Source organism: Pelecanus crispus, chromosome 11 (assembly GCF_030463565.1).
Source record: "Pelecanus crispus isolate bPelCri1 chromosome 11, bPelCri1.pri, whole genome shotgun sequence".
Lineage (NCBI taxonomy): Eukaryota > Metazoa > Chordata > Aves > Pelecaniformes > Pelecanidae > Pelecanus > Pelecanus crispus.
The window spans coordinates 38,887,470-38,959,558 of NC_134653.1; the positions used below are offsets into that span (position 1 = coordinate 38,887,470).

At 42.3% G+C, this 72,089-nt stretch overlaps 2 protein-coding genes across 2 annotated transcripts; one reads left to right on the plus strand and one right to left on the minus strand.

Annotated features, from left to right (window-relative positions):
- Positions 1-9,416: 9,416 nt before the first annotated feature.
- Positions 9,417-43,980, minus strand: LOC104033045 (septin-2). The gene is made up of 13 exons (XM_009485567.2): positions 43,907-43,980; positions 42,850-42,901; positions 41,636-41,735; positions 40,082-40,168; positions 39,344-39,467; positions 34,420-34,554; positions 33,816-33,933; positions 27,636-27,737; positions 26,666-26,811; positions 25,523-25,606; positions 24,422-24,479; positions 18,188-18,281; positions 9,417-10,177 (listed from the first exon to the last, which is right to left on the minus strand). Exons 2-12 carry the CDS (start codon positions 42,874-42,876, stop codon positions 18,213-18,215), a joined length of 1,050 nt encoding a protein of 349 aa, XP_009483842.1. The 5' UTR covers positions 42,877-42,901; positions 43,907-43,980; the 3' UTR covers positions 9,417-10,177; positions 18,188-18,212.
- Positions 43,981-59,743: 15,763 nt separating this feature from the next.
- CLDN5 (claudin 5) lies at positions 59,744-60,394 on the plus strand. The gene has a single exon (XM_075718844.1). The coding sequence runs from the start codon at positions 59,744-59,746 to the stop codon at positions 60,392-60,394; it is 651 nt and encodes a 216-aa protein (XP_075574959.1).
- The last annotated feature ends 11,695 nt before the right edge of the window (positions 60,395-72,089 follow it).

A 72,089-nucleotide genomic window follows, 5' to 3' on the forward strand; every position in this document is an offset into this window, starting at 1 on the left:
GCACATACAAACCCTTCCTCTCAGCACACTCGGTGCCACCTTCCACTCTTCATTTTGAACAATGTTTCTGGGATACCAAGTCATGGATGAACAGCAGCACACATGCTGATGAGGAGCACGTGTTCTGGGATCCAACCGCCGCGTTTCTGATGCACCACACACAAATCCAGCTCCTGAACACCCTTGTGGGAACAAGATGACTACAAACCTCTTCATAGCTCCAGGGACAATTCTCTGGGAGAAAAGGAATGTGTAACAGCAGACAAACATTTTCTTCCTGCGCTTCGAGGCTAACCACACTGTAGACATACACACGCGCGCACACACACAAAATCCAGCCCACATAGGAATTAATCCAGTATGCTATGAAACAACTTGCATACACTTCACAAAAATCTGAAGTCACACAATGTATTAGAAATGCCACATGTTTCTTTCACGAGTGTTGGAGGATTATTCTGTGAGGTTTCACTGTCTTAGGGAAATCTCTGCCTTGGGCAAGAAGAGGACAAAGTCTTACTGTTGGTCAGGCAAGAAAGCTGGGCAGGTAAGCAAAGCAGGTGCCCTCCAGTTCATGCTCTGCTATCCAGGAAAAAAGTAACACAGAAGCCACTTGGAACTGGAAAAGAAACAACAGGAGAGAAACCCTCTTTGGCTTAGCCAAGAGAGATCTCAGCAAGAAGTGCTTGATGTATTAAAGAGGGAGCAGAGCTCTCCAGGCATGGTTTCAGCACACGCGGGCAGCAGCTGCAGCATGGTTATAGGAGCCGCCACTGTGGGCAGTGGAGTGTCCCAAAACTGCCAGGGAAATCCCTTGGGCTGAACATTTAACGCTAATTTGGCAAAGCTCTAAAGATACACAGCAGGGACCCAACCTGGCCTGGCAGAGCAAGCAACCGGTTGGCTGAACATGGAATCTCCCCTCGATTTCCAAGATGTCCACTTTATTGGGTATTTAATGAACAGCACCTTAGTCTTAAACTGAAGGTGGGCAATATGGGCTCTAGAAGACACTGAACTCTACCAGCTGTTTCTCTCTCTAGACTTGCCTTTCCTCAGCTTTTGCAGGGAACTGGCACAACCCTCTTACATTTATTTCTAGAACAATCAAATGAAGAATGGCATCAGTGTGAAGCCAGTATAATTTCTGAGAGCATTAAGAGGTTGTAAGAGACTCCTTGACTTTGGACACTAAAAGCATCCAGGGACTGGGCTTCATTCAGATGGCAGCAACATTTTCACCTCTGCAGTTGTGAGCTGCCTTTTGTAATGCCCCAGCAGGCTGCAACCCAGCAGCTGAGCAAGTGTCACAAGCATCTCTTAGGGTTAAATGAAGGTTGCTCCTACTTCGTTAGCATCTGCAAGAATTGGGCCACAACATCTGTCGCACTTACATATTTGGCTAACGTGCCCTAAACAGCCCTGCACAATCCACACCAGAGCAGCAGAACTTTGGACTCACACACAAGTAGCTGAGCAGTTCATGGAAATTCAAGGGACAAAAATCCCTGTGCAGGAAATGCTTACTTCTCCTTTTCATAAACTGCAGACTGCTACTTGCACCAAGAGGGCTGAACCTCTCCCCCTGCCCTGCAGTAATGACCATTTTATCCATTTGGAGCATAAATAATTGAAGAGAGACATCAGCAGCAGCAGGAGGCAGATTCTGTGCCCAGCTCTCCAGCAGTTCTGTTTCACTATGCAGTCCATGTGCTGACCTCCTTTTACAGCCTTTTTCCAAGACACCAAGCACACAAAGCAGGAAAAAAAAAAACAACCCAAGAAGTCAAAGTGCCCAGGATGGACTTCCCTCCCCAGCCCAGAACAGCCCGTCTGCGCGACACAGGGGCCTCCTGCAGTAGGACTGTTTAGACAGATGCGCAGCAGAAGGACAGGCAGGGCTGAACCTCTTGACCTGCTGCAGTCCCACCCAGCTCCTGACACGCTGTTCTGAGCCCTGAGCCCTTGCCCAGTTTGGAGGGCAAGGGACCAACGTTGTTGTCTTTTGAAATCGGCCAAAAAAAATTAACGAACCACACAAGGCTTTTTAGAGAGAAGCAAAAGCTTCCACTCCTATGCTACATCCGGCCAAGATACACTGGGACATCAGAAAAACAAGCAGAGATGTGCTGCTGTAAGAGTGTTTCCAGCATTTACCTCCAGATTCTGTGACTAATTTGCTACTCCCTTTCTGGCAGACACATCTCGGTAGCCAGGATGCAAGACCAGGGTTGGAAAACACAGAGGTTGGAAGAAACATGAACATGGGGAGTCAAAGAGAAACAGCCTCACCCAGGGCGATCTATGACACAGTGAGAGACTATCCAGCTGTGGTGAAATAGCCCACTCACCAGCTGCAAACATAATTTTGCTTTCTCCTAGAGAAAAAACCTTCACCACAACCACCCTTCCTGAATTGATACAGAGCATGACAGACAGCACAGGAACACAGATCCATATTGCCACTCCCAATGACTCAAAGAATCACGACTATAAAATGACTGGTTTAACTCTGAGAAAATTAAAAAAGAAAGTCAGTGGTACTGTGTTTGCCTTCCAGGTTCCATGCTTTTCTGCACAAGCATAGGCACAAGAAAGAAGAACTTTTCCCTAGTCACAAGATTACAACAACTGTTAATTTAAGGAAGACAGATGAAAGATGGCAATGCTGTAAACATATAATGCAGGTACAAATCCTCCAAGCTGCTCCAGCACAGACTTTGAGGGGATTCTGTAAAGACCTGGGCTTTGTCGTACAAGGGAACCTGTCACTCACGTGATACTTTTCATCACATAATTCACAAAACTCAGCTAATCAGTTTTCACTACATAGGTACCTACACAGAAATCGAGGGTCACATTAAGGTCATCCTCAACCACCTCAAGACAAAGGGATCTCCACTCCTCCTTCCTCTTAACCTGCTCTTTGCCATCAGCAGCTGCCTGCACCGGAGCGGTCATCAGTGTGTCAAGGGCAGCATCTAGAAATACCTTGGGTACCTCTGCACTGTGCACAGCATAGCCTTTTCAGGGGGTTACATATTTCTTGTACGCCTGTCTGGGCTTATCTCTCCACATGCACAGCAGAGAAAAGCAAAAGGCGTTTTAGCACACATTAACAGGGAATTGGGGGTTTCCATCAGCCACCATGCTCTGGTAGGCGAGGCTTGGGTTGAAGGTTGACCTTAAAACGATGCTCTATGTTGGCACAGTTGCCATTTTAGATGGAAGACATCTCTGCTCTTGTAATATCTACTGTTCCAGGAACGATGGAAATATCTGCCTTTTTTTTTTTTTTTTTAAAGAAGAAAGCAAAGGAGTTCAAATATAAACTTTTAAGATATAAACCCCAGAGTCTCTAAAACTGAGACACAAATGCAATGAATTCAGGAGTTCTCAATGCCTAGAATTGCACTGAAACTGTTCCTCCAGCCAAACTACCTTTTGCACAGCATCTTCTCTATACACAGTGCCCCCCAGTATATGTTTTTACCAACAAGCAGACCACTTCAAAATAGGCTGATAGAAAAAAGTACCAAGCTGAATGCAAAAGGCACAGCCCTGTAATTTCAAACCCACTGAAAGAACTGGATCCACCAGATAGTCTCTGCTCCCACACCCAAACAACTTTGCAAGTTGATGGGGCGAGGAGGGATCAACTTGGGAAGAGGAGGTTCCCATCCTCCTGATTTAGAAAGAAACAATAACTTCAAAGAACATTAGAGACATGGGCCTGAATGAGCAGGAGCCAGCTTCGGAGACACGGCAAGCTAACACCCCAAACAAACACACGCCAACAACATGAGCTAGGAGGCATGTTCTGCAGGCGTGTGCCAGGAGACTCCAGTTTAACTAGGTATTTGGGAGGTTTCACCTGTACTCCTCCCACAGCAACACCTCGGGCTTTGGCAGAGCGTCCATCTGCGGCACTCGCCCTCTTTGGTTCTCAAGTCAATACTCTTTCGACAAATTGCTAGGTTTCCCTTACACAGGGCCTACTCTTCTGCACATGGGGCATTAGTCATTGCTTCATTTGCCTACTCCGCTTCACCATGAGGATCCCTCTTCGTGCTGCAGCGGTATATGAACTGCTAGGAGAGAAACCATCCCTCTTTGAGAGGTGCTGAACCAAGGCGTAATGAGACTGAGCAGCTTGGTCGCACCAGGCAACCTGTTGTAGAGCTTCAGACCAGAAACTGCTTCACCCCAGTCCCCAACGACAACCCTTCCCCTTGGAAAGCTGGATGCTCTGCACAGGGAGACCAGTATCAAGCCTCCACTGACTTCAATGGCACATGAGTTCAGTCTCAAATACACCAATTAATTTCCATTCCTTGGAAATCAGAGAGGTGGAGAATCTATCATTTTTTTTTCTCCATAAATGGTAGCAATTAGGAGTCCAACCTGTAAATCAGAGTCCCCTAGACCCAGACAACGCATAAGCCCAGACAATGCATAAGCTATAAGGGAAGATGAAGACACGTTCTCTGACACCACATTGTTCCATTTTTTGGACTTGGTAAGTCATCAATATTATTAAGATTTTACTGAAGGCTACTCCACTTACATGCAATCTATTGTACTGCCCTCTCACAGAAGTTCACTTCAGTTCCCAACTATTTATAAAAAATAGCTTTTATAATAAATTTTGAAAAATTGGTTCAGTTAAGAATCACAGCTTTAGTAAACCTTTTAAATTGTTACCTGCTGCCAGATGCGACTGGATTGGAACAAGGCAGCACAGGAATACAATTCCTGCTCTCAAAGGATGCTAAATAAAGATCACTTGTGTTTTCGTATGTTCACTTTAATTTTAACAGAATGCTTTGCATTAACAGTTTGGTTTCCTTCCACCACCCACAAGTAACATGGCTGGCACAGATTCATGATGACCTGTGCTCTGTCATGCAAGACGCACTCTACACCCTCAGCATAAGGTACACAGATACACACGCACGCACCTGTGCATTTGAGGAAAGGCCTCCTTTGTGCCAGCAGAACACTACAGTTTCCTGCAGACACGAACTCTTTGGGGTACAGTCTCCAGCCCACTCTTGCCTTTGCAGCATGACAAGGGCCTTCAGGAATTATGATAATATCCAAAACAGACTACTCTGATCACTACACCTCCCTTCTTCCCCTGGGGAATGAGTAGAAAGGAGCCTTACACATAAGCTGCTTCCCTCTTTACTTGAAAACAAATGAACTAAAGAACAGCATGTTTTTGATGGGTCACAGAGCTCCTCTCCAGTTCACAGCTTACACTGAATTTTCTACAATTTCAGAACACGTTCTGGATTGTTTCCCTCCAGAAATAAAACAAGAATTAACGGCAGTACTCACAACTAACTATAAAATACTAGCAAAACTCTAAGTAGCTTGGGAAAAATGCACCTGATGACCTCATTATCTTATTACCCCTGGATTTACTTTGTTCCCCTCATCATCGCAATCGGAAGCTCACAAAAATGCACAGGTGTCTTTTCACAGTGCCCAAGTCTGCATTACATAGGGAAACATCATCTCCTGCAGCGGCCGGGTGAATGCCCAAGCTGCTACAGAACCAGTTAGCTTTTCTATGGTCCAGAAATGCTACGCAGTACCACTCTCTTGGCAGGTAAGGTGTTTGCTGCGTTAGGAATTACAGCCCCAAACAGAGGAAGACTGGACCCAAAGGCAAGCGCAAGCCAAGCTGGGAATGGGCGAGCTTCGTGCTGCAGGGCCCCGCTGCACTGCCCTGCTGCGCCAGCGTCGCCTCCATCCCCGCCTTTGTGAGACACAAAGCTCCGCTACAGAGGCACTGCCTGCATCGCGATGATGCGCGCTAAGGAGCACGTGCCGATACCCCCTTACCGAGGCGCTGAAGCTCAGCGGAGGATTCCCCCGTGCTCTCAGGCACCCCAAACGCCCCCGAAGAGCGGTGAGCCCGCCGGTGTCAGGACTGCATCCCCCCTCCGGCACTCAACGGCACGTCTCCGAAGAGCGGTGTGCTTTGCAAAGCGGGGCAGGCGCTGCCTGACGCCTGCAGGGGGGCGATCCGCCACGCCGGGGGGGGCGGCGGGACCGGGGCCGGGGCCGGGCGGTGCCCGCGCGCTGCGCCGGGGCCGCGTGGGGACAGCGCTGCTCGCGCTGCAGCGCCTGCCAGCCCGCGCGACACACCCAGGGCCACCGAAAAAAGGAAAGCCAAGCCCGGAGCCCGGGAGACGAAGGAGGCACACCGCCTATTTTCCGGCCACGAAAGGGCCGGCCCCGGGCTGAAGCGCCGCCGTGCCCCGGCAGCGGGGCCCCGGAGCCAGCGCGGCGGGGCTGCAGCCCGCGGGGAGCCCACCTACCTGCTTCTCCTCTGCGGGGCGGGGCGGGGCGGGGCGGATCGGCGCGGGCCGGGCGGCGGCAGCGGGGGAGAAGAGGAGAGAAGAGGAGAGAGTGAGGCGGGGGGGATGCGCCGGGCCGCGGGGCGCAGCGGCCGCGCGCCCCCGCCGCCTCACCTGGGGTGGCCAGCTTGCTCTTGTAGCGCACGCCGGTGCTCATGGTGCCGCCGGCCGCCCTGCCTGCCCGGGAGCGGCGCTGGCGCCGGCTGCGTCTGTGCGCCTGTCCGTGTGTCCGCCCGTCCGTGTGTTCGTGTGTCCGTGTGTCCGCCTGTGCGCGCGAGCGCGTGTGTGCGCGCCGCCAGGGCCGCCCCGCCGCCGCCAAGGGGCGGGGCCCGCCCCGGCCCGCCAATCACCGGGGCCCGCCAATCGCGGGAGCCCGCCCCGCCCGGCGGCCCCGCCCCTCGCCGGAGGCACCTGAGGCGCCGCGGCGGCCTGCAGCCGCCTGAAGGCTCCTGGGCGGGAACGCGCCGCCTGAAAACATAACCACAAACGGAGCAAATGGGAAGCGCGTTCCCAGATCCAGCATCCCAAAGTGCAGTGGGGAGTCCTGGATCGCACCGCAGCCCTACTGCGCAAAGCGGGCCTGTGCGCCGTGTTGCCATTAAAACATCTTCAAGAGGTGATAGGGCAAGTTACCTTGGGCAAAAGCTGTCAGCACAGCTCTTTAAAGGCAGGAGAGGGCTCAAATGCATTTTAAGCCGTCCAAAGGCAGGAGCAGCACACGCGTTAAGCACAGCTCACAGGAACCTCAACTCAGCAGCGAAGGAGGGAGGAGAGGGGGGTGCGAAGCCTCAGGACACCCAGACCCTGGTCCTTCCCCGATCCCCACAGCTGCAGGGAGGGGTCACGTCTTCCACGTTTACAAGGACATGTAAATAGTCAAGACTTGAAACTCTCCTGAACACAGGACAGGATAAGCTTGGCACGGCGACAGCTGCAGAAGTGCAAGGACAGTTCCCTACTTTGGAACAAAAAAACCTGACACCGATGCCATAGCACTGACTTTTCAAATCCTTGTAGTCACCACAGCATTTATCTTGCCATTTCTTCCCCCTTCTCATTCAAAAAAAATCCCTCATATCAAAACAAAGAGACACTTCCAAGACCAGAGGTTGGCAATCCCAGGCATGTATGTTTTAAGAACCCATTAGCTTGTCCTGAGTTCACTTTTAGCCATTGATTCAAAGCATTAAAGGAAAAAAAAACAAAACAGGTAATTGTCAGCATATTTGCTTGTTTTTAAATGCTAGAGCCCCACAGACCATTACAGACTACACCACAATTCAAGGCATCAACAAGCCAATCAACCTTTCATGAGTTGTTTCAGCATCTGCCACCGCAGAAGACAGACAGGACTGCAGCCGCCTGGCTCCTTGATCCTGCTAACAGCCACTAAAATAGTTACATACAGGCACTTTGTCCCAGTGCTAGAAAGCATCAGCCCAGAGAAGGCCAGGGTGGAATTCAGAAAAAGGGACCTATCTTCCATGGCCCTGGCACTGCCGACAGATGGGGGTGGAAATGCAAGGTTGGAAATTAGGCTCTAGCCAGAGTCCTCTCCAGAGATCTTCACAGTAGCAATGACTTGGCTTAGCAACTGCGTTCCCCCATTAAGCTGTGAAATGTTTTAACAAAACCAAGTTCAAATATAACTGAAGATTAACATCAGACAACAAAGAAGTGATAGAAGGCATAAAAATTAAGCCTACATTGAAGGAAAGCACTCGGGTATGGTACCAGCAGAACCACAAGCCCTTCTTGGACTATTATTCAAACAGATCTCAGGTTTTGACCCAAAACTCTCCAGCTGGAATTCACAAGCCAGAAGGAAGCAGCGTCTATCGATCAATAATCAGTATCTGCTAGTAAAAGTCTGTCCACTGAGGCGTCACACACAAGCACTGTGACAGTGACTTTAGGTGCTTTGCTTTGAAAGGAGGGGGGGAACAAAGCTCTGTTTTTAATAAAATTAAAGACTAGATGCTTTTGAAAGCCTGCTTCCCCATTGTCCTAGTTTGCTTTGAAAGACGAAGCGTTCATGTTACCTTTGTTCAGAGAGCTAATCCAATCCAGTATGCAACTAACACATGTAACTAAAAGTCTTGGTTTCTCAGGAGGGGTGTGGCTGTCTGGACTTTCATAAGCACAAATGGACAGCATATCATTAAGAAGGTTGCAAAGTATGACACAAAATTCTGGAGGAAAAACAATAAGAAAGGCACACATAGTGGCCCACAACTCATGAGCAAGTGTTTACCATTAAATCTTTCACCTTGGCCCTCTTGGCAGACATGCTTACAATTCAAATTTTCATAAAACATGAAGAGACTTTGTATGAACACCAGTCTGTCTCTCCATTTCTTCTTTCAAATTCATTATAGCAGCCACCGAGATAACAATGTAATGTCCATTGCATGCAGTTCAACTGCAAACACAAGCCAAACATGCATCCCTGCGATGCAAATAATTTGTTAATCCCATCCTGATTAAACACTCATTGGTAGACAGCAAAATTAGGGCTAATCATTACATGAAAGACACCCCGATTTAGTACAGAAGACAGTGTCTCAATTCCATATTTGCAAAATAATATACGCTTATGCGCATGTAATACATGCAAGACTATAAAAGCATGCAGAAGAGAGCTATACACTCTGTAGTTACATAAAGGAAACCACAACATTCACGAGTTTATAAACTAAGGTGTGTGATTTTCCAAGGTATTTACACACCTAAAAGATGTCAGTAGGTGTCTAATGAACTTTGGGAGAAAAAAGTGGATGCAAAGTCTTGCTACCTTACTTCTAGTTAAAACACTTTTAAAGTTGTTTTGAAATGAAATCAAAGCAGTTTGTATGTAGACAAATTCTAGAAAATGCCTTCATTCCCCAGGGTAAATATCATGATTCCTTTGAATATGCACTGTGCATGACACCATTACAACATTTCATAGATTAGCTTAAAAAAGCCAAAATCCAACAAACAACAAAAACCACCCCAAAAGTCAACATTTTTCACATTCGTACAATTTATTACAAAACTTCAATGAAAATTAGTGTTATGGTATATAAAAAGTTCAGTACATGCCATCGCTCAGCTGACAGATAAAAATGCCTGTGACAAAAATTCTTGCAGTCAGTACTTGAGACCTAAAGACAAATCTTCAGAGGCATCCACAGAAGTTGTTGGCATGCATAGTGTTTATGGTATGTTAAGGCACAATGATTTAGAAAAAATTAGCTTCTTTGCATCACCGGTGAATCAGTGTTTTGTACACTTTTTCATACATCACACAAATATAACCCACCAGAGATGAAGCTTCAAAAGTAACCAAAGCACAAAGAAAGTTATGAAAAACTGATACGATACACAATGACTTAAAATAGCAAGTGAAAGTTATGATACTGTGCAAACACACATACGTTTACTGTAAACAGGCCACAAAATCTTTTAGTATTAATCACAGAACTGTTCAGAATAACCTAGCAGATACACGATTAACTCCTTAAACCCACCACATCGACTAGTCCAAACAGCGTACTCTATTCGTTTCAGTATAAAAGGGTATAGGAAGGATAATAAAACCACATTTGTAAGTATGAAGACAGTGTTACCAAAAGAATCAAAAAAGATATAATATAACTTGATTAACATCGAATATATAAAACAAGCCGGTTTACAACACAATCTTCAGACTTTGTGTTTGTTTTAACGCAGGTCTTGATCTGCGGCATCCAGCTTTTGCATTTGAACATTACCATTCGGTCAGAGAAAACAGAGCACCCATCCACTTAGAGAACTGTATGCTGCTGCGAACAAAAGTAGAAAACAAAGAGCATTAGAAGGACAAACTCTCAGCACTGTCAGAGTGTTTGGGGCAGTCTGAGCCCCTCCAAGCAAAGCCGCGTAATCTAGGGGAACAGAGCATTACAGTTACTGCATCACAGGGACCTGCATTAGAACTACATCAGCTGAGTCAGATGCTGTTTGGTCCCAAATAGTTATCACAAACGCCTAGCAAGAGCACATAAATGAGAATTTATTTTTAGTTACATACTTTCTTAAGCACCCACACCCCCCTCCGTCTGCAAGAGTACAAGAACTGCGTTACAGCTCATCTCAACCGTAATGCACACAAGAAACCAACGTCAGCCTATTACATGAAGCATTACTTCTGGTGAAGAAAACAAAACCCACTTATCTAAACAGGGCTAAAAGTAAGCAGCAAGTTTGGTGTCATGCACAAACAACTTTTATGACAGTGCTTAGGTAAAACCGGAAAGCAAACAGATTTTTTTTTCAAGCATTCACACAGTAGTATTCATATGGCTGAAAGAAAGGATACTGGTCTGTAATTTCAAAAATAACTACCAGTTTTGCATGTCTCTGTAGCTCCTTGCTACTCAAAAAGGCTGCTACAAAGAAAGCAAAATTCCAGCTTTCCCTGAAAATCAGGCCCTGCTTAAGAAGCTGTGTCAGATTTGGAACTCAGGAGACACCTCAGATTCTCCAGTCCTGAAAATACTCATTCCCAACAGGAAAAAATAGCTTAATCTGAACATTTATCTGGATGGAAGAAAGAAATATGCTAGAAAACACTGTTGTGCCACCTCACTTGTACAGTGCAACACTCATCCAGACTACACTTGCTGACTACAGTTGGGATAAGGAGCAGGGAAAGCTGACAACAGGGTCCTTTGCTCTTCGCCGTTTTCACAGTGGGAATTCCGTTCAATACACAATTAGTTAACATTTTAAGGAGGCCATCACTTCCCATAACAACCAGAACGAGCAAGCCAGCATTAAGACTTTAAAGCCAGAGTCCATACATTGCTAACCAAATTCAATACTCAAATTCAAAGTTAACCTGTTGTGCTACACTGCTACTTCGAGTATGAAAGAGAAACTAAATGTCTGCCATTGCCTGCCTAACTCTAATCTGTTACAGAAGATACCTCAAGAGGAAGCCATAACTGATGTTTCAGACTCACAAAAAGACTAGAATTTCCAATAAACATGAAGGCTCAGATTATAAGCACAGCTGTGCACTGATATTACCAGCATTAGCAACACTATGTCCACATTTTATATGCTCACAGAACATACTTGGGCAAAGTATGTTTATGCATTTTCAGTGTGGATTCATTTCACTGCTCTTTCTTCCTAATTTCCTTATGGGACAATATTTTATGATACACTAGGTTGATACTGTTCTTTACAAATTTCATCTCCAGTTTTATTAGACTAACCTTACAGTCCCCCATACTGCTCTCACCAATACACAGCTTTAATAAATGCCTCCATCTCCATGTGAATTCATACCATTATTTAAGAAAGACGATACATTTCTCCAGTATGCCATTAAAACAAAACTTGCTCAGTAAGTAGTGTAACTAGCACTACCTACGCCTGCGCCCTGCTGCACATGGTCAGACTGCTCAGAATCCTGCATTTGTAAAGGTTTCAAAAGCCTTGGGAAGGAATGGGTTTGCCGCCCCCTCAGCTGCTTCCAAGAACACCACTACAACGCAGAGCAACTTGACATCTCTTCATGTACACTTCTGAATTCCTAGCAAGAGAAATTTGTTTTATAAGCAGTTATATTTTCTCATTGACCTGAAGTCTTTTTCTTCAAATAGCACCCATTTTATGTTGTAGCTACAGCCCTTTGAGTGTCCAATCATTAGCAAGAACTTTGAGAAATGGCGTCTTTCCAAAAAGAATGAGTATTGGGTGACACCAATGTCCTGTTGTTAGCTAGTTTTGACTCATTTTGTCACTCACACCCCTAATATTTTGGGTTTCTGGTATTTCAGTCATCCTCTGACTTCACTGCTTCAAGTTTGTTCCCTTTCCTTTCATAGTCTGTAGTAACACCTTATACTTCCCCATAGCAATTGCCATCAGTCAGGTACATACTAAGTTACAAAACTCGCCTTTGAACTGCTTTCCAATGTTTATCAGTTAATTTAATATGCTAATAGGGTTAATATCCACTGAGTCATATATACATACCAGGCTCCAAGGTCTAGAGCAGTAAGAAATGTTCCTCTGAAAAATGTTTATTTAGCAAAAGGTGGCCTGAAGTATTTACTCCCGTGACACCATGTCAGGCTTTGGCATGGACCTGGTAAGTCTGTGTACTTCACTCCTCAGGCCCACTAATGCCTGAGGAATTCCGGCGGCAAGCACCTCTTCTCACCCGCTGCATCCCATATGCATCCCACAGCTGTACTGGATGCAGCAGTATGTCAATGAGATACAGGAAGAGGTGGAATGTGTCATTCCTGGGTAATCAAGCCTCTCAGAGGCAGAGCACAAGGTGCTACTGCACGTATTCACAGAAATTGAGAATGCCACTGTAGCCACTGCACCGTGGACTTCATCTTTCCCAAGGCATTGATACATTACTGAAAAGTAAATAAATATATTTCCACTCACACCTGACATTTCCCCACAAAACAAGATTTCTGCAATGACCCGTTAGGAATTTTATATCCTCTCTATTTTATATTCTCTGGGATCACTTGGCAAAAATTGAACCAGTTTGCATTAATCCATTTACTGACAAAATTTATTGATACAGTTTGGGCAATTATGTGACAAAAACAGAAAAACTTGCTATTGGGTGTTTCTATCTTTTTCATTTCATGTTTTGCAAACCTTGAGTCATTCCTTGGAAAGTTTTTAAGTCTGCAAAGTAGAAAGTGTTTTGGTTTTGGGGAGGTGGGGGGACCATTTCTCTCTCCTCTCCCCTATAAGCACACCTGTTCTAGAAATCAGTCTCAATGGGAACATGCTTTTTGAGATGCATAAATCCTACAGTGTTAGAAACGACACACCACTATTTCTAAGAGAGAATTTTCCTTACAGAAATAGGTCCTGACAAACTCCTGGAAATTTTGCATACAGAAAATGCAGACAGATAAAAATCCAAGCAAGATTCTTTAAGAGCCAGAATACAGACAATATTTAGGTACACAAAGTTTACAGACCTGACTAATGCTTCAGACTTATGTATCACATTAACGATACATATTTTTTCTGCACAACACTTTGAAGACTACAATTTTAACAAAGTGCTACCTTTTTCCTATTGGGAAGAGTCGCACAACTTACTTTCCATCAAAGCCACAGACTGAGATGCTGTGGAAAAGCCGAGGTCACAACCCAAGTACATCATCTTTTATTATGTTCTACTTACAGTCCAGGAACACAACTGTTTCACCAACTGAGAGCAGTATGGACTAACAGGGAGATGCAGGATATTATTTTTAGATGAACAAACTCAAATGAAGGCGTTATTGTTCTATAGATCAAGGATCAAAAGCCATAACACGACTGTCACCTGGCTCTCCGCGCATTATGCACAAGGGCGGGTGGGCACCAGCTACAAGGTGGCTCTTGAGGACCCTGCTAAGATCTTTCTCTACAAGTTAACTTCAAGGTCCTAGGGAGCCACACAAGTTCAGCACTTCAGTTCTACAGTAGCAGAGGAAAACTGACCATTTCTATCAGAAGTCTACTCTTCAAGGGAAAGAAAAACCCATCAGCACAGGGTTTGCTGAACAACTCCACAGTTAGAAGAGCTGAAAAGAGCTGGAGAACGATGGCGCTCTTCTGGTCTGGTTTCTACCCAGAGAAACATCCACTGGCAGTGCCAGGCAGTTGTTCCAAATACTACAAATTTGCCCAAGCTTCACATTTGCTAGCTCTCAATTTCAGCTGCCAAAAACTACAACATGATCTTTACTTCCTCAAATGACATTTCTCATCAGATCAATTCAGCATTCAGCAGCATCGTTTTAGAAGGCTGGTTGCTATGACAGTGCTTTGTGTTGTTCTGTTAAATGATGTCAATTCATTGGTAGAAAGAACTAGCTGTTTGGTCCTTCAGTACTGTTCTTATCAAGAATCAGAACAGTGTTAGTGAGCTCAGGAGGCTTTAAAATACTTGTGGAAATCTTGAGCTATACTAAAAGCATTTTCAACATCCTACAGATATTTTAAGTGCAAGATGCTCGGGGTTTTTTTCTGAACCATAACTACATTTCCAGCTGGCTATATTTGTTCTGCGTAGCCTGGCTTCTGTTACTGGTTTGTCCCAGTATGATCTTGAAGCTGCGTGGAAGACAGACAATCCAGATTTGTAAGAATAACAAGAGGAAAACAGACTGCAAAGAGCTACACTTTCGAAACAGAGAAGGAAAGGGAAGAAACACCCATCAATAACTATTTCATTTGAAAAAATAATTCCAGTTTTTCATAATAGTTGCTCATCTGAGATGGACAAGTTGAAAAACTAGTAAATATGCTGTTTGAGTTACTGCAGGCTTATTTCAAAAGCATTTTGTATTGGAATATCCAAATAAAACTAAATCTGTTTTAGTTTTTAGTAGCTTATTCCACCCCTCCATCTCCGTCCTCTCCAATCCTTCATTTGAACTGTCAAATACAAGAAGCAATAAGCTCCTACAGTTTACAGCAGTCTTGAATTTTAGAAGCAAAAACCTGAAAATTCAGGCTTGTCTTTAAGTCTTTACTATGATTCACATGGACTGCTACAAACACCTCCACGTGCACTGTTTGTACACAGAAGCTATGAAATATTTAGAGGAAACAGACAAAAGCGTAGGTCAACACACCTTTGTAAGGGCTGCTCTCGAGCTCTTAATCACCACATCATGCAGAGTAAGTCTGTACTCACAGGCTTCTGTCAAAAGCTGTAGTTGGCACACTGGTCACTACTGTTTCCAAAATCATCTTCCTTTCCTACTTCTAACCCAGTCTTCACCAATGCTCTTCTTCATTCCCCTTCAGGTTTCTACTTCTCCACAGCAAGAAATCTGTCCATCCTCTTTGGAAACTTTGGACATATTCCCTGCGTGTAATCTTTGCCTTTGTCACTCCCCTTACGCTTCTCTCACTCTAGCCTTGAAAGCAGAGGAAACTGCCTGAAGTAAGTTTTCCCTTTGCTCTTTCCATAAAACCTTTAAAGATGCCCCTATTCAAAAGGGATCAGGCAAACCAGACCTTCCAGCCATCCCATCTGTGGAGCACTTTATAATATAGACTTGTCAGTCTTTATGGCAAGCATTTACATTTAGCACTTCTTAATCATTATGCAATGCCAGACTCTTTCCAGAAAACCCCAAAGCATTCAGCAATCTTCTCCCCACCCTGAAACACATCTGAAACCAGAAGTGGGTATTTCACATATTTGGATATTACCACATTTCATTATCCTACTGTTTACTCTCCGGCTCTTCTCTATGAAGGTATTGACACCATACTTCTCTTTTCCCAAAATATCTGAAAACATCCTTATATCTGTGCTTTATGAAGGGGAAAAAATTTTAAAGGTACTTTTGAAGGAAATCAATAAATATGTATTTATCAAAAAATAAAAAGAGTGAAAAATGTTAATTTTTACAGAAATTATCTATAAAGTTACATATTTTTCTCAGCACAAAGACAAGTAAGGGTGCAAAAGAGCAGTTGGAGGAGAGACTGTACTTTCAGTAGCAGAGCTGATCCTTTAAAAGTCTTGTAAAACTAGAACTTGAGAGATGCTTAAGATAAGCTGTGACAGAACAAAAAGATTGATATCAAGCATATGTAAATTTGTTGGCAGTTTGGTTCTGTTAACTATTGTGTTAATTACAAGTTTCTTGGTTTCTCTGGAAATAGTGAGTTTAGTAAAATACAGCAAATCCATCTGATGGGAATGCTGGAGATTGAAATCATCATTTCTCCTAAACTGCAAAGTCAGTTAACAGGCATGAGAGAAAATTCCCTAAGGCCAAGTTCTAGGTGAGGATTCCTTCTACATGCTGACAGGATCATGCAGCAACGCTGGTTTAGCTGGACTGCAACTGCAGTTCTGACTGTGCATATTAGCCAACAAATTATGCTAAAAGTCTATCAGTCAATATCTCAGGGGTAACAAAAAAGAAGTTCAAAATTCTTTCCTGAAAGCAATCTGTTAAACAGTATGATTTCCACAGCAGCCGCAGAAACGTAGTTTAGCAGATTCCAAAGAAACAGCAGAACCTCCACATATGAAGATCTCATTCAAATCCTTCTCAAATTTAGTTCAAACTAAATCATAACAAGATCATGTGGATGCTTAGTTAAATCTGCAAAGCTCTCCTGCTTAACACATTTAGTGGTCCAAGACATATTCCAGATTAGCAATGTGAAGTATCTACAAAATAACATTTCACTTGGACACACATGAGCATGCTCAGAACTCTGTTTACTTATGTATCCGTGGCTGCAAATTCAGCCTGGGACAAACCATGCTCCCATTTGGTTTTATAAATACCATATCCAGTATTGCCAGACGCTGCGAAACACAGAATGTTGGTGCCATTACTGGCTAACTATTAGTGGGAATAGTGCATCCTGTTAGCCCTCAGATACTGATTTCGCAGCAAATCCAGTATCTAGAAACTGAAGAAAGAGCTCTGAATATATTTGTATCATCTGCCATCCTGTGCTCTCCAAGCAACAACTATGGACAAGACTGTTAGATTTAGGGTGGTTTTTTCTTCTTACCAAGTATCAGTTTAAAGGATGCCATGTGATTAACTGTGATTTGTAAGTCGCAAAAAGAATTGAGCTCCTTTGCAAAAAACAGTAATAATAATTTACACTATGTAAGGTTTCCTGCATCAAACAGCCATTTTCAGAAGCAGTCAGAGTTTGGCCGTATGATAACAAAGTCCCCATGAAAACTTGGGACCTGCAGTTCAGACTAAAATATTTAACAGGATGCATAATTACCAGCTCCTGCCTGGGGAAGTGAGCGCTTTATGTCAGACACTGCTGTCGCATACATTGCATGGTCAGCCACAAAATTATCCTCAATGTTTAGATTTCTAACTCTGGGAAAATATATCTTAGCATAAAAGTTGGAAGACATGATGTGAAGACTCCTCTATCTGCAAGACTTGCAGTTGTGACAGTAAGAAACATGAGTTTGAATCACTTTTTTGCTCTCAAAGATCACAGTGCACATACCAGTAAAACCATCAACATCTGCTTAAATAGGAATATGGTAAATAAGTTTATTCCTTAGAAGGCTTTTTTTTTTTCTTTTAAATATAAACAGGAAGACTGAAGGTTCAAATAAAGGCAACAAAAAAATCTCTTTATTTTAGGCTTGGAATGTTGGCAGCTGCCACAAGGTCATAAGGGATAATATAATCCATTTTATTCAAGCTTTACATTCCAGAAGACCAGTAATCACAACTGGAGTATTAAACTGAAGTATTAAGCAACAAGACTTCTCATATCCTTCTACTTTTTATTCTTGCATTTAAAAGAAAAATTATGCCAGAAGAGCTGCATTCTGAAGAAAGCATGAATATTCACTACAAGAATTTTTTTTCTTCACTCACTCTGATCCCACCTAATGTGTCATATATGACATCAAGGGAGTCTGTATTCAGTACACATGACCAGTTTGTATAAATTTTGTTTGGTTCTTTAAAAAAAACTGCTATAAATTCAGCAGCCTACAAACCCCAAAACACCCTAACTTTTGTTTATATTGTCAAATTAATTTTCTGAACAGCTTTTGCTAACAGAATCAAAGCCAGATGATCCAGAAAATAAGGCACTGAAGACAAGCATTCACAGGTCTTAAACAGCTGGAAAGGTAACATCTGCATAGATCTTTTTTTCTAGTCTACCCATTAACATCACTCAATTTTTTCTGTAAGTACTGTAAAAGCATATCCAAAGTGCAAAATTAACAATAATCAATGTGAAATCTTATGTAAGAGGAGTAAAACAAGTCAGAAAAGTCATACCTGATGCATCCAGATGTTAAGCATCTTAATCATCACCAGGCTTCATCCTCATTTGGGCTTGCATCTGTGCAATCATCTCCTGCATGCGGCGCAGCTGTAAGAGAAAAACCACCCACATGTTTAAAACAATTTCATGAGGAATCCAAAATCCAGGAAACTTTAAATCTTTTTCTTCCATGGCAGAACACAGATCCAATTTGCCTCTTTATAAATTGGAAATGTTAGATTAATTCACATGATTGAAAACTTTGGTTTTCCCATCCCAGATTCTTTAATGCATTACATCTTTCACAAAAGATTTGTAAGAATACTTATAATGTAAATTAAGCAATGAAATCCAAATCTTTTGAAGCTTGCAGACCTGTGAATTAACATTTAATCTACAATAAAGAAAACACGCCCTTTATGTCTGTACAGAGATACACTGCTTGAGTGAGCTGAAGCAGCTTTGTTCTGATTCAAGTGCTCAAAGCATAATATCATGTATGGATACTCGTCTTGTGGCTAACCAGATACTGTTGCTAAAAGTTTGCAGTTAACAGCCAAAGGGGCAAACAGAATTTAAAAACTACTTCAAAAGCAAAACAGAAAGATGTTTACAAAATTTGGAAAGACAGACCAAACATATTAAGCACCAGTATTTTTACATCTAAACAATGACCTTTCCTGGAAATAACTGTTTTCTTAAAAGCATTTTCTTATGACACTTAGAAGTTAATTTCCATCTCATAAAAAGCCAATTATATATAAGGCTTTTTTTTTTCTCCAAAAAATAACATTAATTTAAATAGATGTTCCTAAGAAAGAATAAGAAACACTAATACAGATTTTCAAAATGTATATGCAAAAACCTCTAATTTGGTTTACAAATGACTAGGTATTTCCTTCCAGATGCCATTTGGGAAGCTCCACATACACAATTGCAAGTGCCCTATCTTACAAACCGGAAAAGAAATAGGCTGCAATTTCCATGCACACTGTATAAAATATGAGTCCATCTCAAACTGGAGATCATGTAGTAATCTGAGGCTTGTATAGCAAGTTTTCATTATTCTAAGAATAATTGTGTAGTTTTTAATACATCCAGCTTTTTTCCCCTTTAGGGAAAAACAGATAATTGCTTTCATTTATTTCAGGCGGGGCAGGGGGGGCAGAGCAGGGGGGAACTCTTCAACTCAAAAAGCACTGCTATGTTTAAACAAGTATACTGTATTTTCATCCAGTCAACCACATTAGCTATTGTGATACTAATTACTCCATCAGATTCAATACAAAAGAATCTGTGATAAATGCTTGACCACCTGTATGTGATGCTGAGATATTTGGGGGTTTATATGTTTGGGGGTTTGTTTTTTTTTTTGGTTGGTTTGTTTTGGTTTGGGTTTTTTTTTTAAAGAAAAAAATAAAAGAAACATCACAGAACAGGGAAAAATTAACTGCAGATGCCTGTATCAGTTTTTCTCGCCTGGCCTCAGATACAGATTTGGGAAAGAATAAGAAACTGAAGTGCATAGCCAGAGATAACAGAGCTTGCCTAAAACTAGTTGGCTTATACGCTGGTACCTCTCCTCTTGCTGCAGCACCGCAGGGTTCAGCAGAGGCTAATTCAGGTTCCTGTAACTGCAGCATAGATACACTCCGACAAAAGGAGATTCACACAGGAACAGCGTGAGATACAGCTAAGTCTGTAACGATTATTATATACCCATCTACATCTTTTTGCTAAACACTTAAAACAAAAAGCTTCTGATCAAAAAGATAGCATAATGCTGCAGGAAGGTGGGCAAAAAAAAAAAGCAGAAAGTGTCAGAAATGAGTTGCATTGATTCCATGGTCCAAGAAAAGAGAAAAGTTTCGAAGATCAACTTGTAAAAATATAAGACACCTGGTCTTTTGAACTGCCTCTCTGCAGATTTACCATCAGAATAAAACCAGCTTTTTGGAAGCTCGCCTACTTGAGCTTTCCCTAGAGCACTCCAAGCTGAGCCATGAAACATTCCCAAAATAGAAACCACTCAGTAATCACAGGGGAAGATACTGCTGCACGTGTATTACAGTGACTGCTCAAACGCAGCATTCTGCTAATAGCCAACATCATATTTTAAGACTTAAATACAGCATCAAGTCTCACATTTTCTTAACCTTAATTGATAAAAATATGCCCACACCATGAAAGAAATCAGATGCTGCATATGACTCAAATGTAAGGTAGGACAAGAGCAGTAGGAGGCCTACTCTGCTCTAACATTAAGACTGTAAGAAGATTTTCCCTCTCCATTTTCACAGGGTGTTTTTGAGGTCTACTGGTGGAGTGTTAGTCTCATCCATTATGCCATTAAATAATAGCAAGTTTCTGAAGCTCTTTTAGCATAATTCAATAGAAAAACTTTCAGACACAATTGTCTCCTATGGCCATTAGTAGGTAAGTCGTCACTGAAGTTTCCTTTTCATAAGAAAAGGTTGACACAAAAAAAGTAAAGATAATAAAAATAAAAAAGGTACACCTCAAGCACACCTATCTTTTTCACTGCATCCTGGGCTGCATCAGCATTTTGTTTTGGTTTTTGTTGAGCATTTGATATGCAAACAATGCAGAATGGTTGTTTCCTGCTGTAGAACTGTGGCTTCTCAAGAGCTCTAAGCAAACTCACAACTACCAGTTCCGTAACAGTACTCCTGGCAGACAACCTATGAGTAATGATAGATATCACACACTAACTAAAGGGCTAAAGTTAGAGGTAATAACTGAACTTAGGGAAAATGCACACAAATACCTTGGGGAGAAAATTTTGCACAGTAAAAATCCTGTCAGCTCAAGTATAAAATTAAGACTAAGAAAAAAAAGAAGAATCAAGCTGTATTGTACTCAAAGTGGTAACCATGTCAGTCTCTTCTGCTTCCTCTTCCAAGTAGAGGACAGGACAAAAGAACCATTCCTACACATTACAGTACAAGCTAAAAAACAACTTGTGTGTCTTCACCTTACTAGACTTACCGCATATACAGAAACAATCTTTCCTCTTAATAAAGGTGAATGTAAAAGATCACACAAAAGACTGAAATTGATGTCATATCAACATCTGTGTTCCCTTCGCTGTTGGGGACTGCAAGCATCAAGGACATACCATGACTCTGATCTTGCTCAGCAGTAAACCCTCTCACTTGTAAGAGCAGCATTAATATGTTCTGCAGGGAACCTGTATTCATCCCCTAAAGGAAGGATACTACAACATGATAGCACAGGGTCAATGCACATGATGAAAAGGAAGCTAGGAAACAATGTTTGGAAATCTGTTAAAACAAACAATTCCTGTGAATTCCCAGATAACAAAATTCAAAAGAGTAAACTTAACCTTGGTATAAACTCCACTTAGTTTACCTATCATGTCAGGACTAAAATTTACATCAAACTATCATGTAACTACTGGGTAGTGACTACACATAACTACTGTAGCAACACAGAAAGGAAACAAACATTTAAAATGAGAGTTAAGGTTGCAAAGTTAACAGTGAACCATACAACTTCCTAATGGCTTCCGCGCCACTAGCAGAAGCCACAGATACACAGTCTTGCTTTACCTACAAGATTTCATCAGTAGTATGTTTTGCCCAGAATACCAAGTACCACTCCTGTGTGAACAAGGTGAGTGGCTTTTCAGTGACAACCCTACAGGTATCGCAGGAAAAGAAGTGTCCAAAACCAAACAATATCTACTTCCCACTGACACGTTTCCCCTCCCTACACCAAGTATGATTATTTCTGCCCATGCCTTTACATAAGAAATTTCATAAGGGAAAGGCTGCAAGAATATGGCAAGATGGAAAAACTGTAGACAGTGGATTTTCTAGTACACCAGGATGTTCCCATGACAGTTGCTGTCGGTTAAAAATACTTCCAATATCAAAGAGTACAACTAATCTTCTTAACTGAAGACAAGAAAAACACTCCTGACAAAGTTACTATATTGGAAAAGGGGCTACCATTGAGATAAATGTCTTTCATAGGACACATTGACATTGTAAATAGCAGAAGTCACTATGACCACAGCCATCACGCTACATGGGTGGCAAGCATTGTTCCTTCAAAGAACAACTCAAAAAGATAAAAAAAAAACCAATTACAAAAAAAAAAAAATTGCTCTTCATTCCAGCTCCCAAGGGATTCCCATTGCTAATGGCTTAGTAGGGGTTTTCTCCTCATGATGTTCTCCCAGGACTGAGATGACATCACTTCACAGAGGAAAGCTGAAGCATGAAGCATTCTGCATAAAGCATGCCTCCTTCCCCCTGCGCTAGGCAACCGCATTCCGCAAACACAAACCCAACCTTACAGCTGGTTTTATCTCCCTCAGGTCTGCAGGCCTTCATCAGCAGTCATGCTGTCTCTCCAAATAAGTTATCACACCTTATCTTCCAAGAAAACTCTTCAGCAAATACCTGCGATAGCAGGGAGTTACGGCACCCATCCGTCACGCTCACCTCCCCGCAGGGCTGCTGCTAGATCCCAGCCCCACAGCCCCACCCCACTCCCATACTACAGCAGGGTTCTTAACCTCATCTGCCAAAGGGTTAAACACATGCAGAAAGTGGAAGGACAGCGAGAAAACAATTTCAACACTGCGGTTAACTCTACTATATCCAGCCTACTGCTGACCAACTCCAATGAAGACAGCGGAGCAAAGGGATTTGCCAAAAGCCTCAGGGCAGCGCACCAGACAAAATCAGAGGAAGCTTGTTCCTTGCCGTTTTCGTGTAATCATGACCTTAACATTTTTCTGTAAGTACTACCTCTCAAAACTTTGAAAGGTTTTTATTATGAGATATTTTCAGAGTAGGAAGAACACGGCATAACACTACAAACTTTAAGTTTGTGCCCATTTACACTACAACATGAAAATAACCTGAACTGCAGCGTATTTATAGTAAGGAACATGGATACCTTTATTCTTATTTTCACTTCCCAACTCAGAAAAACCAGGTCATCACTTGCAAATGAGCAAAAAGCACAACCAGACTGAGCAATAAATCCAAAATGACAAATTAACAATTTGAAATTGCTGAACTGGGGACCACATCCTTTGGCATAATAAAAGCTTATTTAGCAAAAGTGATGCCTTGATAAAGATGATCCTGGCACTAGCCCAAGCATTCATTCCTTCCAAGGTTATATAAACCTCACAAAACTGTAAATAGAACTTCAAGCACCGTTACTGATGGGAATGCAAAACAGGAGGGGAAATGGATATTTGTTTTCTCTGCGAAGGCCATGGAATGCAAGCCCATTTCCTCGGTGCCTCTCTCCTCCCCAGACTTTTCCCAATCTGAACCTTAGAGATGGTATGGAGATGAAGGGATTTCATACTGGCTTATCTACAGAAGATTCAGCAAAGCCTCTTGATCTCTTTGGGACAACAGAATGCAGAAGTTAAAAATCTATTTGTTTTTTCAAGTTCTAACCTAATCCTATGCAACTACAGCAGCAGTTATTCAGAGATGATTAGTCCCAGAGGAAGTTTTCAGAGACTGTCCTCCAAGAATTTCAAGACTTCATCCCTTTAGCCGTATTATATAAAAAATACATTACATACATACATATACACACATAAAAATACTATATACACATTCACACACGCTGGTCAAAATAGAGCAATATATAATAATGTGCCTGCCATATCAACAGTTTCTAGGGGAAACAGTTATAGGAGAATGTTTTCAGATGTAAGCCTTAAGACAAATACTTCTACAAAGATACCCAAGTTTCTACTTAACTACTAGACATGTACAATTTTTATAGCTCAAGTAACAGGAGAGACACTTGTGACTTAAATTCTCTAAGTCTACTGCCTGAATCTTGCAAGCATTAAGAAAAAAAGCCTACTAAGCCTTTACTATCAGTCTACCCCAACATACTATGTTTAAAGCAGCATATGGAGCTGACAAACAAATTGATTCCAATACTTAAAAAATAGCAACTATCCTTATGTAAAATTAGCATACAAGCTAGAAGAGATAAATACCCTGCCTACAACCAGAGTCCACATGCTACCTACCATCCATAGTATGCAAGTGACTATAAACAAAACACATTGCATGGGCAACCTGTATGTTCAGATTAGGTCTGTCATTTTCACAACTCCAATCTTACACTCCATAGACAGTAGCTGACATAGAATACTGAAATTGGAACATAGCATGTTATATTAAAGAACAAGAGTTTTAGAAGCTCCCTCTTACCTCAGCCTCTTTCTGCTGGAGGATTCTATCCTTGTCTACCACTTCTTCTTCAACAGGCCTATTGAACAAAAGAACACATTGATGGTATAAGATAGGGGAGTAAAAACCTCCAAGGACAGATTCAAGGCTCATATTTCAGCTAATATAACAACAAAAAAGTCTACATGCTTCCACACAGGGTAAATTAGGACATTCTTAAACCCATGCTTCCCTTTTGTAAAATGCCATCTTTACCTCATAGACTCCTGTTATTCACTCTCCATTTCTTAAAATTCGATTTCTTCACTGCTGGGGGGAGGGGTGGGGGGGTGGGGGTGCGTGCCATTTACTCTAATGAAGAGATTCCCTCCACTATCTATACATGGTACAAAAATCAACCATTAAGAAGCTGTGTAGGTAATTTCATTTCTTCTTCAAGATCAAAACGCTTGATATTGGCTGAATACTTAACAAGTAGAGTGGAGACAAGAATAAGTCACTACCAAAAAAGATGCAGCACAGGTAGATGCAGGTTTTTTTGCATTAAGTTGCCAAGGACAGAAACCTTACCAAGAAGGGGGGGGAACAAAACCAAAAAACCCACCACCAAAAAAATCACAAAACACACAACCACAAAAGCCACACACATTACCAAAAAAAAGATTGTTTGGTCTAAACTTCCCTCTCTAGCTATACATGAAGGAGCAAGAGAACAGCCACCATGGCAGTCCTGCAATAACTGGAGAAGCAACACCCTACCTAATCAGATAGGCTGGGGCCTATTTAAATGTGGCCACTAGAGTTTATTTTTTCCAAGTAGACATCATTAAATAAAAACCCATCTTTCTTGCAGCCCACTACTTCTTTATGCACATTCCAATTAGAGGCATAGAGAAGAGGGAATGGATATAGAAACAAGAACAGCTGTTTCTAAGCATGGCACTTCACTAGATATTACTCCTCTTCAAGAAGATTTCATACAAATTTCAGTAACTCTATAGATTGAAATCTCATGAGACATAATTAGTTACAGGTGGGATTAGTTAGGAGGAAGAGCCAGTTCAATGTCACAGTGGAAAAAGATTCACAAGCAGCAGAGCCCAAAGGCATGTGCATACTTACTTGCCAGTTCGTTTTAGCCTCTCCGAACGGAAGTTCTCGTAGTGCAAATCTTGGGTCACCTCCTGCAGGTCCTGCATGTGCGTTCTAGAACATGCAAAGGGCTATTGAACACTTTGTCCTTCTTGTCAAAGGGAAGAAAAACACTCTTATCTTCTATTTTTGTTTTATATAACAGATATATTTACGGGAAAAATAATCCCTACAGACCAAGCCTGCCATAAAGCTAGCCAGAACACTGCTTTCATGTTTTATTGGTCTTTACTTCATACTTAAGTGCCCTCCCACCAATATTCTTCAAACACGCAAAGTATGCTGTCCTCCTTTTGTTCACTATTTACTTTATAGGAGTAGTTTATACCAGTCTTTGCAGTGTTAAGAACCTTGCAAAGACAGTTATTCAGAAAGATATTTTAATTCCTAAAGTATTTTTTTGACTCTGAAGTGCTATTAAGTATAATTTGTAACTGAGAACTAGGTGGAGCTCGTTGACTCACATAACAGCTGACATTGCCTAATAATTTTCAATTGTCAAAAAAAGGAAAAAAATGCTTGCTACCAATGACCAGCAGAGGGCAATCCCTGCCCAGTAGAGACTGAAATCAGAAATACACAACGGAATTCAATTTCCAACAATAGCGAGATGTCATTTAAAAAGAAGAAAAAAAAAATCACTTAAAACCATCTACACAAGCAGAATATCCATATCAGCTAAAGTCATAAAGCAGCAGGGTATCATATTTAACATAGGATTTCCTATACTGCCAAGAAAACTGAGCTTTGCTTTTAGAATACTCTTCACAGTTCGATCAACCACTTCAAGTAATACTTTAAAAGCCCCTCTGCCCCACCCACTGCACTATAAGAAAACTTCAGTTTACAGGTAAAGCCATCAAGTCAGTTCACATAAGGCATAAAACCTGTCACGTATATCTGGCAACATAAAATACAAGAAATATTTTCTGAAGTCAGAGATCAGAGGATTACAGCAGCAAAACAAGCTCAGGGGGTGGACACACAATAAAAAGTCACACTACACTGCCATCAGAGCTAGTTTTCAATTAAGGAGTTCATGTTCTTGTAAGTCTCTAGTCATTGTATCAGTTACGTCACCACAGGAGATGGGATGATTTTATCATTACTCACACCAGCATTGTGCGCAGTTTAAGGAAATCATTGTGCTCTGGATTTTCAACTTCAACAACTCCCCAGGGATACAGACGGCCTCTGATTTTTTTCCCTTTCACCTCAATAAGTTGATTGGACCCAATAACAGCAAAGGGAATGCTAGCCTAGTTGAGACAGAGCAAAACAAGTTACTGTTTTGGTTTTTGACTGGTTACTTTTTTTGTGTTTTGTTTTTCTTTTAAAGAAAGCACAAAGACTTTTAAGTAACAGACAGGAGAGAGCGAAAAGAAATGTTGACAAACACGCTCTACTAAAATCCTTCCACATCAGAAAACCAACAAATCTTATTCTAGGCAATGCAACCGGTTTCTCATTATTAACACCTGTAGTTTTGTTGGGATCAGTTTGTCTTAACAGAGGCACAAAAGGAAATGACTCTTTGCTTTAGGAACACTTGACTGTTGTTGAAGTACAGTTTGGGCATAATGTGTCATCTGACATAACATCATGCATGGAAAACAGCCAACAGAAACATACTTCAGATCCAGATTAAAGTAGCTAGAGAGAGAATTTCAGATACATTCTTCAAGCACCTTTGCAAGTATCACACCACAAAGAGGAAATGACTTCAGTAAAACCTTTATTATCTGCTCTAACAAGAGGAAAGTTGTTAATTAGTATAGTAACCATAACACACACACACACATATTCTCTCTCTTTGCTTGCACGTCAAAAGGTTTGAGTCAGAAAACAGACTGCAAATCACAGTTCTTGGTGAAGAGTTGCTTGCATTTAAAAGAAAATCACGACACAGTACATTTGGAATTCTGATGAAGCAGAGACTGGAATAAAAAGGATTATAATTCAGAGTCAACATCCAAAGAAAACTTGGATTTTCAACACATTATGAAGGAATGAAGTACCTTTAAGCATACTGTAGGCTTGAAGAACTACTGCTGCAAAATAATAAATTATGAATGAAACTTGCCTTTAAAACTCTGGTTTGTTCTTTAAACTCCTCATCTTCATCAGAATCTGCATCAGGGAGCTGATAAATCCTAATGCCATGTTCCGAAATCTCATCCAGAACCTGAAGTTTACAAAAAAGGACTACTAATGAATTTGTATTTCATTGAAGAGATATTAAGTTAAAAATACACACAACTGATTTAGTAGTCTGTCATATCTAGAAATCTCAGAATGATTTTCTGCTTTAAGTAATTTGACAATGCTTAGAAAAAAATCATTAGCAGAAATTGCCATTGCTTATGCTTTGAGCTTACGTACTACCAAATTAGTTTATGTCCTAACAAGACTATCTTACACAGCATTAATTTCATTCTACCTATGAAGAAAAAAAAAAACCCAGCATTTTTCATTTTTCTGCATTCAACAGAATTGAACCTCAAGTCCATAAATAACCTGGAAAGAACAGTTCAAGGTATAAAAGCACTCAGCAAGCAACCTACGTGTTTTGAGATGTAAGAAAGGAATACTAAGTGGGAAATCAATCACATCCTTAAGATGCAGAAAGGAAGCCTACACTAGACCTGGTTGGATTTTAAAGATTTTATTTTACTATTGCAAAAAAAAGTATCTTAAAAACATTGCTGAGATTTGCTAACTACAGAGATTCTCTTTTAAAGAGCTTACTAACAGGTATTTTAAAAAGCCAAAACATTTGCTGAGATTACCTCTGAATTTAACTGTGTGATCTACCTGTGATCAGATATGGCTAAACACAAACAGCAGCTCACCTGTCTGTCCACTCAAAGAGAAACTTGACTCACTGACTAAATGCATTTTGTGACATTCCTAATGTACGTTTCTTTGCACATGACCTCAACTAGCATATTTTTGTGCAGTGATACAGAAATAAACATTTATAATAAACATATCAAGATGCAATCAAGGCCTTCAGACAACAATCTGTAGCTGTACTTGGGGAATAAACATCAGAATTGGAACACTATTTGCTACGAATGGTAGCTGCATAACTAGTAAAATATTTGTAACACAATGCACTCTCACAGCACTTTTTGAAGACTAACAAATATGCACTTGACTCAGTGTCCAAAGTGCCACATAACACAGGCTTAAAGATTTTAAAAAAGGCAAAAAAAGATAAATTCATTTTTAGAAAACACAGCAAGTAAATCATTAAAAAACCCAGAAGATATACATGGAGCATAATACAGAAGCAGACAAAACCAAAGTGAAGTTAATATGAAAAAGTAAAATCAATGAATTTGTAGAAGGGATTCATTAGTTACAGCATCAAAACCATGCAGCTCATGTCAAAGTATATTTTCATGTATTTGATATGTACAAAAATTTAAGAGACAGCACCCCGGTCTCTTGAATCAAAGAGACAGAAGCTTATTATCCACTTAAACTGAAGAAAGTTACTCAAAATCCACTAAGAGAAAAACTGTCCATAAACAGTTTTCTTTACTGTCACTAACGTCTGAGATTAACATAACAAATACACTATCTGTATTCCTGTATACATTCTTTTCCTAATGAAATCGCTGCAGGGGTAAGCAGCTAGCATAATTCCAGGCCTTTGGCAGTTTCAAAAGGGGGTACAAGTCAACCCTTTCTTCAGATCTGAAGAGAACGATTCTACTGCCATACTATTAAAAATATTTAAGTCAGAAATCCCATCAAATGCATTGACAAGATTTTCTGTCACTGAAGAAGGTGTGGTGGTATGAGGAGAGCATGAAGAATGCTGAGATTCCACAATAACTCTCTGCAAAGGGATCTTGGATGTCAACTGTGCAAGCTTCCTAGCTGAGTATTCCCTCATGAGCTGCAGCTGTAACCCCAGACCCGGCACCTGAACCAAGCAGCAGCGCTGCTGCTGTAACCAACCTTTACAGCAGACAAAGTCTGGGCAAAATCCGGAGGGGGGTTGAGGTAATCATAAAAACATTCAGAAAAGCCTACGTAAGGACTTGTGCTGTCGTTACTACACAGAAAACTGGACGTAATTTGGTAATACAAACGCAACCAGACTTCATGGACAAGAAGTCTTAATGAACCTTCCCACAGCATTGTTGGGTTCCTCCATCCTGTCACAACGGCAACCAATAGCTACAGTATAAATAAAACTTGTCCAAGCAGACCTTGATTATTAAACAGCTGTTTAAAATAAAACAATCCCTCACACCATTAGAAGAGGAATGACCATGTATGAACCACAGTTATTCCCATGACAATGTTTTCCTGCCAGGTATATAAACATCCCCTGCACTCACACACGTGCACACACACTGAATAAAATATTATGAGCCCCCACCAACACAGAGAGCAATATTTTTAAAAGAAAAAAGAAATTTGGGGATAAGCGTTGCCAATAGGCAAGTAACAGTTACATTTGCACAATTACATTTAAATCAATGCATGTTGTTAATTGTTTTTCAGAATGGAATATAACTAAATTATCACCAAATGATAACAAAAGATTCACAGCTGGGATAGGTGGGGCAGTGCTGCAGTGCGATGCCTTTAAGTAGCTGCATAAAACAAGAAAGCACATTTAACCTGGCTGAGATCTTAAAGATAAAATGCAAGTGAAACAATAACGGGAAAGCCAACAACAAGGGGTGCTAGAATACTATATTACAGCTGTTAAACCTAGTGCTTTCCTGAAAGGAAAAAGAATTGCAATAAAAACAAACTGTATTTTATGGTCCTAACAATGAAACAGCATTTTGCTTCTTCAAATCTGAATTTTATTGGCCTCCGAGGATTCTGTGTTCCTAAAGATTAGCCTTCCCATGGGAAATTTAAAAAAAGTCAAAATATTAGTTCCCCTCTCATGAAGTCATTCTTTTGAGCAGGTTTCCTTAGCAGCCTTGCATGGCACAGCTTGTGAAACTGCTTTGCATTTCTTCCCACTCAAGAGTTTTAAAAAATAACTTTGAATTCCAGAAAGACCAAACAGGAATTACTCCAAGCTGGGTTTCCTTTGCAAGCACCACAAACTGATCTTGCTGCTTAGTCCAAAGCGGCAAAACAAAAACATTTTACTTTAGATTGATGGCCAAATGGCAGAAACATCTAAAAAAAATAAGACTTCAAGCTGCGTCAGCAAAGCAGGATTTTGATTCTTATCCCCGATTAGAGATTCTGTTAGCCAAGATGCTTTGAGTTAGAACAATATACAGTAGCTAGACTTTCAAAGCTTTGGAACCACATTATACATTTCACTTAGTATAAACTCAGTTTACAGAGTGACCTTTGCGAGCAGTACAAAAATAATATAGACTTGTTTACCTGTTTCCTAACCATTCCCTCAGACTACTCCACAAGTGCCATTCATCTTCTTGTATTTAGCCAATGCCTAAGTGTGGTGTCCATATCATATGTCAGTCAAGACTGTTTTAAAGACTAGTTAGTTAAAAGTAACTTTGCTCAAACTAGAAAGAACTAGACGTGGATTAGCACTAAATATGGTCAAGAGAGGTTGCCTTTAAATTAATCTGTTCATCACAGGGTATGTAAACTGGGATTCAGCTCCATCTTCCACAATAAATGTGCATCATAAACCCCCAATCTAACATCACTTACAGAATTGTACTGGAAAATAAGCAATTCCAAATTCACATTGGGAAACACGTTTGCTTGCACTACTGACATGTTTCAGCTAAAATCCGGTGTTAACAATACGCAGAAGTGAATGTCAAACAGCATGTGCATTATGCTATGCTTGGCCCTAAGAGAGGCCACCAAGCAGCCCATAAAAGGAGCACAGAAGAAAGAGTCCCGAAACAATTACAGCAAGTATTGAAACCTGATAAGAGTATGTTCTTCATTTCACCTAAGAACTGCTTTTGTGAAAGATGACTGTAGCTAGAACCTATTTGATATCAGTTTATTTTATGTATTTGAACTAACAAAGCAGAACATTCAGATTCCCAGTGAATTATATTGTCAAATAATTAACGTTCCACTTAAATGCCTGCTTCAAATCTTTCAACATCATTCTGCTACCAAATGCTGAACCAAAAAATACATACCTATGAAAACTGAGCCTGAAGTACACTGCTGAAAGATCAAATACAGTTTCTTTGTAAGAAGTAGCAGCTCCACAAACAATATTACTATCAGATAAAAACCTTTCACCAAGTCAGTACAGCCACAGAAAAAGAGAAGGCGTAAAACCAGCATAAGCAGCCACATCTCTGCTCCATTATTTCCCTATGAGTTCTTTCAATTTGCCCACAGTACCTGTCATCCCCTCGTAGCATTTGTGGAACAGCAAAATAAAAGCTCAACAGCCTGGACAGAATTTCTCCCAGCAAGATCTAGAGGTCTTTTTTAACTCAATTAATGCATTTTTTTTTCCCTTCCCCCTTTCACCCAGTTCATCATAAAGCTGGTCATATTTACCTATCACCCCCTTCAGCGAATGTTTGTCTACATTGCAGAGAAGGTTCACACAGTCACAACTGTGCCCACTTTAAACTTCCTCAGACACAGAGGATTTATTCCATTTCTTGGGCAAGTTTTCTTACATCACTGAGCTTTATACAAGCACAACAGCAAAGCCAGCAGTACCTCACCTTACCAAATTGTAGCTGCTTACATGCCTACACAAACCACAGTCACACCTTTGACTGTGGCACTGGTCCACCTAAAAAAAAAACACCCAAACACATCCTCTGAATTTAGGTTGAGTTCAGCTCATGTACTGTTTTGTAAGCATGATTTTAACTATATTATTTTTCCCAGTTAAATAAAGCTGTACTCCCTCTTCAAGAAAACAGAAAAATACCCCCACACAAAAGCCCTTGGAATAAAGATTCAATAACCATTCTAAAGGACTACTGGAAACCAGAGGATCACAATCAAAACATCTGTCATGCCCTCCATGAAAATCAAAAAGTGGTAGTGTAAAATTATATTAATATGTAAAAGATTAAGATATAATCTTACCATGAAAAAAAGTTTGCATACTGTGGTGCAAAATATAGACTGCATTTTAGAAGTAGTAATTATCTGTATACTACTGAAGGCATAAGTTATTAAACTTGTAAAAAATCGCAAATTTTGTAGGGTTCAAATCTGTTAGGCTTTACAACTGAATGTACTGGTTTTGAGTCAATAGAAACTGAAAAAAGCTTGTGATCTCAATAAATTTTACTGAACCACCTCTCAGCATAATAGAATCGCACCACCTACCCACTTCTTTAAGAAGGTGCATGTAGTCATTCTGAATCAAACAGGATAAAACAGGAAAGATTAAATATTTACATTCATTGGCCAGATTATTCTATGATGAGATTAAACGGAAATTAGATTTAAAGTGAAAGACTTGTACAACCACAAATATGTACTTTATTCCTGTAGAATTCACTACAATGTCATATTTGACAGAGGTTGGCCTGTCTTGGAAAGGTTTGGCAAAAAAAAAAAAATTCAAGACAGCAAGTAAATCTTCCAACGCAAAAAGATTTATCTTAGTACCACTGTCTGGAAAGCTTTTCTCTAATGCAGTCCTGAGTTTGTCCCGGTATTTTACATGGAAGGATAACCTAGTAGGAAAACATGTATACAAGACGACATACATTTTTCCATAACAATGGAGCTACAGAGAGCGTCCTGCTAATATATTACCCCAACTGTCCTGCCTCTGCATTAGCGCTTTTGTTTGTATCATGGGCGCACTTATTAAGCAAGTTTCCAATCACCCCAACTTAACCACATTTTGCTACAAGCCACGCAGCACAGTTAGTGCACGCAAACCAAGTTTCTTTTGGATGAAACTAAACCTAAAGATACATCCTCAGAATACATCTAATGCTCTCCCACCACTCATGGACATTCAGTCCACTGGGCTAAATAAGAGCTAGTCTGAAACATCTACACTACATGCATTTCAGGATGATTTGAGCCCTCATTACAAACCGTTTTGCTCAAAACCTGCTCTATCGGGGTGCACCGCTTGCTAACACAGATGAAGCCAAGACTGGCCAGATTCTCAGCAAGTGTAACTGGTAAAGCACATCAGACTTGAGTGGAGGTTTCCCACCTCACAATTGCTGAAGATTAGGTCCTTGGCCAATACCATTCACCCCTCTTCAGTTTGAATTTACTTTATATTTTGCTTTAACATTGTATGGGTTGCATTGTTCTCATGATCAAGTGTTAGACCTACTCTTCTCTTCAGCCTTTCTCTCTCCTTCAGCGTCAGTGTATCAGCCTTCGCAATCACAGGGACAATGTTGACTTTTCCATGGAGAGCCTTCATGAATTCTACATCTAATGGTTTCAGCCTGCCAACAAGTAGAAAATAAAAGGAGAAAAAAAACCATGTGGGTGGTTTGTGGTTTGGTTTTTTGTTTTTTGTTTTTTTTTTAAACCAGACCAAATGTATTAAAAATTATTTATTTCAAGTATCTACATAAATAATATTTCCAGAATAAATTAAGTCAGAGGACTTGCTTATCAGCTTTGTTGTGTAAAGGTTGAATTGCAATTAAAATTGTCTCTATAAGATAAATAGGATACTGTAAGCTCTTATGTTTCTGGGTGATAAACAATGTAATACTGACTGCTTCAAAACAATATTAAATGCCAAAAAGGGGACAAAGCAGACGGGAGCATTAATCCCCAAAGATGATTTTAATTGCACTGGCTAACTGACAATGTAGGAAGTAACTCAATTAACTTTAAAGTTAAGTTTCCAGTTTAAGTAACGAACAGACTTATGAATACAACATAACACCCTAAAATACAAGAGCTCAAGAGCTTGTTCTTACCCATGCCCAAAGGGAGAGATGAAGTAAAAACAGCAATGGACTCTGTTGTCTATAATGTGGCGCCTGTTTAGACCGCTCTCATCATGAAGGTATCTTTCAAACTGGTTGTCAATGTACTGGATAATTGTTTTGAAGCTGTGGAGTGGGACAGGGAGAGAAAGAGAGGCATCTTAGATCAGCTTTAAAATAATAATAAAAAAAAATTGCGAGAAGATAAGAACAGAAGGAGGAGAATCACACTTAAGAACGTTTCTGTTACAAAAATTCAACTTCCCAGCATTGTATCTACTACTGAGGAGAAGTATTTTGATAAAGCAAGAAGATATTTCCATAGCAACCACCAAGTGTCTATTTATGCCTAGAGCTACTTCCAAGTGTTATTCTGTCCACTGGATAAAAAGTTCAAGTGCAAGCTCAGAAAAACAGCACTCAGTGCTGAGACAACACAGACAGGAACAGAAGATTGAGGATTTTTCTGCTTTTTTCCCTGAGTGTAGGGGGTGAGGATTTGTTTTTAAAGCAGCTAACGAATGACACATCCCGGATATCCTCCTGATTTACAACCCTGACCCTAGAGCTAGGTTTCTATAGTTACGTATGAAAATTTGGGAATTCTAGTCCATTTGAATTAAGTACAAATACATTTGCAAGTCATGCACTAAAGCATCACATGATTTATTAAGGTATTTTTGTTACCTTACAGAATCCTTTTCTGTTGGCAAAGAAAAATAATTCCTACTTAGTTCAAGGAAATTTAAAATATGCCCTGCAAAGAAGTAAACGAACACAAAATTTGATCATATAGATTAATCAGATACAAAGAGCAGTGACTAAGGTCAGAAAACACATTGCATTACTAAGAAGATTGTTTTAAGATATTCCAGACCATGTAGACACTTGCAAACAACATTAATATAAAGTGTCCTTTTATATTAAGTACTGCAAGGGAAGGGAAATGAACACACTGACAAAGATGAGATTAGGCAGATGATTGTGTCATGAACATATCTTAAACTACTTGAGCGAAAACTGAGCAGAAAGTTTAACTTGAAAAATAGCATTTCTGTTGCTGAGAAAGTGCAAATTTGACTAGAGAAATTTAAGTAGGAAACAGACAAGAGAACACAAAAAACAGAATTAGTAATCTGGAAAATGAACACACAGAATGATGGCAAATACTGTGACAGGCAGCGAAGTTCAACTCTGGGCTGCATGGCTGTAATGAAGATAATGAAAGAAAGTAATAAGAATGATGGAAGAGATCCTAGAGGGAATTTGATTTTTCCAGAGTTGAGTAAGCTTTCAGATCTAGGCGGAATAAATCCATAGTAGAATATATATACACACATTTATACCTTTACAAGGTTTGCACTGTTCTAAGTCGTATTATAGAAGATGACACAGCAAAACATGTTATTTATTGGGGTTTGACCTTAGTGCTGCTCAAGTCTAAGAACTAGCATCTTAATACCTACATGTGTTGAAAAAGGACAACATGGTTCATGTTCCTGTTGATCTTAGATACTCTCCTCTTAGCTGGTGAAAGGTAATGAGACTGAAGACGTACAAATACTAGGACAGAAACCAAGCACAAACAATGGGAAAGCAACTACCACACATTTCTCTGGCAATGTAATTAGTTTACGTGCCGTTTTCTAGCTCTAACAGCTATAATTTTCCCTATAAATATGGTGTTAGTGTCCTGTACCTCCTGACTTCCGGGAAACACCTGGCTTACAGCACAGTGGTATCATTACTTAGGAGATAGCACATCCTGTATTGTAACAGCAAACACCACAACTGTTGCATTTAAGCCCGTTGGGGGAAAATGAACAATATTACCAAGCTGCCAAAAACCACAAAATACAGCTTAACATAAGCCAGTAAAAAAAGAAAGTTAGCAGCAGCCAGAAAGCAGTTATCAAAGAATGACCTGCGACACTGCAACTAAGATGAAACGAGGCATATGATCAGCAATATCTAACAAGTTAATCTGTAAACTCTTTTTGTCAGCCATCCTTTTGAGACCAGATTTGATCCCAATCTGTGCATGAACCAATTTTTTTTCCCCCTCCCCTCCTTAGATTATTTCTCTTCTGTCTGATGAAAGATGTTACCTTAAGGACATGCTTCTCTCCCAATCCCAGTGTCCTTACGCATGGAAGAGCCATTCTATGCTTCAAACCTCCCACCACAAAGAATTTTGCTATTCCCCAAACACAGGCCTAAACTGATGCCAAGAGCATTCCTAGGTGTAGTTTGATTCTAGAATACAGAACTCCAGCTAGCACTAAAGCTTCACACAGAATCTAAAAACTTATCACTATGGTTAACTGTGGTTAGCATCCACCTTGTCCTACAGGCTGTTTTAAGTACAATAGCTTTTGGAAAACAAAAAATAATCTACTTTAGGGAATGTGTTGTATTAAATCTATAATAATGCATTTCCCAAACCAATCTTGTTATTCTTCCAATCCAGGAGACCCCCTGGACAAACTCCTGACAAGACATAATCCTTACTAGCACTTCTTCTGTGATGAAAAATACATAAAAATTGACCCCAGCTCCCATCCTTGAAAGTCAAACTCTAAAACTAAGCCCTTTCATCAATGCAAAGACAGAAACCAAAAGCCGTTTAAGAAACTTACTCAGGAGAAAGATATTTGAAACAGAATCAGTGACTGCTGCCTCCTAGGCAGATCACGCCAGTTTGATTTACCTCTGTTCAAAAGTAACCTTAGTAAAAGTCATCATCCTGAAAAACAGGTAATCTGCACAAATTGCAGTTTTCCCAAAAAGAGTGCTTTATAAAAACTTGGATTGAGATCAGCACCATCTACCGGTTAACCATAATTGCAGTAAATGCTCCAGAACACAAACATAAGTTCAAGAACACGAACTTGCTGCTTCCTCTGAACTAACAAGGAAGGAAGGTAGTTGAACTGAGTTAGTCTTGACTACAGTTTGAAACAAAGAGTCTATCCATCCAGGCCCCTATGACATCCTGTAAAGACTAATAGACTTTGTCAAAATGACACTCATTTTCACGTGACGTAAGAAAACGGGACTAGAGAGACACAATTAAAATTAATCGCATCTTTTTATTTTGTAGTATGTAAGTACTATTTGTTCCCGTATTGTATTTTGATGTTTAAGATTTGTCACAGAAAACTAAGTATAAACCAGTAAATTGTTCTACTGGGTCTGAATCATCATGGAATGACTATTTAGCAAGACTCCAAAAAGAAAGGGTAAAAATCTGAACACGTAGGTCTCTCAGAAACATCTTAGCAGAATAAACAAAGGGCATTAGAACACAATCAACAGGAAGAGCTCTATGCAACACAATGCACGCGCTGCAGAGCTCTTAGCTCCAGCGGAAGGAAGCTCTAGTCAACAGTGCACAAAATAAGCAAGACCATGCTGCAATCCAGAAAGATGCCTTAGTGTTATTCTAAAAGTTCAATTTATTTCAACTTAATAAAAGTAGGAAAAGTGGAAGGAAAACAAAAATCCCACCACAGCTTCACTTTCAAACTTTCATTTACTATATTATATAACTTCACTGCCTTCATTTTTGCTGTGTTTCCACAGCACACCACAGAAAAAGTAAAACCATGTCTGATAACAATGTTCTTCAGAATGCTCCAGATAACACAGCATTCCGTCACAAAAAGATTACAAAACATTCTACTAGCATTATAGATGTTTATTTTATCAACTATTTGCCTCCTTCCTCATCTTTAACTTATACTGAAGAACTCAAATCAACTAGTATTAGCTTTACGCTCCCTTTCTCTGCACAGTGACAGTTTGTTTGCCTTAGGATTACCACCACAAGAAAGCATCAGCAAAAATTAATGGCTAAACAAAATAAATATTCCTAGCTCTTCTTAAAAGACAACCAGATGGAAATTCAAAGTTCAGCTTCTTGTTGCACTGGAATAATTGAGGCATCCTAGTAAGCACATTAATATATCTCATCTTTATTTGAAAGACATTATCACAAGATCAGTTTTCCACAGTTAAAGTGCATGACGACGATGATTTGGAAACTACATTTATGGAAAAACTTATTCATTCTAATTTTGTTACAAACTGCCCAGTTCCTTCATAGCTATTTTACCATTTTCATTCATGATCTTTATGCTAAAGGAATTATGTATGTTGTCCAGTGTATTTGCAGACAATTATTTCAGCAGCTAAATATTATCAGCAATATTTAGGCTAGAGAGAGCTAAGTAGTAACTCCATCATAAGAAAAAAAAAAAAAAGCAGTTCTATCCAACTTGCAAGTAGTACACATAAAGGACAGGGAATGAAAAGTACTGTCAGAAAAACCAGGAAACTGGATGAGCCAGAGACACAAAGACACAGAGACAAACAAAAAATTTCCCTTCACCAGAATTCTGCCCTATCGGAGCAGCTATGGAGACAAAAAGTTGACTGCAGTTGTCACAGAGAACCTTACTGGAGGAAAGGCCATTAATTTTGAGGGAGAATCATAGACAGCCTAATGAACACTAACCAAACCTTTTAAAAACATAAGAAAGTGGTTAGAAAAATTGAAACAGGAAGTTGTACAAAATAACACAGTTTTACTAGAGTTGTATATTTTAGGCAACAAAAATTGTAAGAGAAACTTTATTTGAAAGCTCACACAAGCTAAACGATCATGTCACTGATGATATGAAGATGAGCACCCAGAATGCAGAAGTGCTCAGAAAATTGTGCTCAACGGCAAGGACTCAGAAAAGACCCTCTACCATGAATTCAAGATAACACTCCATTAATGTTAAGAATAATGAACCTGTTATCCAAAGACCACCAGCTGAATCACTTAAGTTCAGAGAGACAGACACAGTAGAGTAGCGTTTGTGTAAGATACAAAGTCTATCAAGCAAAGCAGTATTTACACACATACCAGTCCTGGCTGTTAATGGCATCTCCATATCCTGGTGTGTCAACTACTGTTAAACGAAGTTTCACCCCTCGCTCCTCTATCTCTACTGTAGAAGCTTCGATTTGAACTGTTCTCTCTATTTTCTCTAAAATAAAGGAAGATTTTGATTGTTATTATACCTATCAATTGCTGCAGAAACCCCTGCAGGAGAGAGCAACAGAGGAGGAAATACAATCTGAAGTGTATTGTAACCTACATGACAAAATATTAAAAAAAAAAGCTGGCTAGTCAAAATTTAACACTACATTTTTGTAAATAAACAAGGAGCAATAAACTAAAAAAGGGGGATTTCCTCATGACAATATGCAAAAATAAAATTATAATACTCAGAAGCATGCTAGATTCTTTGCCAAAAGGTATTTACACCTCTAACCAGGATTTAAGGCTTTATAGACAAAAAACTTTAGAGGAAATGGGGATTACAGCAAAACCACATTTAGGTATATTGACACCCAAAAGGTTTAGGCAGTTGGTTTGTTTAATAACAACTGATGAAGAAACAATAAAAGGTGAGTCTTTGAAAGGAATAAACAAGAAAATGGCAGGTCAAAAAAATATAATTTGGAGGATTAAAATACATCTAGACAGCGTGAAGAAAGGATCTCATAGGTGAAGTTATCATCAGAATGAAGCAGTGTTAACTAAAGAACATGAAATTTCATAGGGTATGTGCTGGAGGAACTGCAAAACCGCATTTACCGGCAGCTCCAGGAATATAACGTTCTGGATAAAGATCAGTCAGGAACAGGCTGTTAATTAAAGTGGATTTTCCCAAGCCAGACTCACCTACAAACAAAATAATACAGGTTATTAAGCATATACACCTTTTACACCAGGCTTTTTAAAGCACTTCCTCTTTCCCCAAGCCCACATGATGGAGGAAAAATAACTTGTTCATCAGGATCCACCCTAAGTTTTGAGATAAAAGCATCAAAGGTTCAGCTAAGCACTTGAAAAACACAGGAAAAACAAGCCTCTAGTGTTTTCACAAATGCTACATGAAAATGCTAAGTTTACTGTAATACGTTTCATAATAAAAGCTGAAAGGTCATACAGCACTTTAACAATAGATCTAGAGATAGTTAGGTTACTTCAGGGAGATAAAAGTGTTTTTCATTTAAACTTCCAAAATCAGGAGCTGTAACTCTCTTGTCAAAAATTTCTGAGAGCTTTAAGGTTTTCCTAAGCTAGAAATTGAACCTGGAACACTGTTAGGAGGGAGAATGAATAAAGCAATCCCAAACTAAGAGTTGAGCTTTGCACCCTTATAGTTAGGCTACACATGTCCTATGAAATATGAAACAAAATGTCATAGGAAAATTATTCAAAATTCACCTGAGAAGTTCCACAATTCTAGAACTTTACGTCATACAAATTTTGTCCTACATCGAAGTTATAAAGTTAAACCTGTAAATGCAATTACTAAATCCAGATTTCAAAAAATCACTTTTTTCCTAACCCAAGGAATGAAAGGAGTCAGCATTTAGAACAACTGGCCATGTTACTTTAGATGCTACTAACCTAATCCTAGAGAAGGAGAAGTTATCTGCATCTATCATCACAAACTACATAAAATAAAACACTCTACACTTATCACAAATTATCTATTTATTTTACAGACACTGCTGAACACACTGTCACCAAATAATCCCAAACGGTACTACAGAGGACAGAGAATAAGAAGGTAACTACTACAAAAGGTGACAGTACTGTGAACTCACTTTGGACCTGTATAACATTAAAACTGATTCAATGCAAGTATAATTCAGTACGTCACTTAAAACAGCTTTGTGCCTACAGGACGTTCCATCAAAGACTCCCACAGGTGCTCATTCACAGGACAGGCAAATTAAAAGTTTAGTTACCATACCAGACTGCGTCAGTACAGAACAGCAGAAAACACAAGAATAGCATCACCATTTGAACAGCAAGATATTCGCCATGTGCATTCATGCCTTCAGTTGGGGAAATGGGAGTCAAAGAAAGATTAAGCAGCTATCCCTGCCATCTGATGATGAGTCAGGAATACAAGAATATCCTGTCAGCTCAAAGTCATCATCTTTAATCACTGCAAATACTCCCTCCTACCAAACACGACCAAATAGTAAGAGATTTAATTAGAGAGTGTATAGAGGTTCAAAGCTTTTTCTTCCGTCTAACAGTCAATTACTAAGTAGGAAGACATGTATGTCTCTGTGAAAGAAATCTTTTGTTGTTATGTAACAGTCAAAAATACTTAAACAAGTCACCTACCAACCACCATCAGTGTGAATTCAAAGCCCTTCTTCACAGATTTCCTGTGAACCTGGTTGGGCAGATTAGCGAATCCCACATAGCCTGCTGAGTCGGAAAACTGACAAGAAAACAAAAGTTGAGTATAAATGACATCCCCTTCCCCTAAAACAGAGTGCAGTTGATTCTATACAATAAAGTGCAGAGGTATATAAAGCGCATTGAATGAAACAATTTTTTGCTGCTATAGCAAGGCAGACCTTGAAACACACCCATTTACCAAGCAGTCTGATATAAATTGAAATCTGGTAAGTACCTTGGGCTACACATAAACAAAAGTCTCTCCTTGGATTAATAAAAAAAAAAATCTGCAAGCTTGCAAGAACACACTATTATTAATCTTAAACTGTAAACATAGGTAAAAATCCCAAAGATTTTAAGCTGGTCAAAAATACCTGTTCAAATTTGGTACCTGCTGCTACTATCTTCTATAAAAATAAATAATGCCTACACTCATGTGTAGAAAAACAAGAACATTGCATAGTAATGCAGAGATTACCAAGATACAATCACAGAGAGATCTATCTTCTGCTTGTTAACCTATCTCCACAATGTTCAACTTCTAACACAAAAGGAGGAAAAAGAAATGTGCCTGAAAAACTTATCAAAAAGATTTGGGCTATAAAAAGGGCAGCCTGCTTCACCATCTGTTATCAATTGACTGAAAATCTAATCGGAGCCTAAATAACAGCTAATAGGAGCCTAAACAAGAACTGCAGCCACTTGATTTAGGGACCTATGAGCTAGCTGGAACCAAATGTTTTCTTCAGAGATGAGTTTATGATGAGAACAGTTTTTATACAATGCCATACTTCCAGTGGGGGGATACAGGGGAAATCACTTAAAAGGCAATTACTTATTTGCTAACAATCCTTTTAAAACCCACCCAGATGGGCAAAACATTAGAAAAGAAGGTTTGTCAACTGAAATTTCCTGAGGTAAAGGCACCATTCTAAATGTGTAAGCAAACACCGAATGTCTGGCAAACATCTGAAAGCCTATTACTAGAATCACATGCAAGCTCTGTTTCTACTAAACAGTTCCTTTTAAGAAACACATCTGGAACAATAACATATCATTTATTCACTACTTTACCACTTCAGCAAAACCACAAGTATTTTCAGAAGGTGAATAGATTCTAATCAAAATTTTTGGCTATGCAGACATCTCTTTACCTTCACTTTTTCACCTGACTGAGACATGTTTCGTCACTCCAAGTTTCAGACACTGGAAAATAAAATCCATAGTGCATGTTAGCTGACTTGAAATTACATTCAATTTAATTTTGAACCTATCAATTGCATATAGTAATTACATTTTATTCTAGTAGAACAAAATTTCACATACTCAAAGATCACCAGAATAAACAAGCCATAATCAAAATGGCTGCTTCTGTGAAGCTATGCACAGGTGAGAAATTACAAAGGATTATCAAGACCAGAATACTTCATTTAAATACTTAAAAGTTTTAAAACAGAAAGATTCCTTTAAAACTCAAAATACTAAAATTCAGTATCCTTAAAGATCTTTCATCCATCCTGACTTTAAAGAAGGAAAAATACATACTGAAAGATAATGCTGAGTATGCGTGGTACTCCCGATATAATTTTTAAGTTCTCTGATTCTGTAATTAGCTAATAAAACCTGAAATTCAAATATGCTCTGTTCCCAACCTTCTATACAGAATAAAGAGGTCCTTTTTCCTTCCATTTTTACCCTTTCTGCTTATGAACTATATGTTTCTTAAAGGTGGTTGACAAATAGGTGAATGTAACCTAACTGTTGTCCAAAAAAATTATATTTGAGAATTATGACCACATACAAAAATTGTCCTGCGAACAGGACACCCGTGGGATTTCCAGGTAAGGGTTACAACATTATTTTCAGTCACTTCAAACTACTATTGCTGAACGTGAACACTACATCGACCACTGCAGAACCTTGGCACTTGGCTAACCCATGCTGGACATGAAAATTCACCCTGATCTAAAAGATTTATTCTTCAGTTTCAGACACCCCGAACAGCTGGGTTTTGGCAAGCCCTTATCTTTTTACTCAAGGATGTCAGTTGTGCTACAGATTAGTTATCAGGGCAATAGCAAGGCCCTTTTATTTAGAGCAGCCGCAGAGCGCTGAGAGGAAGCGCAGAAGCGGCAGGAGCACTTCACAGCTTGCTTTGTTGACAAGGCAGCTCCTGGCCTGGGAAAGCCGGCGAGTGACCTACGCAGGCACCTGTGTGTTCCGACAGAAGTGCTTTCCTGTTGGGTAGCGGGACTTGTCCTGGCAGGATACAGCCCAGTTTCTGACACCGGCAGTTTGACAGTCAAGTCGTAGCAGAGATCTGCTAAGCTCTGGACTAAAGGAAAAGGTGAAGTTAGCATAATTGCAACTTGGAGTTTTAAAGAAAACACGTCTTCAGCTCACATGGCGTTCCATTTGCCCTGAAGCAGGCATTTCAAATCTTGGCAGCTCTGCAGACACCAGCCACCCTGGAAGCAAGGAAAGTTTTCTTTTCTCCTCCAACTACTTTTCCCTCATACCCAGTTCATTTGCTTGCTAATGAAAGCCGAATACATCCATTGCCTGGAAAATAGGGAGGTCCTGATCCTAATCATCTTCTGACAGCCTCTAATTGGGTATTCCACAAAACAGCCTGGGAAATATCCCTTAAGAATGGTTTTGAAAAAACAGAGCTTATTTTTCTTTGACCAATATGCAAGGGCTCATTCCAGCCTCCAGCCAACCAGCGTTAACGACAGCCACAGCCTCGTTGACAGATGTAACTCATTGCTCTGCCCACATCTTGTTTCTGTGTTTGGAAACCTGTGTTGTCACCTTGCCTATAAAATCAGTAACATAATTCAAGAGCTTAGAAAAGTTCACAAATAGTCACTGTCTGGGCACTAACGCAGACAGACCTTCTGGCCCATTTCTCACAGTAATGCCAGATGAGAAGCCACCCGGAGCAGCTGCCTATAGCTAAAGGTGCAAAGGGCGAACAATTCAGATTTAAATATGTATGGCAAATTCTCTAATTACTTCTGCTTTAAACTGACAGTATAGTCACATCCATTATAACATTACCCAAGCTACTTGATTAAAAAGCAGAAGAGTCAAAATTGTTGTCAACTGATTATGACACATCTGGCTTCAAAATTAGTCTGTCATCTCATAAAAAGCTAAATTTACAATAATTCTTTCCACAAATATAACTTACAAAGCCTGTTTCCTACCAGGCAAACCACATTCACCTTGTGTCTTACTCCGACCAAAAAGTTGCTGTAGCCAAAGCTGCAGGACAGCTGCTCTGATCACACCATGACTGCAGCACAGGCTTAAATCTCTGTGTACAACAAGCATCCAGTTAGTTATTTCCCACTGCGTTTTGTTAGAATAGATATATTCTAACTAAAAAGTTAGCTGGGTTAAAAAAAAAAAAAAATTGCTGTTCCACAACACCCAGATAAGGCACTGAGGTTCAAATGAATCCTCAGTTCTTCATCCTCAACACATTTTGCAATTCGTAATACTGCCCTCATGAGGTACCCTAGAAAATTAGCCAACCAACCAGCTTCCCCAGATGACCATGAGCTGTCTTCCTGAAGCTTTACCGTATTATTACAAATCAAAGCCTTAGAATTAGCAAAATACCATATGTTACATCTTCTTACTGCACCAAATAGCCACAGCACTTACAGCATTGCTTAAAAGCGATAACTTGTCAATGGACCAGACTACGCTATGCACCAATGACTGCTGAAATCCTGAAATCTGTCTGCATACAACCGAGTCAAACATTAAAATAACATGAAGTTAAGTGTCTGACAACACTCTGGCTAGTGCCATATCTGGAAGTTATAGTGTTTCATTTCTCATCAATTTTCCATAATAAAAATTAAAAAAACCAAAATAACTAAGGCAAAACAGAGCAAGCCATTGCTGTTCTGTTTTCTTTAGATTTTCAAAGGACTATTTCAATCATTATGAGATGAGCAAAGCAGCACATGCAAACTACTTCAAAGAGAAAGGAATAGGTAAGATATAATTGTTACTAACTTGCAAAAAGCAGTGAAACTTTATTTGTAGATAATTGTGGGCCCCATTTAGCAGGTCTAGCAGAAAAGAAGGATGCTATGCTACAGTACAGGAATGTTCAAATCAGTTTTTGAACACTGGATAACGTAACAAAGTCTCATGTCAGATCCCAACAAATTCCTACCCTAAACAAGGTACTGCTGGGCAATCAAAGGGAGCAGGTCAGTGGTAACAAGTTCAGTCACAGTTGCCTCCTCCACAAACACAGAGGCCCTGAACATGCCATCCTACCGCCTTCTGCTAAGAAACGTATTCCAGCGAGAGAGAAAGAGAGGGGAAGGAAAATGGGTCATTTCCTTTGTTCCTGTCAGGATGCAAGAAGTAAACTGCTAGGAACAGGCAGACTGGGAGCTTCTTAATAGGAACTAGCACAAAGAAAACACTATGAAAAATGTACAGAGTGTTTCCATATAAGGATATCAAACAACATTTTAAAATAACCACTTCAGAGTGACCTTAACAACCATCTCTACAAGCAGAAGAGCCCTCCTGATTTATCAAATGAGGCCTCTTTCTTTCCATCTGAGATTATATAACTCTGACAAATACTTTTTAAAAAGTATTTAATAACCTCATAAGGAACCACAGAAAGCAGTAAAGACTTAAGTGGGTTTCCCAGTGATGGAAATGGTCTTAACAACATTAGCATTCTGAAGTCATATTTTCAGACTTAAAGCAGACAGAGTAACACCAAGAATATCTCAGTAAAATGCCAGTATTTGTGGTTTCTCACATAAAGAACTACAAAAATACCACAAAAAAAAAAATCAAAGTCAAGTACGGAAGCACAAAAATAAATAATTTTTAAAAATGTATAACTTCTCCATGTGTCTTGCATACAGAGAAACAAGGGAATTATGTGAAAATGAAAAATTTCCTCACTGTATTCCAAACTGCATACAGGGGTATTCAAACACAAAGTGGTTGGGGTTTTTTTTTTTTTGGTAGCTTACACTATCGAAGTTGTATGAATCACCCAATTCGATCAAAGAACAGCAGGTCCAGCAGAGCCTGTTCTCTGTGACATGCTTTGTTTGTAGCACGTCCTCACCTCTGATTGGAAACCTCCTCCCAGAAGCTCCCAGGGAGAGGCATCACTCCCTCTGTATCAACGTGATCCCAGACAATTCCACTTTCCTCATTAGAAACAGGTGTTACCAATTGAAGGAATCCTCCTTTACACATTAACAATTGAATACATTGCTGCATTACTCTTTTGCAGGAAAATGACTGTATCACTTCCACCAAATACAGAATTTAACAGCAAATACAACAACAACAAAAACCAGCTATGGCACCTACAGGTAGACCAAGCTAAGTGTATGCCACTGCTTTGTCCCTGAATTAGCATTCAGTGTTCACAACTTTTACAGACTTCATTTTGATAATGTATTTGAACCAATGACACACCACATAGATTATTACTGGGAATGCACTGCTATTCATCAAAACTTGTAATGTTTCTGTGACTTAACAGCACACATATGCACAGCAAAGGGAGGCAAGGGCTAAGCAAGTAAGAGAGAAGAACCATGTATGAGCACTCTTCTTAAAAGGGAAAGGCCTAGAAAAAGCAATGCGTGAACCTATAGCTCTAATCCCAAATGTTAAAGTTCCATTTCAGTGTTAATGTATTACTCTAGACAACTTCCTTTCTTACTGTTATTTCAATGAATACAGTTGCTTAAAAAGCACAAATGAGGCAATGATAACATTCACATTAATCATCAGTTTTAGCGATTATGTGCTTCCTGCACAAGCAGCTTTTGGCATTATTTTCCCAGAGTTACTGTATCAGAGAAAAATACTGTAAAACAGACCTGTAAACATAAAAAGCAGGGGCTTTTTTAAAAATTAAAAAGCTAAACATATTATCCATGATCACTCATCAGGAAATAGGCAGCCCTGCCTCACGCCCACAAAGCTTAACTAGAATTGTGCGCATACTGGCAATGCATAGCAAACGGCGACAAGTTAGTATCGTAAATCACCACCGAATCACGCTCAAGTCCCGTGATACCATGCAGTCTCTAACCTGCACGGGAGCAATAATTTAAGACCTAAAAAAAAAAAGAAAAAGCGTAAAGCGCTCGTTCCATCTGTTGCCAAAGCCGGCCCGCGTCGCTCCGTGCGGCGGTGGGCTCTAGGAACAGCCGAGGAAGGCCCATGGAGCCAGAACGGCCCGGCCCGGCCCGGCCCGGCCCGCATCGCCGCCTACGTCACGCCGGGCAGATCCCAGCAGCACAGAGGCCTGGTCCACATCTCAAAAGTAACGCGTGCCTTGCTTTAAAAACAAATAAACTTGTGCGTAAAGCGGCCCACGACCCGACTGCGGGGCTTCGCGTGTTCTGCCCTGACACACTGCCCCCATCCATCAGCTTCAACAGCCTCGCCCCGGGAGGAGGAGGGAGGCCGGAGCCAGGGCCCTGGGCCCCGCACGGAGCACACGCTGCCGCGGGCGAGCTCCGGGGGCCGGGCCGCCGCCCCGCTGGCGGCTGCAGGCAAGGCAGGGCCGGGCCGGGGCCGGGGCCGGGGCCGAGCCCGTTCCGCCGCCCGCTGGCGGCTGCAGGCAGGGCCGGGCCGGGCCGCGGGCAGTGGCCAGGGGGAGCGGCGTGAGGGGGAGCGGCGTGAGGGGCAGCGGTGCGCGCCCACCCAGGCCGCGGCCCGGCCCCCGGCGCTTACCTGAGCCTGCGGCCGCCTCCGCCGCTACCGGCCCTCAGTCCGCCGCCTCCTCCCGCGGAGCCCTCCCGCATCCCACAGGCCACCGCGGCCGAGCGCCTGTCTACCTTCCGCACGACTCTATGGTCTAGGCCGCTTCCCGGGATAGCAACAAGGCGCGGCTGCGGGACGAGCGAGAGGAGGGACAGAGCGTCCCCACGCCCCCGCCGCTTGCCCGAGCGGCCGCCGGGGCAGCCGGCGCGGAGCGCGGGCGGGCGGCGGGGCGTTGCCATGGCGACCGCACCCTGCGGCCGCCGCCGCCCCGGTCGCTGTGGCGGGCAGCGGTGCGGGAACCGTGACGGGGGCGCGGGCCCGGCCCAGGGCCGCGGGGAGGGAGGGCGGCTCGGCGGCCCCTCTCCCGGGCCCTCCCCAGCTGGGCCGCCAGCCGCCAGCGTGGTGCCGGGGCACGGGTTTGGCGCCCGCCGTGCGGCGGCGGGCGAGCGCCTGCCCTCCCCAGGGGGCCCGGCTCCCCGGCAGCCGCCCGGCCGCTTCCCAAAACGCTTCACGCTCGTTGCCGCAGGAGGGACCGGTGCAGCGCTGCCGGGGTCCTCGGGGGTCATGGAATCACAGAAGCGTTCAGGTTGGAAAAGCCCTTCAAGATCATCCAGCCCAACCATTAACCTACACTACCAAGCCCACACTAAACCAATCAAGGGCAGACCAGACTGAACCATGTCCCCAAGTGCCACCTCTGCCCGTTTTTTGAACGCTTCCAGGGATGGGGACTCCACCACCTCTCTGGGCAGCCTGTTCCAATGCTTGACCACCCTTTCCGTAAAGAAATTTTTCCTAATTTCCAACCTAAACCTCCCCTGACGCAGCTTGAGCCCATTTCCTCTCGTCCTATCGCTAACTACGTGGGAGCAGAGCCCAACACCCCCTCCCTGCCCCTCCTGTCAGGCAGTTGCAGAGAGCGATGAGGTCTCCCCTCAGCCTCCTCTTCTCCAGGCTGAACACCCCCAGCTCCCTCAGCCGCTCCCCACCAGCCCTGTGCTCCAGACCCTGCCCCAGCTCCGTTGCCCTTCTCTGGACATGCTCCAGCACCCCAATGTCTTTCCTGTACTGAGGGGCCCAAAACTGGGCACAGCATTCCAGGTGCGGCCTCACCAGCGCCGAGCACAGGGGCACAATCACCTCCCTGCTCCTGCTGGCCACGCTATTCCTGACACAAGCCAGGATGCTGTTGGCCTTCTTGGCCACCTGGGCACACTGCTGGCTCATGTTCAGCAGGCTCTCGACCAACACCCCCAGGTCCTTTTCTGCCAGGCAGCTTCCCAGCCACTCTTCCCCAAGCCTGCAGCGTTGCATGGATTCTGCACCCAGCACCCGCAGCCGCTCTCCTCCTGCTTTGGCCCCGAGTGCCCTGCTCCAAAATACGGACCATCTGCTCCTGCTGACTTCCCAAAGGAAAAAAACGTGGGAGAAAGGCTCATCTGACAGAGCCACCCCTCAGGGAGGTCACTGCACTCCGACTACACGACACGGTAGCCAGCGCTACAGTGGTAACGACTTTGAAATGGTACAAGTCTGTCTTACGACCTCAGCTTCCCATCCCGCCAGCCGCACGCTCGGGCACCTGCCTTGTACAAACAGTCTCGGTCTGGAGCTACGCACACGAGTTAACCTTCAAGAATGAAACACAATCAGAGCCCGTTCTGCTTAAAATACTCTCTTCTCAAATTGTTTGATTCCTATTGCCTGCCCAAATACCATTGAGCTTTCAGATTGCCTCCACCTACAGCAGGTTTTAGCAATAGTCCTCGCAGTGGAAAAGCTTTTGTAGGTAGGTGTGATAGCCAGGGGGAAACCTAGCTTAAACATCGTGCTCTTTGACTGTAATGCAGTATGTAATATAAGCTGGTTTGGTTTTCAGCTGCTTGTCCGTATGTGAAGCAAATTTCTCTCCTAAACATTGTGCAAAACCCCCAGTGTGCTCATTTTACCTACACTATTGCTATCTCCTCTTTCATCACGGCATTCCCTCTGCTTAAGTGAGAGCCATTCTGCCTTGGTTGGTATCATCACTGAAGAGATGAGTGGGATTCTCGAAACCTAGAGTTTCGACAGTCACAGTGTTAAAGTAAATGATACCTGCAGTCAGATTACAGAACCAGATCACTTTCTCATGGTGAAACAGTGTTACATAGCTCAAACATTCAGTACAACACTGACAAGATTAAAACAGTATCAGCAGACATTCAGGGAAGGCTTTTTCCAACCTTCCAGCCACAAGGGCCGGGTTCAGGAAAGTTCCTAGTAATCCATCCGAATGTTTTGCAGAGGGCAGTTTGTATACGCAACCTAGCAGCAAATCTTTTGACTTACAATTTTGAATACCAAGCAGCACGTTTCTGTTTTGTCTGCATTTCCATCCATTAAGCAAACAGGGTTGCAGCTCACAACAGGAAAGTGTGGAAGTGAAACAAATGCTGCTGAAGGAAGACTGGCATTATTTGCTAATTCACATTGTGCTCATATTATCAACCGAGCATTGGTGTGATCTGAGTAGGAACAAGACAAAAGCCAATGAAAGCGCAACAAAGTTCCGTTTCCTAGAACAAAGTGTAATGTTATAACTCAAAGTACACGCTACCTTCTTGGAGGAGTTAAAAGATGGCATTTCGGTCTTCTTTAGAAATTAAGGTCTTATTTTCAATTATTCCATGGATATCCATATAGGTGTTTTGTACTGTCACCAAAGGAACAACAGTGGCAATTTTTCCTTCTTTCACTAAAGTAGAACACTGTGGTGCACACAGTGTTTTACACACATAAACTGCTATTGCAAATAACTGTTTAGCACTTGAAGAAATTATAAGAGATTAGCATGGACAATGCCAAACTACAGACTGGCATCAATACAGAATCTAATGGAAGTTAGTGCTTTCCCATGATTGTCCCTCCTTTCCTTTGGCAGGATTTAGTGCAATGGGTGAAACATTCTCCAGAAATTTCAAATGCCTCATTACTGAGGCAGACCAGTCATTTTCCCAAGTCGTGGCTGAATCAGATGGCTGACGAACTGTCACACTCAATGTTCAGGGAAGTCACAATCCTCCCAAAACGGTCCCATTCTGCCAGAAAGTAACATAAGGAAGGGCACTTCGGCTAAGAGCAAAGGTCAATTCTAGGCAGTGCCCTGCCTCTGCAGTGCCCAGTAGCAGATGCTTAGGAAAAGATAAAAGTAGCACCGTGTCTGTGTATCCTCCCAGCTTCCGGCAAACTGGTGCTCAGCAGCTTCCTGAGCCAGAAGTTTTATCTTGATAGCTTTCTCTTCCATGAATTTTTCTTGTTGCTTTTTGAACCCATCTCAACTTTTGGCATTAAAGAGCATCCTGTGACAATGAGTTTTACAGTGCATTAAGCATTTGGTGAAAATGTACTTTTGCTACTTTTGAAACCTGTTGTGAGACTTGTTATGAAACCTCAGTACGCAGGATCACCAAGCAGCAGAACTGGAACTATTTGGTGCATGTAACTGAGAAATGCTGCATTGCAGAAACCTGCAGAGAATGCATGCCCACAAAAGACGTACCGCATATTTGTTATTTCTCACACTGGTATTAGCAGAGGTGCAAACAGAAGAAATCATTGTATTGAAGAACACTGTTCCTCCTAAATTGTTAAATAGTCTAGAAATGTTAATGCAGTGAATGGCAGTCTGACTGTGAATCACCCATTCCCATAATTATTATTTCTGAAAGAATTTTGTTTTATCCTTCCCTTGGAAGCTGAAGTGCCTTTTATAAAAGTTCCTGATACATCTAGGTTTACATTATCAAAAGTACAATTAGAGTCCTTCCTTGAATTCAAATCTTAACTTTGTGTGGAGTCACGTCTTAGCAAGCTAGAAATACCTCATCCATTCAGCAAAAGAAAAGACATTATGAATCTTTTGTTCTGCTCCTTAACAGAGAAAGTGATACAATACTGATTATAATAAAATAAATACCACCATATAACTGAAAATTAAATTGAGTTTTGATAGATAAAACAACCCCATGTTCCTTGGCATTATTTCTACTAAGTTAAAAAAAAAAATAGAAGATATGCTGCTTAGACAAAATAAAACTGTCTCTTTTCAGTTATGAGATTCCTTTTAACTTGATTTTCTTTCAGTTGAGTCTGTTCCTCACATAGCTGAATATTTGGAATTTGAGCCTAAAATTATGTGTGACCGCTGTAATGGCTGCGCTATAAGAGCAATTCCTGGAGATATTGGCCCACTACTGTAAGACACTGAGCATCTTGAACTCTCCCAATATTTCCTAGAGATAAAATCACCCAAGTCCTGATTAAATAATTTATTCTTAAGCATATGCATAAATCTTTTTAATTTCCATAAGATTTAAGTTTGTGTTTGATTCAGAATATTTGTGCGTGCTTTGCTAAAATACAGTACATGGCTCCAGGGCCAAACCTTTTAGAAATAAATATGTAAGAGCTGCACATTGTGGGTGACATCCTCTTTTAAAGGATTACCAGAGAAAAAAGTACTTTGAACATAACTAGCGTGAATGTCAGATACCTTAATTTAGATATTCCCTGGGCTAATTTGTAGTATTTGGGTGTGGTGATAGACAGAAATTTAAGGGCAAACTTCCCATTCTTTGTTAATATTTGGTAAACGGGTGATTTGACATACTCTTCTGTGTAGTGCTTTATCTATAGAATCACTAATGGGGTGAACCATTCTAACATCTCAAATTTTCTGTGTTTTTGAGGACATGTTGCATCGGGAATCAGAAATGTCAGGTCCACTGAAAGCTGGTCTCACTGCTGAGCCCTTCTGAAGTGTGCAGCTCAGATCTTGAGCTCTGGTAGTGTATGAACAGGAAGCCAGTATCTGTGGATGCACCAGGATTTATTGACACAAGCTACTTTACAAGTTACCTAGTAATCCATAAGAAAATCTGCAACAGATAAGTCTTTTCCCTTGCTGGGGAAAAAAAAAAAAAACCAACAACAAAACAAAACGCATTTTTAGTGACACACTGCAGGAAATGAAGATTACGTTTGAATTACAGCACTCAGAGGAACAGAAGTGTTTCTTTTGCATTTACAAGCACAAGACCACCTTTTCAAGATGCTAATTATGGCAACAAAGAAGCAATAAGAACCTACAAAATTTCTCTGGAATAAGAGACATTTTGCATCTTTTCACCAGTAACAGCCATCCTTTCCTCTTACTGGAAACCACTTTTAAGAAGGGAATCAGGATTGACAAAACAGAGGCATGGTATTCATAGAATCATAGGACCATGGAATGCTTTGGGTGGGCAGGGCCCTTCAGAGCCCACCCAGCCCAGCCCCTGCAGTGCCAGGGACAGCTTTAACCAGAGCAGGCTGCTCACAGCCCCGTCCAGCCTGGCCTGGGATGTTCCCAGGGATGGGGCCTCCACCGCCTCTCTGGGCAACCTGTGCCAGTGCCTCACCGCCCTCACTGTAAAACATTTCTTCCTTATATCCAGTCTAAATCTATCCTCCTTTAGTTTAAATCCATTATTCCTGGTCCTGTCACAACAGGCCTTGTTAAAAAGATTCTCCCCATCTTTCCTGTAGGCCCCCTTTCAGCACTGGAAGGTTGCAATAAGGTCTCCCCGCAGCCTTCTCCTCTCCAGGCTGAACACCCCCAGCTCCCCCAGCCTGGCCTCGTAGGAGAGGGGCTCCAGCCCTCGGATTCCCGGAAACAGGGTTTGTCTCAGATGTATCTCGTTACAAACAGGGACAGCACTGCTGAAAATTAATCACTGTCATAATCAGAGAAGGTGTCCCCCATCACTAGCCCTGAACAGCTGTTAGTAACTTCATGGTCATGTCTTTACTAATTACTTTCAACATCTGCAATGTATATTTAAAACAATGGCATTTGTCCTTGCTGACGATGTTCTTTACAAAATGACATCTGATGTGATTTCCCAACAATTACATGTGAAAGAGGATCCTGGTACACCACAATCTGTGGAAGGAGGCTAACTTTGGAAGAGGACAAAATTAAACTACAGTTCTCCTGATAGGAAACGTGACATAGAATGGACCTTTAGGTATGAAACAATGTATGTTTCCTACAGCTTTCCCCCCACTTCCCCGCCTGTCCAAGCTTTAATACATTCTCAAGAGCTGTCCATAGCATTAAAGAGAAGTATTTGAAGTGACATGGCCTAAGCATATTCAGCGTGCTCTCTTGGTGAGCAGCATGATCAGGCTGTTTAGATGCTCATCTACAGACAGGACATTCTAAGCTTTGGGAAAGGGCCATCATTCACTGGATTAACTGCCCTGAAACACCATTAACACAGGGTATGGCTGTCCAGTGACACTGCAGTATCCTCTCAAAAGCCAAATTCAGAAAACAAGGTGCCAAAGAGTTAGGTGCGCAGCAGCTCGCCTGTGCAGTCCAGCTGGTCCTGACAGCGGTGACTGGAAATGCTCCTGGCGGGGGTGCTTTAGTAAGACATGGAGACATGAGGATCAATTCCAGCCAAGGGGAAGTTTCAGATGCTGATCCAGAGGTTTGTGTGTAGAGGAATTTGAGCAGGGAGGTGTGGAACTCAGTTCTAAGGATGGTTTAGCACAATTAATTTCCTCATTATGCGAGGAAAGCACTCATAACACCGTGTCAGTGTTCACACCGCGCGCAGCCCAGCCAGAACCCACGGCTCTGCCAGCAGGCAGTTCACAAAAAAAGCCCAGGCAGAGGGTGTGTGCAAAGTGCAGAGACTGGTACAGGGCTAGGGTAACTCTGTTTGGAAAGGGGTATACAGCAGCAAATATATGAAGGCTAGAAGCAGATTTGTAACCGCTTACACTGTTTTTCCAACTACATAAATCTATTTCCTTCCTTTCTTTTACATGAGTCTTGTCACATCACCATGAGGTGGAAGAGTAGCGTGAGCATCCATTTCTCAATCCTGAATGGCAGCAGCAACACTTGTACTAAAAAAAGGTGTTGGATCCTACATCATTAGCACCAGTCATAGAGCATTACTGGTCCCTCTTGCAAAATTCTGGTGTGGCTTTTAAATCATTGCTTCTCTCTGTTCAAAAGATGAACTAAAGAGAGGAAGTGACAATTTCATGTTAACCACTTCAGCTCATTTCCAAATAAATGATCTTGAGATAAATCCTATGGTGAAACTGTGCACTTTCATTTTGTAATAACCTGCTCATTTGACAAGGACTCATTCCTACGTGCCAGTCTTCTGATGCATCACACTAGTCTGAAGACATCTTGGCACTGCTGACATGCAGGAACTTCATGGAGGCCTATCTTACTGTGGAAGACGGTATGTGCATTCAAGCTCCAACTAAACCTATTCTCCTGGGAAAACAGTTGCATTTTAAAGGACAGTTCATAAAGGAGTAAACTTCACTGAGAAAACTCAAGCTTTGTAAATAAAGAACAGCCCTTGCCTAACACCTCTGTATTTGTAAATCTCCTTGCCTTTATTTCAGCACTAACCAGAAGACAAAATATGGCACAAAATCCATCTCTAATAGGATTCCTGATTCTTCACCTTTGCTTATGTCTGATCCAAAAGTTATGGTAAGCTGGCTTGAGATCACTGGGCTTTTGATTCACCTTTTGACTCATACTCTGTCTTATTCACACAAACAACACTAGGTTTGTGCATAAGCTTGATACCAAACATAATTTTCTTCTCTGCCTTCCAGATGCTTAACATCTGGAGCAGAAGGATGTAGGTGAGGGACACTCCACAAGTTATAAACCAAGCGTGCTCTGCAGACTGCATTTCAGGTCCCAAAAGACAAATCTATCTAAACATCGCTTTGGGGCTGAGCAAAGCCCTAGCAAGACTGGAGGGCTGGGCACAGCAGTTCTGTGCTGTGGTACAGGGCTCCTGCTCCAGGATAAGCAATGCTGGTAAGAGTCTGGACCCCCCCTAGCAGCCCTCCCAGCAGCTCTGCGCCTGGTATTTGTCCTGATTATGTCAGGAAAAGAGTGAAAACACAATCACCTCTAATCCCAAAGCCCCTCTTGCTATAGTGTGGCTTCTGTGCAATTGTTTTCAGCTTGAATACCACTTCCGCCCATTTTTACAGGCTGCAAAGCCCCCCTGCGTATCCCCCCCTAGAATAATTTAATAAATACATAGCTGGAGCAGTAATAGAAATAATGACATTAATGGTCATTTGTTAATGAGTTACTTTGCTGCAAGAACACCATGCCTTTGAATTGAAAGGAATCCAGACTTTACCAGCAAGGATTTAATTTATTAAGTAGTGATTTCTTTACTTAACATCCCAAGAAAACCATCATGCTGATTTGTGTTTCCCTTTAAGAAATTAGAACCTTTTTATTTCTGGGAGTTTAAATTCCTGGTGTTGTGACATTAACACCATCAGAGGCCAGGACGTGCTGGAGCTGACAGGGTCCTCAGGCCCCCCCGGCGGCTGTGTCAGTCAAGTTACCAGTGAGTCAAGTAAGCAGACCAGCGAGCACCTTGCACTGATGGGCTCATTGAGGGTAGTCTGCGCAACAAGTGCTCACTTTCAGGATCAGGGAATAGAGTAATTAAAAATGGAGGTTGTTGCCAGTAGCCAGGATAAAAGCTAATATCTGGAGTAAGGAAAAGCAACAAACAGACAAAGGTGAAATACCAGGAATAGAAATGCCTCTAAGCAGAATGGTTGGTTTACCCTGTGATTATTAAGCATGTATTTCCCCAGAGAAATAATTGTCTTGGATTAAGTGATTTGTAGGAATCAGTTGCTCGGTAACAGGTAGCACGGGAAGGTGGGTGAGGGCTGCAGAGGTAACACAAGCCATGCGCTGGTTTCCTTTCTCAGCTCGAAGCCGTGGGCAGCTGCACAGGCCCCATGAGTGCCTCTCGGCCGGCACAGGAGTGCACACAGGCCATTTATCAGAGGAAATTCGGAGTTCCGTGCTCCCGGGCAAGTGGCAAGGGTGGGGCTTTCCTGTGCTTACAGGCTAAGATAACTGGCATTTCTCCCCCCTTTTTTAATTGTTCTTCTGTGCTGTTTTCTATTTAATCATTATTATCATCATAAATACAGATGTTATTCAGTTTCAGCCTGTGTTCTGGGTTTCTTCCTGTTCACCTCTGAGATATCTCTGTCTCTGTGGCTGGTTCTTTTGCACATTCTCCTCTCCCTGACACCAGCGACTTTTCTGAGTGATTGTAAGCAGCCTTGGTTTGACAGACTGCACAGCCCCAGTCACACATTCCTCCTGGACTTGCACACTGGAATTTACAGTTTTAAATAACTGAAGTAAACTGTATGTATTTCATATACAGCTGGAAGAGGAGATAACTCCTCTTAACTCCATCTACCAGGCAGCCTGTGTTAGGAAGGTATTTTTCCTGCTAGAAATATTTACAGCTCCTCAGGCAGAAATAATCAATGGGAGGCTGCAGTCGTCATGTGCCAGCATGTCCACACCATGGTAGTCCACAAGCTGCTGATGTTCTTCCATTTCTGTTTCAGATGTCTTGTGGCTAAGGTTTGTCTTCTGGTTGGAAAAAAAGAAGTGAAAGGCCACATCCAGTGCGATGTGACCTTGTTGCCACCCTCCTGTTACCAGCACTTGGGTCCTCTTCTGCAAAGAGTCATCAGTGATGCTGTCAGGATGTGAGCAGGGTTAACCCATCAATCACGTCCTCAGCTGTCGATGCATGTGATTACTTCAACTTTGCTCATCATTTCTGCTGCTGCTTCTGCTTCACACATGGACTTTTCCATTCGTGCTGCATTCATATCAGTCTTAATATTCCCATCACAAATTTCTGCATGCCGTAATGCATGCTGTAAATTACTGTACAACAGAGCAAACCGCTTACATAGGGGCAGGAAATGTGTTATTTTCAACTCTGTGACCTCCACCGCACTAGAAGGATACTTTGGGCTAACTGAAGCCAAACCTAGCCAAACCAGTTCAAAAGTCAGTGTGAAAATAACTTTCAATTTTGTCTAAAGCATTTAAACTTATTTAAGATAAACCAAAACAATCCTGGTGTAAATCAGAACAAGCCTTTATCAGGGCACCCACCGGAAAGCTGCTGGACCGCACCTCTCATGAGTGCTGAGAGGCAGCCGGTGAGGTCTGTTCTCTTCCTACTGCACCTTTACTGGCAGCATTCGCACCAACACTCACTCCATCTGCCAGCCTGGAGGGGCTACGAGCTGCTTGGCTGCAGGTGTTGGACCAAGGTTTCTTTGGAAGAACAATCCAAGACACCAGTGGTCCATGAAGAGACTGTAGCAATTACAATGTCTGCATAGCCTGATGACGAAACCTCTTGCAAATACACTCTTTTGATACAGGCACTTAACTCATTGACACACCATGAAGATTCTAAATGTACTTGAGCAATTAAAACAGTAAAGTGAAGTTTGAAATCTTTGTGGCAACATATGTAAATAGAATGTCTTGCTTTTGGCTCAAGTATCAAAACAGAGTTTCACGCCTGGTGTAAGGTGATAGCAGTTATCCTTCCTGGACCAGATTAAGAATCTGTCTATTGGCAGTGCCAGATGATGTGCAGATCCCATATTCAAAGCTCTTCCATTTTCAGGGTGGTTCCTAAGGCATTTGGTGGTGCTCGCTTACACTTTTGCCTGTCACAATGTGCAAGAGATGGCTGTGCAGGTCAGTCGGGACGCTCAGTCTTCTGGGAAAAGGATCAGTTAGCCTCCGGTAACCAGGACGTCCATGCTGCTGGGTGCCTGCATTGGCAAGGCCTGTCCGAAGGGCTGGCTGTGGACTTTACCAGTAAATAGGAAATACACGGATAACGGCACTGAAAGGAAGAGGTCTGAGCGGCTGAAATCCGGGAGGAGATTCCTCCAGCCCCACGCTTTCCCGGGAGTGGGCAGCGTCCCTGCGAGCCGCTCCCGGAGCAGGGTGCCGGGGCGCGCACGGGCGGCGTTTCCCCGGCTGCGGCGGGAGCCCCCCGGCAGCCGGCGGCGAGCCCCGGGGGAGCGGCGAGCCCCCGCCCCCGCCCCGGGCCCGCGGCGCTGCCCCGGCGGCGGGCGGTGCTGCCGCCCACGCGTGGCCGTGCGAGCCCCCTCGGCGGGAACGGGCCGGGCCGGGCGGGGGGCGGGCGGGGGGCGGGCGCCCGGCGGCTGCTCATAAGGCGCTGCCCGGCGCGGCGGCTCGCAGAGCCAGCTCGGCAGTCGGCGGGGCGAGCCTGTTCGCGGAGCCTTAGCAGCAGCAGCAGCAGCAGCAGCAGCAGCAGCAGCAGCAGCAGCAGCAGCAGCAGCAGCAGCAGCATGACTTCGGCCGCGCTGGAGATCTTGGGGCTGGGGCTGGGCATCCTGGGCTGGGTGGGGGTGATCCTGGCCTGCGGGCTGCCCATGTGGCAGGTGTCGGCCTTCATCGACGTGAACATCGTGGTGGCGCAGACCATCTGGGAGGGGCTGTGGATGAACTGCGTGGTGCAGAGCACGGGGCAGATACAGTGCAAGGTGTACGACTCCATCCTGGCGCTGCGGCCCGAGGTGCAGGCGGGCCGGGCGCTCACCGTCATCGTGGCGCTGCTGGGGCTGGTGGCGCTGCTGGTGACCGTGGTGGGCGCCCAGTGCACCAACTGCATCCGGCCCGGCAAGACCAAGTCCCGCATCGTGATCGCCGGCGGGGCCATCTACATCCTCTGCGGGGTCCTGGTCCTCGTCCCGCTCTGCTGGTTCGCCAACATCGTCATCAGCGACTTCTACGACCCCACCGTGCCGCCGTCGCAGAAGCGGGAGATGGGGGCCGCGCTCTACATCGGCTGGGCGGCCACGGCGCTGCTGCTCTTCGGGGGCTGCCTCATCTGCTGCTGCTCCTGCTCCCAGCGCGACGAGGCCTCCTTCCCCGTCAAGTACTCGGCGCCGCGGCGGCCCACCTCCAACGGCGAGTACGACAAGAAGAACTACGTCTGAGCGGGGCCCCCCGCTGCCCGAGCCCGGGGGCGCGGACCGGCGGCCGCCAGCGGCGCGGGGCTCGGTCCGCCGTGAGCTCCCGCGCTCCCCTGCCTAGAGTCTCCTCTTAACGGGGACCCCCGCGAAGCGGCAGCCCTAGGCAGGGCGGCGCCGCGCTGCCCGGCTCCCCGGCGGCTCTGCCCGCTCCGCTGCGGGCAGCGCCGCGCTCGGCGCCGCCGGGGGCCCGGTACCGACGGCGGCGCCGGGGCCAGCAGAGCCCTCCCCGGCCGCAGAGCGCGGCCGAGCCGGCGTCCCCCCGGGGAGCGGGGGCGGGGGGCACCGGCCGGGGGCACCGCGGAGCCCGGCCGAGCCGCGGCGGCGTCTGCCGGGACGCCCCGTCCGAGCCCCGCCGCCGCCGCCCGGCTCCCGCCGCAGCTCCCGGCCCTTCCCGGCGTCACCGTGAGAGCCTGGAGCGCCGCAGCGCCCGCGCCCGCTCCCGCTGCAGGTGCCCCGGGCACGGCCGCGCCCTCGGGGCCGCGCCCCCGCCGCGAGCGGCGTCCCTTCTTCCCCGTCTCCCCCGAAAGCTGCATCTGGCCGTTCCCGCTGGGACGTTCGCCGGTTAGGGGGCTGTTCTTCTTCTGTGTGGGCGACTAAGCTGGCGATTCTGTCTAGAGCATGACGCTAACCTCGGTCCTTAATCCTGCAGGCAAATAACTGTTTGGAGAAGGGTATTTGATTTTCGTCAGTTGTTTCAGTCCCTTAGAGAAGTGCGTTGGTCTGCGTGTCTTTGAGCCCTTTGAAAGAGATTTCAGATAGTTGCTGTCATTTAGTGGAGCACTGATGTGGTGGGTTGCCCCTTGAGGTTCTCCATCCCTTCTCCTTCATCCGCTTCTGTTCTGTTTTTACTTGAATATGAACTCATTGCCAGAATGAGAACCAGATTCAGAGCCCCAGGAGATCTTTGTATGCCCTGGCTGCAGCAGGGCATCCCTCTGCATCCTCTCATCTGCACTACAGGAGACTGGAAACATTAAAATTGCCACGGATATTCGTGGCTGGGGTATGGATGGCTTTCACGGCCTCCTTGCCGAGCCCCGCTTGCTGCCAATTTTGAATTGTGTGTTCGGTTGGATGTGCACTTGGTTGGCTCCCCACCATAATTCTGTTAACACGTGCTTTTGTTCATTTACCAAATCGGGCAAAGAAATTGCTAGAAGAGTTTTACCAAATATCTTGACTGAGACTTTATGCGGGCTCATCAGGAGATGTGAGGTCATGGCTCTCGCAGCTCTCGGCTCCTCCTTATCGCCCTGGTAACACTGTGCAGACTGGAAGGAAGATGCTCTGGGCAACATAACTCTCATTTTCTGAGCTCAGCACCTGCTAAACTTCGCCACAGCCTGGAATATTAGCATACATCTTTCCATTTTACGCTGCAGAGACAAACTTTTTTGTAAAGGAGGGCTTAAGGGGTGGTGCGATACTCTTCCATGCGAATTACTTGTACTTTTAAATCAACATGCAATTCTGCTACAGACCGTGGCAGCATCTGTATTGCCATCAGGAGATTTCTGCCAAGAGTTAGCGAGGAAACGTGGTGTTTGTATTCCTCAGAGTCCAACTCTACGACCTCTTGGGTCCCTCACAACCACGCGGCAATACAGCGCACACCTAAGCTGAGCATTAACTCTTAAAAGTTTCTGATAATGCTGAGACTTATGGACTAACTATAACTGTGGGCTTGTGACAGATTCACATCGACTATGCTCTGGCTTTGCTTAGCAAATTTAAAGCACCAGCGGTATCAATGCGTACACAGACCTGAATGAGAGACTAAAGCCTTGCCCCTGCAAATATTGATGTTGAATATTGAGCACGATTCACCCTTTTAAAGATAACTGCTTTCATTTTTTAAACACATACATTGCAGGGTCTGAGCCCATCAGACAATACAAAAGCAGAGCAGTATGTCTAGAACTAGTTTTGTTATATGAAGAGGTGCAGCTCGTATACCGTCTCCATTTAAATAAAAGCTATAATATTGTTGTTATGATGTGATATGTAGTTTTGGTACAAGAATGAAATATTCCATATTTCATCATTGCAACTTTTTTTTAAACAGTGTAACCTTGTAAACTGTAAATGTATTTAAATGCATATATTTTGCAAGAAATCTACCAAAGTTGGCTTGTTATGTGGTTTGGTGCCTTTATTTGTTTCATGGTTACTTTACTTTTATTTTAAATGATAATATCCAACTGTATGTGTCACCCAGCCCGTAGACATGCTACACCCTCACTCAGCCCTCTTGTGTCTAGCAAACGAGTCAACAGATATTAGCCCAAATCCTGGAACTCACTCTCTTTTGTCTCAAAAGAACTAAAAAACAACCCCCACGGACAGACACCTCTGCATGTGTCTGTACTGTAGAGCCTTCAGAAGTGCTGCAGGATTTGGGCTCGAACCGAAAGATGAAATCTTTCTGGGCAGTTCATCGCTAGCGTTTAAAATCAAATCAAAACTGGTGTCTTGGGGAGAGGGAGGGAAACCCACACCTTAGAAGGGAAATATTTTTAACAAGCCAAACTTCTTGATAGATAGCTTTGTGTGACCGCAGGGCTGGATCCACTTATAACCACAATCCAAAACAATTACACAAGACCTCTTGCAAGAAGCCAGCGCTAACTGTGTATGTAGTAGTAGGCACAGCATCAGCCTACCGAAAACATAACTTGCTGCCGATGTAACAAGGTTTCGCTGAGGTCACTGTGGCAGCGCCCAACAATACTAGCAGGAAGTGGGGCCCGTTTTTAAAAATATTTTTATATTTAATCTCATCCTTCAGTATACTTACTTGTTGCTGTGCTTTAAAAAATAACCCCAGAGAACGCTGTTACTGGTGTCACTGGCTTCAGCGTAAAAGTCTAAGTTGTTTTTTCCTTTGCTTTGTTTTCCAAGAGCAAAGACCTAGTCTTGAACTTTAGGACTTGGAAGTGCTCAGGATCAGGCCTGAACCTCATCCCAGTGAAAAGAGAAATCTATAGCACTTGTTTACTATTTTTATTTTGTATTTATGATTTCACGTAAAAATAAAACCATCTAAACCAATCCCTGAATAGGGTTACTGTTTTTTGGGAAAGGCGGCGGATTGTTTGGGCTCAGGAAGGCGGGGTGTGACAGCGGTGCCCAAAGGGCAGCCTTCACCCTTGGGGGGAGAGCTGGGTCGCCTCTGGGGAAGCGAGAGCTTCCCGTGCAGAGCGGTCAGCATCTCAGCTCTCCACTGGAGCCTCAGACAAAACAGCAGGCAGCAGCGGTTGGTCTTGTGATGTGAGCACATTAGGAAGTGGACTGTGAGTCCCAACTATTTTGAGAACAGCCCTAAGCGTGAAGCTCTAAGCATGAAGCTTTCAATTCCTACATGTTTAAACTAAAAGGAAGAAAATTCCCACTGCAGCTTGGACCAGCCCCAACCTGACCTGATACCCTAATCCTTTCTGCCACCTATTTTTTTTTTAAAGTGCATTCAAGCTGGGGGAAAAACATTTTCACAGTTGCATCAGAACAGAACCTGTGAAACAAATGGCTCTTAAAGGAAACTGTAGAGGCTAATTGCTAGTGGGGAAATTCGCCTGGCCAGGGAGGTCTTTCAATATTTTGCAGAATTTTTTTTTCAGGATTTTCAAGCTTTTCTAACAAACTGTTGCTTTAAAAATGAAGAAAAAACATCTTCAAAGACTTCATTTTGCAGCGTTCTTGCCAGCTCGGTTGAGATTAACAAAAGCTCCTTGCCACCCTCCCATTGCTATGCACATGCTGAGCTGGAGAAAGGGTGTCTGCCGGCTTGGCCTTTGTCCTGCTAAACGAACCATTTCATAGTTATGAATTTGAAAGTAACCTGCAGTTCATACCCTACAAATCTGGTTAGATCCTGTCTGTGCAAAGAAGGGAAATGCACCAGGCAGATGGAAAAGGAAGCTCAATCAGTCACGTTTGCTGCAGGATGTTTAAGGAAATATTTCCTTTTCCTGCACAAAAATGTTTGTTGGGCATCTGCTCTTTGGAATGTACTGGAACATTTTACTCTTCGAGTGAGAAAGCAGTGTACCTCCAGATTTTTATTTATAAATTATTCCCTGATCAAATACTATGCAAAGAAATTGTTGGTTTTCCTTGGCCATCTTTCAAACCACAAATGCAGGTAAGTAGTCTCTTAATCCTGCTTTCCTCAAACAGAGACTGATCCATACATCTGTAACGCTGAATGAGAATCCTGCCTGTCATAAGCCATACACCATAGATAAGTGCCATATTCATGTATATATTTAACAATATATTAATGCAGTATTCAGCATCAGATGATACCCACAATGCATTCTTTTTTTGTTTGGTGTACTAAAGAAGAAAATCATTAAGTACACATGTTTGAGGATTTGCTTTTGTAAGTCTGCTTGGTAAGACACAGCAAATATTTCTGCTGTATTAGATTAATTGGGAGATAGCAGGTGAATTCTCTTTTCAGGTCAAATACTGCATTTCTTTTACCTGTAGACTGATTGTGACAGGATAAATCATTCCAAAAGCAGAGCCTCAAGAGGGCCTCATATCTGTATTTTGGAAGTAATCGAGTTCTATCATTCTTATTTTGACCAGACCTTTGTGTGAGTTCTCTGTGGGTGCGTGTGACTGCTCCAGACTGTTCCTTGTAGATTCTCTGCAGCAACAGGCTCTCTGTCTAGAAACCCCCTTCTTCTTCCTACCACAACCCTGGGTTATAAGAAAAGGACAATTTTTTTGTGTCACTGATAAAACCTCCCACAGCAACAGTGAAAGCTTTACAGTTGCTTGGATACACAAGCCTTGCTTCACCTTTTCTTCTTCTTAAACACCAAGTGAGACATTCTGCCATGAATCAATTTAACAGAGTCCTTTGTCTGTGGCATTTTGGGATTTTGTTTACAACACCGAGCTTCCTCCTCCTTCCAAAGCTCACCAAGTAGCTTCAACCCAAAATCTGGCAAGGAAAGGTAGCAAGTAGTAGGACTTAATGTGGAAGCACATGCGTCATGTCAAAGGCATCTGCCCAAGGCTCGTGCCAATCTTCTCATCGCACTTGATGCCACCTGCACCCCAGCCACTCTTACATCACCCTGAGGTATAGCTTTGCCTCACTGAAGCTGGCACCTACTGTTTGGGTTGCTGATCACCCTAAGATACTTGGGACCCAAAGGTTTGCCAAGCCTATCCCGAAGAAAGCGCAAAGGAATTGTCACAACTGATTATACATGTTACGGTCTTGATTACTTCAATGCACAAACGTCCTCTCTGCCCCTTATTCATACATGCACGCACAGGGAGATTCATGTAGTCCTCCACAAGTTTGTAAAATAAATGCAGTATTGTACATCCATATTTTGACAGACACCTGAACTAGGTAGATCCTATAGTCACTCTCACCAGTACCACATAAATAAGCTCAGGATAATAGGGGAGCATATCACACAAACTTTACCACTTATAACGTGAAAATACTCATCAGTAAGAGTCTGTTTTAAAAGTTCTCCAGGAAAACAAATATGTCAATGAGCTTGGATGTTAAGCAGCCTGAATATAATTAACTGATACATTTACTAAACTACTGGCTTCAGCTTTTTGTTTTGAGAGCAATGGGATCATACAGTATAGGGAACTGTACATACAGCACTGATATTCTTAAAGCAAAAGAAGAGTGAGCCTTGAAACTACTAACTAGCTGTTTTGTTTTCAATCTACAAAAGGAAGAAAAAGAAACACACCTCATTCCATGTCCAACAGAGCTGTCAACAAGGCACACTAATCTCACGATGTTAATAAAGGAGAGTAAATTAAGAGAAGACCTCCTCCAACACCCAGTACAGAACAGTACAAAAGGACTTTGACCAACTAGAAAACCAGACAGAAAATAAAATAAGCTGCATCTTGTACTCTGATCCTCCTCAGAGCATCTTGAATGGCAAAGGCCATTCACATTGACTAAAGCCCTGGCAGCAGCTGGCAGAGTATTCATAGCAGGTACAAGACATTCCCGAAGCCCAGCTGAGGTGTCATTCACACCAGTTACTATTTCTTTTGGAGAAAAATATGCTTAGTTTAGACAGGCTCAAGTGCCTCGGTGCTATTATGTACAGCAATAGTGGTGGATCCATTCCTTCCTACACCTCAGCCCCAAGTCGAGGGAGGTTCCTTTCTGGTGGATCCTCCAGGCTGCACCAGCCAGGCTGAGAGTTCGCATGATGCAGGGAGGTGCTCTGGTATATACAAACATAACAGATGAGATGAAACCAGTTCATGTTTATTTACAGCAAAGAACAAAAGTAAATGTTTAAAATAGCTGATTTTTACAGACAAACAACAGATAACCCTCTCAAAAGTGACTCTGATCCAATGAGGAAGCTGTGAACTCTGTGCTAGTTGTAACATTGCTATGCATCACTCATTGCTGGCTAAGTCCCGCAAGGAGGTACGTTACAAGTGTGCAAATTTACCAAAAGCGAGGAGATGCACAAAACCAGATCCTACAATGACATTTTTAGTCTGGTAGCAAAAATAGTTTGCGATGTTAAATGCATTTTGGATTTCAGCTGTGTATGTTCCTAAAGTTTCGACCAACCAGGTTAGCTGACATTCACCAGGCACCATGGCAATTAATCAAACTGTATGTAGGTACCTGTGAGCTCTATTCCCACTCTCAAACACACTCTGACCTGAACTGATTCCCCTCTGTTACACCCATACATAACTCATTAGCATTAACGGTACTTGTAATCAGAACACTTCCACAGAAGGTTAAACCTTAATTTAGGCTCGGGCACAAAAGAGATCACTCGGAAAAGAAAAATAGGCACTCCTTGACAAGAGCGTATGTGAAATCTCAGAATGGTACGATTCAGTTTCAATATAGCTTCACATATTTGAAGGGTCGGGGAAAAAAACAACAGTCACAATTCTTACCAGCTCTAACAAGTGCCTAGCACAGCAGAATTCTTACTCTATGTATATTTTTAGATTACTCTTCCAGTTATAATGTTCTGTCCTTACTGTATCTTTTTTGTTAGAATTAGGATATCTGCTGCAGCAGCCTGGATAACCTTTAGCCTGAGCTACAAAACCTTTAACAGCTTCCAATTATAACAGCAATCTTTCATTCTATAATACAAATAAACCCAAGTGTTATCTCAACACAGAAGACTCACATGAATACCCAATGACTGCAGAATGATTTCACCATTTTTTTTCTCTATAATTTCCTGCTATTATTTCATTGGAGGTCACCGCCAAGATCCAAGCAACATAATACATTTCACTGTTTACATCTACTTTATTTTTGTTATACTGTTGACATTTAAAAATGTTGACGTGCAACGCTGAAGTTTTAAAAGTTTAACATCTACTCTGAACTCCATTATGTTCTTGAACCCACAAATTATTTTTCAACTCTCCCATTTTCTCCTGATTTTATTGACTTATCCAGTTAGGAATGTCTACAGGCCCCATTACCTGGCAATTTTCGTAGAATCATAGAATCGTTTAGGTTGGAAAAGACCTTTAAGATCATCCAGCCCAACCATTAACCTACACTACCAAGTCCACACTAAACCAATCAAGGGTAGACTACACTAAACCATATCCCGAAGTGCCACAATTAATGATCTTGACTCCCACAGCTTTTATATGCAGCATGTGCCATGGAAGAGGAGTTTCTATTGTTCAAAAGGTATGAGTCACATTAGTAGGAGTACCTTTTCAGATATATGGAAATAGTTTCCCCATAAATATAATCTCAGTCTACTGTAACAATGTAGATTGAGGACCATTTTAGAGAAAAAATTAGTTCCATTGGGTGGTACAGCAAGAAACTAAACAAAGGTGTTGTTAAAACAGTTGCTCTGCAACAACAGTATTGGATATTCCCAGAAGCCAAGATCATACTAAGAGTGTAGGGGTAAAATGCTGTTGGTTGGATAATATGGAAAGGAGACCCCTTGTCTACTTGGGGTTATTAATGACCACAAGTATTCAAGACATCCATATCATCGTTATATTGTCCCTCCTAAAAGGAAAGCTATTATCCATGGCATCCTGCCCAGATTCCTCCAGAGCTGATTACATTCTTTATAACCTGCACTTTCAGTTCAGTACAGCAATCCTGACTTCATACCTGGATGGCTGTATGGGCTCCTTTCACGCTCTGAAGCAGTTACTGCCATCTGTCCTAAATGCTGGTCATCACTGGTGGGAAGAACAATCCCTTTGTCTCCTGCCTGTCTCACAAGACTGTAGATTTTACTCGCTTGCTGTCTGCAAAATGTATTCATAGACTTGCAGAAATGGCCCTTTGGTAGATTGCAATGCTAGTATTGAGCTCCACTGGCATGTAGAAAACAAGTCCTCAGCAAAGGTAGGGCGGGAGGGGGCAGTAAACTGTAAGAGAAAGTTTTTTCCCCTTAATAGAGTTATTGAAGTCTGAGCCATGTCACAATATGGAATTGACAATTTCAGTTTTAGTATCTGTTGCTACACAGGAATTTGTGTTATGAGGAAAAAGGCAAACTGCAATCCTTCTCCTGAACCAAAATGTCTTAAACCTGTCCTGACCTGATACTGCATTTTGTCCCTCCTATAAGGAAAGGACAGAGATGGGCACATCAGACACATGTGCAGACCAGGCACCTCAACAACCCTGGAAAAATCTAGAACCACAAGAATGAACAAAGCTACAGAGAAGGCTCCAGACAGAAACGAAGCAAAGGGTCAGAAAAGACGTAACAGCAAGCAAAGCACACAAAGGATGAAACCCAATGGAACAGGCATTTTAGAGATCAGTCATGGATCAGCTACGTGGTTCAGTCCCCTCCCTTGCACTGGCACACGTGGTGTGAGGAGTGGACCGGTTAAGGAGACCAAGCTAGCTGAGAACAAACTCAGTTTTCTTTGTCTAGCCACCATCTCGCTGCTCCACGCAGTGACTTGGGCAGGCAGGATGCAAGAGCATCTAAACTGCTGTGAAACTTCACTTTTTGACCTTGCAAGTGAGTCTGAATCAAACAGAAGGGTCTTAACTCAGATGAATAAAAAGAAAAAGCAAAGACATAATGAAAGTTCTTTATAATGAGCAAAGGTGGGATAAGATACCACCTCACTGTAGGCACCAAACTGAGTGAAACCTTTCCCTGAGGTGTCAGTGAAAATACAGACACTGTACACCAACAAATGGTTAACAGAAATGAGAGTCTGGAAATGGAATTTAACATATCCAGGGCAGAAGGAAAAACTAAAGAGCTCAATTACCTTAAAATGTAGGACTAAAATTAAATCTGTTCAAAAAAGCCTAGAATTCCCCAGGTTGAAGGTAAAATAGGAAGGTGGGGTTTTTTAACAAATAGACTAGAAAATAGCATACGTAACACCTGTATACGTAAGGCAGTGAGTGTCCTGGATAGCTAGAGGGCTCTAAGACTGATCTCAGCAATGTACCGGTGTTCTAAAAACAACAGGATAGAATTAATATGAATGATTGGACACTGGATAAAACCCAGCACAAGTTACTAAATATAGATTGCATCTGATAAGACTTGATACTGCTCACCTAATAACTAATTGATCTGTCACAGTAATGTCCTTTTGGGTCTCCCTGTCTGTTTGAATCAAAGGCACTCTCTCTAACACCCACCCTGCTGAAGGGAGAAGGTGAGGCAAGGAGAAAATAAAAACAGTTTGATGTTTAATGAAATAAAAGACCACAAAAATGTGCTTGAATAACAAAAAAATGAGGGGTCATCACATTTTTTTCCTAAGGGCTGTAATCAGGGAGGAGGAGGAGTAGCGATTCTTAAGTAGTTTCTGCCAAGTCAATGCAGTACTCTTGGAGCCATGTACAGTATTGCTATCTTTGAAAGGTCGAGACGAGATACGCCTTCTAAAAAGGAAACATTTATTGGTTATTTGGAGATAGCGGAACAGATGAGTAAGCAGATACATACGTACGTGGAGACTAGTCAGAATGGGACATTGGCCAAGAACACAAAAAATATCTACGTTTACTGGCAAAACGTCTTCATGAAGAAGCATGGAGCTCAGAGTTTATTAGATAATAGAGAAAAAAAAAAAAAAGACAAGTTATGAAAACAAACAATGCTGGCATCAGCTTCTAACCATGCCAAAAAGTAACATCTCTTCCAAAAAGATCTTGTTGGCTCCTATCATCCATTTGTGCAGAGAGATGAGGATTTTCAGACCGGATAATGGCCCCTGTGCAGCTGTGCTACATTTCATTCCCCTTTTTGTTGCAGAGACTGTTTAGTGGGACACGGTCCCATATCCTATTCCCTTTCCTTCATTATTCACAGCAGAACCTTTCACTTAGCATTTCTAATAGCACCATGTAGTGCTGTCGTTTCAGGAAATGCCTGGCTGTATTCATTGCTAAATCAAGCAGGAGTCGTGCTGGCAATTCAAGGAACACCTCATCAGAGGAAAAAAAGCAATTGCTGCTGAGCTATTGTTTTCCATTTCATTTCACACACTCAAAAGAGCTCTGGTGACCACCCAGTGGGTGCCCTGAAATACAGATTCCAAGACACCTTCCTGAGCTAGAAAGGCAAACAGGATTTACTGTACTGCTCACCCTCTATTGTTACTCAGCCTCTCTTTTCCTGTTAGTTCTTTATTTCTATTTTTGTACTTCACCCTGTCATTTTCAGTCCTTTGCAGGTTCCCTTCTCAGTTTTGTATAGAATCATAGAATCGTTTAGGTTGGAAAAGACCTTTAAGATGTATGCAACAGTTGGAAAGCTTCCCTTTGACAGAGCGTGCGATGCTCAGAGAGTTTGCTGAAGGGATATTCTACAATAGGAGCCAGGAAGACTGAGTCAGAATTCAGTAGCTTTAGCAAGGAAAAAGTCTCATATAGAGGATATGCTCATTAAGTTACTGTTCTAACTACTCCGACCTTAACACTGATGTCAGCTAATGTACTTACACGGCTACATTGCAAGCAGAACCAATACTCTGAAATAACAATACTCTTCCCCTTCTTCATGTTCATGAAGCAGCACACACTGGATTTGCAAAGCAGGTAACCATATACCAACACCCATGCATGAGCAAATGCTGTTTTTGTGGGTGTGAACAAACTACAGCCAAATAACAGGATAAAGAAATCTAAACACTTGAGGGAGATTCAGACCTCTAGTAGAAAGAATGGGAGGCAGTTTAGCTTAACATTAGAGACAGACAATGTGTAGGCAGAAAAATCTCACAAGGCGAGAGAATAGGCAGAGAGGAAAAGTGCAGAATGGTTTGACTTTTCTCTTCCTCAGACTGTTTTAGGTGGACAATATTTCCCTCCCTAGAACGGACATGTCTGGGAAATTCCACCAGTGCTTTACACTATGTGCATACACTTCTTCAAATGACTGTGCTTAATTTTTCAAAATGTAACTTTTACACAGTCCAGAAATGGTGCTATTCTGATAGCATACACTCACTGAGTGCCATTAACCCTAAAGGGTAATGGATTTTACTGGCAAGTGTAAATAAAGAATGTACTGGATTGTATTTTTAAAAGTAGAAAATCTTTTCAGCCATGAAGATTTCAGCAAGTGAGAAAGTAAAGCTAGGAATGACAGATAGTGCCTTTAAAGTCTTAAACTTCCAAACAAGATATCAGTCTTAAATGCTG

Excerpts from the sequence above, each read along its gene's own strand:
- LOC104033045 (XM_009485567.2), bottom strand. The coding sequence starts at position 42,876 with ATGTCTCAGTCAGGTGAAAAAGTGAAG. Across the intron at positions 40,169-41,635 it reads ATTCACACTGATGGTGGTTG|GTGAGTCTGGCTTGGGAAAA; the intron begins GTAGGTGACTTG and ends TTTTGTTTGTAG. Across the intron at positions 39,468-40,081 it reads TTATATTCCTGGAGCTGCCG|AGAAAATAGAGAGAACAGTT; the intron begins GTAAATGCGGTT and ends CCTTTATTTTAG.
- CLDN5 (XM_075718844.1), top strand. The coding sequence starts at position 59,744 with ATGACTTCGGCCGCGCTGGAGATCTTGGGGCTGGGGCTGGGCATCCTG.